Raw genomic sequence first — 72,089 nt, forward strand, 5'->3', positions numbered from 1 at the left:
TTGACATGTTTAGTGGAACAACTGCACATTGTCGATTTAATTTAAGATCGCCAACATTAGCCAGATTTTACTGCTGAAATCAATGTAATGTACCATTGGATGATATTGCTATGATTGTACCATTACTGCTAGGCCTGATCTGACCAGGGAGGCCTGATCTGACCAGAGAGGCCTGATCTGACCAGGGAGGCCTGATCTGACCAGAGAGGCCTGATCTGACCAGAGAGGCCTGATCTGACCAGGGAGGCCTGATCTGACCAGGGAGGCCTGATCTGACCAGGGAGGCCTGATCTGACCAGGGAGGCCTGATCTGACCAGGGAGGCCTGATCTGACCAGAGAGGCCTGATCTGACCAGGGAGGCCTGATCTGACCAGGGAGGCCTGATCTGACCAGGGAGGCCTGATCTGACCAGAGAGGCCTGATCTGACCAGAGAGGTGCAGAATACAAAATCAACACAACAAACTCCATCAACATCATAGTCTCATAGCTGCTGGGGGAGGCCTGATCTTACCCGTTTGAAGTCGTTCATGTTTGTTGCCTGTACAGGGGTCCCGATAAAAGTAAGGTAATTTATTTTAGTTGTCTCCTCATCCCCTTGGTTGTTCTTCACAAACATCTGTTAGGACACATGGAAGAACCACAGATTCATCATTACAGGGGGACACAACCAGTAGAAACTAACGGTCAGTTTCCCGGACACAGTTTAAGCGTTGTCCTGGCATGCTCAATGGAGAATCTCCACCGAAAGAGCTTTCTAGTCTAGGACCATTGTCCGGGAAACTGCCCATAAAGGATATAATTCTTGCAGTCTTAGTTTGAACCTATGTTGCCAATCAAGCAACAAATTCCTGATTATTTTCTGTAAACATGCATTCTATATCACGGCTGTGTGTAGCCTAGTGGGCTGCGGTTGAGACAAAAAAAAACATGACTATTTTGTGCCACTAGATGGCTGTATTGTTCTACTTTAACATAACTAATTACACCTGGGCTGCATCTCAATAGTCTAAAGTGGTTTCCTCCTTCCTTCCTTCCTTCCTTCCTGCACCAAATATGATCTATTATATTGACAAGACATTGGACTGTCTGCTCTAACAATGGGAATAAAAGTCTGCAAAGGCAGAAGGCAGGCTGGAGGAGGCGGGATCAGGTGGGAGCATTCTAGCCAATGAGAGAGTAGATACGCATGTGAACAACAGGCACAACTCTGATATAAAATCGTTTTTTTCTCAAAAGTTGCCAGGATGCCACGTGCGTTTATCAGTAATTCATAACAACCTAAACATTACGAAACCTCTATTCGATCAAATAAGCCTCACTTAGCAATTACATTTTATGTTGACCAAATTTGACACTCATTGACCTCCATAAAGAAACTCCCCCCTTGGTCTCATTGACCTCCATACAGACCCAACCCCCCCCCCCCCCCCTTGCTCTGCGGACCGATTTTGGGTCGGAGTCAGCCTTCTGGCGTCACCTCTTCCTCTCTGTCTGCAGTTCAGAACTGGACAATACTTTCTTCTCCAGTGTTAGAACAGGAACCAACTGAAGTACGTGCAGCGTTTCAATATCCTGTGACCTCAACAAAAGAGGGAAGGAGAGAACCAGGAAGTGAGGGGCCTGCAGGTGATTGGTTGGTGTTAAATGACTTACGGTGACACTCTGGACATTCTGGAATTTGACGTATCTCAGTGGAATCAGTCCGTCGTCCTTGAAGTCCTCCTCTGCCAGGTCCAGGGTCTGGGTGGCCTCGCTCCGCTCAGCATCGTCAAAGTCCATGGAGCGAGGCAGGTTGATGAAGATCTTCACACACTTTGGTGCCTGGGCTGTAAAAGGGAGAAAGGGAAGTAGGCAGAGGGGGAGAGGAAGTAGGCAGAGGGGGGAAAGGAAGTAGGCAGAGGGGGAGAGGAAGTAGGCAGAGGGGGAGAGGAAGTAGGCAGAGGGGGAGAGGAAGTAGGCAGAGGGGGAGAGGAAGTAGGCAGAGGGGGGGAAGGAAGTAGGCAGAGGGGGGAAAGGAAGTAGGCAGAGGGGAAAGGAAGTAGGCAGAGGGGGAGAGGAAGTAGGCAGAGGGGGAGAGGAAGTAGGCAGAGGGGGAGAGGAAGTAGGCAGGGGGAAAGGAAGTAGGCAGAGGGGAAAAGGAAGTAGGCAGAGGGGGAGAGGAAGTAGGCAGAGGGGGGAAAGGAAGTAGGCAGAGGGGAAAAGGAAGTAGGCAGGGGGAAAGGAAGTAGGCAGAGGGGGGAAAGGAAGTAGGCAGAGGGGGGAAGGAAGTAGGCAGAGGGGGGAAGGAAGTAGGCAGAGGGGGGAAAGGAAGTAGGCAGAGGGGAAAAGGAAGTAGGCAGAGGGGAAAAGGAAGTAGGCAGAGGGGAAAGGAAGTAGGCAGAGGGGAAAGGAAGTAGGCAGAGGGGGAAATAAGGAAGTAGGCAGAGGGGGGAAAGGAAGTAGGCAGAGGGGGGAAATGAGGTATGTATGAGAAAACAAGGCAACCAAAGCAAGCAAGGGAACTCAACAACACAACAAATGATAAACCATGATCATTCCAATAAAGGCCAACATCTATTCCATGGGAAAAAGGATCAAACTTAAAAGGTTTTCCTTTTCTAGTACATGTGCTTTTACTAGGAACGGAGCAACATTTAGGTGCAGCCAGGAAGAATAAGGACTCACCGAAGTCAGAGGACTGGAGCTTCATTGAGAACAGCTTGACGGGCTGGTTGAAGGCCATCGTAATGAGGAGCTGTAGGGGAGAAAATATGAGTCTCTCAGAGAGGGGTGTTATTATACATCTATGAGTCTCTCAGAGAGGGGTGTTATTATACATCTATGAGTCTCTCAGTGAGGGGTGTTATCATACATCTATGAGTCTCTCAGTGAGGGGTGTTATTATACATCTATGAGTCTCTCAGTGAGGGGTGTTATCATACATCTATGAGTCTCTCAGTGAGGGGTGTTATTATACATCTATGAGTCTCTCAGTGAGGGGTGTTATTATACATCTATGAGTCTCTTAGTGAGGGGTGTTATTATACATCTATGAGTCTCTCAGTGAGGGGTGTTATTATACATCTATGAGTCTCTTAGTGAGGGGTGTTATTATACATCTATGAGTCTCTCAGAGAGGGGTGTTATTATACATCTATGAGTCTCTTAGTGAGGGGTGTTATTATACATCTATGAGTCTCTCAGAGAGGGGTGTTATTATACATCTATGAGTCTCTTAGTGAGGGGTGTTATTATATATCTATGAGTCTCTCAGTGAGGGGTGTTATTACACATCTATGAGTCTCTCAGTGAGGGGTGTTATTATACATCTATGAGTCTCTCAGTGAGGGGTGTTATTATACATCTATGAGTCTCTCAGTGAGGGGTGTTATCATACATCTATGAGTCTCTCAGAGAGGGGTGTTATTATACATCTATGAGTCTCTTAGTGAGGGGTGTTATTACACATCTATGAGTCTCTTAGTGAGGGGTGTTATTATACATCTATGAGTCTCTCAGAGAGGGGTGTTATTATACATCTATGAGTCTCTTAGTGAGGGGTGTTATTACACATCTATGAGTCTCTCAGAGAGGGGTGTTATTATACATCTATGAGTCTTTCAGTGAGGGGTGTTATTATACATCTATGAGTCTCTCAGTGAGGGGTGTTATTATACATCTATGAGTCTCTCAGTGAGGGGTGTTATTATACATCTATGAGTCTCTCAGTGAGGGGTGTTATTATACATCTATGAGTCTCTCAGTGAGGGGTGTTATTATACATCTATGAGCCTCTCAGTGAGGGGTGTTATCATACATCTATGAGTCTCTCAGAGAGGGGTGTTATTATACATCTATGAGTCTCTCAGTGAGGGGTGTTATTATACATCTATGAGTCTCTTAGTGAGGGGAGTTATTATACATCTATGAGTCTCTTAGTGAGGGGTGTTATTATACATCTATGAGTCTCTTAGTGAGGGGAGTAATTATACATCTATGAGTCTCTTAGTGAGGGGTGTTATTATACATCTATGAGGCTCTCAGTAAGGGGTGTTATTATACATCTATGAGTCTCTCAGTGAGGGGTGTTATTATACATCTATGAGTCTCTTAGTGAGGGGTGTTATTATACATCTATGAGTCTCTTAGTGAGGGGTGTTATTATACATCTATGAGTCTCTCAGTGAGGGGTGTTATTATACATCTATGAGTCTCTTAGTGAGGGGTGTTATTATACATCTATGAGTCTCTTAGTGAGGGGTGTTATTATACATCTATGAGTCTCTCAGTGAGGGGTGTTATCATACATCTATGAGTCTCTCAGTGAGGGGTGTTATCATACATCTATGAGTCTCTTAGTGAGGGGTGTTATTATACATCTATGAGTCTCTTAGTGAAGGGTGTTATCATACATCTATGAGTCTCTTAGTGAAGGGTGTTATCATACATCTATGAGTCTCTTAGTGAAGGGTGTTATTATACATCTATGAGTCTCTTAGTGAAGGGTGTTATCATACATCTATGAGTCTCTTAGTGAGGGGTGTTATTATACATCTATGAGTCTCTCAGTGAGGGGTGTTATTATATATCTATGAGTCTCTTAGTGAGGGGTGTTATTATATATCTATGAGTCTCTTAGTGAGGGGTGTTATTATACATCTATGAGTCTCTGAGTGAGGGGTGTTATTATACATCTATGAGTCTCTGAGTGAGGGGTGTTATTATACATCTATGAGTCTCTTAGTGAAGGGTGTTATCATACATCTATGAGTCTCTTAGTGAAGGGTGTTATTATACATCTATGAGTCTCTTAGTGAAGGGTGTTATCATACATCTATGAGTCTCTTAGTGAGGGGTGTTATTATACATCTATGAGTCTCTCAGTGAGGGGTGTTATTATATATCTATGAGTCTCTTAGTGAGGGGTGTTATTATATATCTATGAGTCTCTTAGTGAGGGGTGTTATTATACATCTATGAGTCTCTTAGTGAGGGGTGTTATTATACATCTATGAGTCTCTTAGTGAGGGGTGTTATTATATATCTATGAGTCTCTTAGTGAGGGGTGTTATTATACATCTATGAGTCTCTTAGTGAAGGGTGTTATCATACATCTATGAGTCTCTTAGTGAGGGGTGTTATTATACATCTATGAGTCTCTCAGTGAGGGGTGTTATTATATATCTATGAGTCTCTTAGTGAGGGGTGTTATTATATATCTATGAGTCTCTTAGTGAGGGGTGTTATTATACATCTATGAGTCTCTGAGTGAGGGGTGTTATTATACATCTATGAGTCTCTGAGTGAGGGGTGTTATTATACATCTATGAGTCTCTTAGTGAAGGGTGTTATCATACATCTATGAGTCTCTTAGTGAAGGGTGTTATTATACATCTATGAGTCTCTTAGTGAAGGGTGTTATCATACATCTATGAGTCTCTTAGTGAGGGGTGTTATTATACATCTATGAGTCTCTCAGTGAGGGGTGTTATTATATATCTATGAGTCTCTTAGTGAGGGGTGTTATTATATATCTATGAGTCTCTTAGTGAGGGGTGTTATTATACATCTATGAGTCTCTTAGTGAGGGGTGTTATTATACATCTATGAGTCTCTTAGTGAGGGGTGTTATTATATATCTATGAGTCTCTTAGTGAGGGGTGTTATTATATATCTATGAGTCTCTTAGTGAGGGGTGTTATTATACAACGAATTGCAAAAATCTCTGAAGCTGGAGACTCTTATCTCCCTCAATAACTTTAAGCATCAGTTGTCAGAGCACCTTACCGATCACTGCACCTGTACACAGCCCATCTGAAATTAGCCCACCCAACTACCTCATCCCTATATTGTTATTTATTTTGCTCTTTTGCACCCCAGTATCTCTATTTGCACATAATCTCTTGCACATCTAGCATTCCAGTGTTAATACTATTGTAATTATTCTGCACTATAGCCTATTTATTGCCTTACCTCCATAACTTGCTACATTTGCACACACTGTATATATATTTTCTGTTGTATTTCTGACTTTATGTTTTTTACCCCATATGTAACTCTGTGTTGTTTTTTATTGCACTACTTTGCTTTATCTTGGCCAGGTCGCAGTTGTAAATGAGAACCTGTTCTCAACTGGCTTACCTGGTTAAATAAAGGTGAAATAAAAAATAAAAAATAAAAAATATATGAGTCTCTTAGTGAGGGGTGTTATTATATATCTATGAGTCTCTCAGTGAGGGGTGTTATTATACATCTATGAGTCTCTCAGTGAGGGGTGTTATCATACATCTATGAGTCTCTCAGTGAGGGGTGTTATTATACATCTATGAGTCTCTCAGTGAGGGGTGTTATTATACATCTATGAGTCTCTCAGTGAGGGGTGTTATTATACATCTATGAGTCTCTCAGTGAGGGGTGTTATTATACATCTATGAGTCTCTCAGTGAGGGGTGTTATTATACATCTATGAGTCTCTGAGTGAGGGGTGTTATTATACATCTATGAGTCTCTTAGTGAGGGGTGTTATTATATATCTATGAGTCTCTTAGTGAGGGGTGTTATTATATATCTATGAGTCTCTCAGTGAGGGGTGTTATTATACATCTATGAGTCTCTTAGTGAGGGGTGTTATTATATATCTATGAGTCTCTTAGTGAGGGGTGTTATTATATATCTATGAGTCTCTCAGTGAGGGGTGTTATTATACATCTATGAGTCTCTCAGTGAGGGGTGTTATTATACATCTATGAGTCTCTCAGTGAGGGGTGTTATTATACATCTATGAGTCTCTCAGTGAGGGGTGTTATTATACATCTATGAGTCTCTTAGTGAGGGGTGTTATTATACATCTATGAGTCTCTTAGTGAGGGGTGTTATTATACATCTATGAGTCTCTTAGTGAGGGGTGTTATTATACATCTATGAGTCTCTTAGTGAGGGGTGTTATTATACATCTATGAGTCTCTTAGTGAGGGGTGTTATCATACATCTATGAGTCTCTTAGTGAGGGGTGATATCATACATCTATGAGTCTCTTAGTGAGGGGTGTTATTATACATATATGAGTCTCTTAGTGAGGGGTGTTATTATACATCTATGAGTCTCTTAGTGAGGGGTGTTATTATACATCTATGAGTCTCTTAGTGAGGGGTGTTATCATACATCTATGAGTCTCTTAGTGAGGGGTGATATCATACATCTATGAGTCTCTTAGTGAGGGGTGTTATTATACATATATGAGTCTCTTAGTGAGGGGTGTTATTATACATATATGAGTCTCTCAGTGAGGGGTGTTATCATACATCTATATTTTCCACACTGACATCAATAGAAGGTAACATCCCGCAAATGAAGGAAAATGTGGCTGTGTTCCACTTGGGTCTCGTCAATTAATTCCAAAACCAAGGCAAACATTTTCAAATGGACATGGTGGGTACTTCCAGTAAACCTCACAACAGGTGACTGGACTGAAAACATTTCAGACCACTCTGACCAAAAAGAGAAGAAGGAGCTAACATCCATCCATCCTCAGACTCACCTGCTCGTCACAGTCAGACTCCAGGTAGGTGGTGTCCTTGACCAAGCAGTTGTCAAAACCGCTCTCGTCGCTCTCATTTAGGCACTCACAGCCAGCTTTGTTCACAAACGGCATCAGGTCCATCTGAACGCACAGACACAGTACAAATATATATATTTTTAAAAGGACACACACAAGGTGAACCCCATGTTAAGTGCACATTACAAGCAAGCACAAAAAGCTGAAAGATTTAATTATAGTCAGAGGTTCTCGCACCTACTTGTGTAGCATCACACTAAATGTTGACACTGCTTTACAGAAATGTGAGCTGATGTAGAGGATGGTTAGCTTTGACTTATGCTAAACGTTGCTACTGCCTTCCGGAGGCCTGTCCTGGGATACTGTCAGCATTGACGGTGCATCTGGAGTATGCTATGTTACGGTGCAGAGGGGTTCTGAGTTCACGCCCTGTCTCGGGAAGACTAGGGAGGGGTTCTGAGTTCACGCCCTGTCTCGGGAAGACTAGGGAGGGGTTCTGAGTTCACGCCCTGTCTCGGGAAGACTAGGGAGGGGTTCTGAGTTCACGGCCCAGGTCAGGAGGCCAGGGAGGGGTTCTGAGTTCACATCCTGTCTCAGGAAGACAGGGAGGGGTTCTGAGTTCACGTCCTGTCTCGGGAAGACAGGGAGCGGTTCTGAGTTCACGTCCTGTCTCGGGAAGACAGGGAGGGATTCTGAGTTCACGGCCCAGGTCGGGAGGCCAGGGACAGAACTCAGAAGTATAACTAGCCTAGGGTGAGTTTCCCAAAAACATAAAGATCGGTAAGCTAGATGGTAGGCAATAGACGAATGATGATCTTAATTCTAAAGATTATCTTTACGTTTTGGAAAACTCACCCGAGTGATGCAGTTAATATTATACTCACATATCCCTTGGGAATGTCTGAGTCCTCGTTGCTTCCAGGGTCGTTTTCTACATGCTGCTTGATCTTCTCCTCTAGACCCGAGGCATCTGCACCCTGATACTGGTCAATGCGCACTTTGTTACGGAAAAACAAAAACGTTGGCGTTGCAGAGATGTTGTTGGCGGCAGCCGTTGCCTGATAGGGAAGAGGGAAGATTGACATCGAAATCTTAGTCACATGCATAACCACACATACCAGACTTCTTCATCTGTATTGCTCAATGAATGACATGAGAGGATGTTGACATGTCTGAGGCCATACATCACTTCTTGTTTACCAAGAATCCTACGACAACAACAACTTGAACAATGGAGTACCTGGTGTTTTGATTACGATACAGTAGGTTGTATTATTAAAGCTCGTAACACAAAAAGAACCTCACCTGACAGACGTGTACATCTACTTCAAGAAAAATTACATGTGGGTACTTGTTACTCAACATGTTGAAAGCAGGGGATATTCTGACACAGGGTCGACACCTGGGGAGCGAAGAGGAGTTTAATAGGAAGCTATTGTCAACTAACCCGGAAGTGTAGTTAATTGGCTAACGTTAGTTAGCTAGTTATTATCAATGGCTGTTATAAACAAAACAGGAATGCAAAAGTAAGCCTTACATATGCAGTAGCTAAAGCTAAAACAATAGTTAGTCAAGCATTCTTCTTCAGAGTTAGCTAGTTATCTAGATGGTTAGCTAGCTAACTCATGTTAGCAAACATAGCTGTTGTGTTCCCTTCACATGGAAGTGCATAGCTAGCTAGTAGATGCCTATTAAAACCACTAGCTAGATAGGTGGCTAGCTAGCTAGATAACATTACTTATATGTACCACAAACTATATAGAACATATTTGACTGTATTGTTAGATAGCTAGTACCAGACTACTATGATGCTGTTAACAAGTAGTCTAGCTAGCTAGCTAGCTTAGCCTGTCTGATATTGCTAAGTCATAGCTGGCTAAGCTATCTAGCTAGCTAACAGCGTGGAGTGTCGTCAGAGTTAAATTACCGTTTGCTATTTTGTCACGCTTTTAAAAAGAGCTGTTTGAAAGTACTCAACAACTGATACACCGTTAAATCCGAAACAAATGTACCAACTAGCTAGCTATACATTCACAAATGAACGTGGATCACCCATTTCAGTTTAAGATCACCTCTAGCATGCTAGCCAGCTACATACCTAGTAAAGCCAGGCCTGGGAACAGATTTTGAACCTTACCCTGCCATCGTGAACTTCACTACGGCAAGCCTTGAGCCGGCGGCGGATAGCTCAGGTTGGAATTCTGAATCATTTCCGATTACCTTTACCCCGACCATTTTACAGAATACAGCTGCAAATGTGTATTTTATTTTATGACAGATTATATACAAAACAGTGTCACGGTTGTACACTGTCCAAACTCAACTCCACTCTCGGATCACACACTTTCCTTGAAGCTCCTTGACGAAATGTTGGACATTAACCAATGAAAACCAAGCAGGGCGTGCTCAACTCCACAGCTCAAACAAGTCAAGGAAATTTAATGAATGTATTATATTTCGATTAAACAAGTACTGATCCAAGGTCAGTTTTTACTTCACGTGAATCTATCGAAATCCAATTGTATTTGTCACATGCCCCGAATACAACGGGTGTAGACTTAACCGGGAAATGCTTGCTTACGAGCCCTTCCCAACGATGCAGAGTTAAACAATTAAAAATTAAAAATAGTAGCAGGAGGAATATGATACACAAAAATGGAGCTGTATACAGGGAGTACCAGTACCAGCTCAATGTGTGTTTGTGTTGTCGGTATGCGTGTGTGTTTTATGTGTGTGAGTATGTAGTGTATGTGAATGTGTGAGAGTGTCAGTGTAGTGTGTGAGTGTGTATATATTGTGTATATCACCAGGAGGCTGCTTAGGGGAGAACGGCTCATAATAGTGACCAGAACGGAGCAAATGGAATGGCATCAAACACCTGGAAACCATGTTTTATGTATTTGATACCATTCCACTGATTCCGCTCCAGTCATTACCACGAGCCCGTCCTCCCCAATTAGGGTGCCACCAACCTCCTGTTGTGTATATATAGTCTTGTGAGTGTGCATAGGGTCAGTGCAGATAGTCCGGGTAACCATTAATTAACTATTTAGCAGTCTTGTGGCTATTTAGCAGTCTTATGGCTTGGGGGGGTAGAAGCTGTCTTGGAGCCTGTTGGTCCGAGAGCCGATGCTCCAGTACCGTTTGCCGGACGGTAGCAGAGTGAACAGTCTATGGCTTGGCTGGCTTGAGTCTTTGGCCAATTTTCGGCCCTTTCTTTATATAATAATAATAATATGCCATTTAGCAGACACTTTTATCCAAAGCGACTTACAGTCATGCGTGCATACATTTTTGTGTATGGGTGGTCCCGGGGATCGAACCCACTACCTTGGCGTTACAAGCGCCGTGCTCTCTTTGTCACCGCCTGATATAGAGGTCCTGGATGGCAGGGAGCTCGGCCCCATGGATGTACTGGGCTGTCCGCACCACCCTCTTTATCGCTTTGCGGTCGAGGGACGAGGGCGGTGCATTTGCCATACCAAGCGGTAAAGCAGCCAGTCAAGATGCTCTCGATGATGCAGCTGTAAAACGTTTTGAGGATCTGAGGGCCCATTCGAAATCTTTTTATCCTCCTGAGCGGGTAGAGGTGCTGCCGTGCCCTCTTCACGACTCTGCGGGTGTGTGGACCATGTTAAGTCCTTAGTGATGTGGACGCCAACGAACTGGAAGCTCTTGACCCGCTCCACAAGAGCCCGTCGATGTCGATATGGATGGAGGCGTGCTCTCCCCTCTTTCTCCTGTAGTCCACGATCAGCTCCTTGGTCTTACTGACGTTGAGGGGGAGGTTGTTGTCCTGGTAACACACTGCTAAGTCTCTGACCTCCCTGTAGACTGTCTCATCGCTGTCGAAGATCAGGCCTACCACCGTCATGTCATCAGCAAACTTGATGATGGTGTTGGAGTCGTGCGTGGCCATGCACTCGTGGGTGAACAGAGAGCACAGGAGGAGACTAAGCACACACAGTTGATGGGCCCTCGTGTTGAGGGTCAGCGTGGCGGAGGTGTTGGCGTTGTTGCCTACCCTCACTACCTGGGGCCGTCCCATCAGGAAGTCCAGGATCCAGTTACAGAGGGAGGTGTTCAGTCCCAGGGTCCTTAGCTTAGTGATGAGCTTGGAGGGGACTATGGTGTTGAACGCTGAGCTGTAGTCTATGAACGGCATTCTCACATAGTTATTTCCCCTCTTGTCCAGGTGGGAGAGGGCAGGGTGAAATGCAATTGAGATCTTTGGATCTGTTTGGGCGGTATGGGAGTTGGAGTGGGTCCAGGGTGTCTAGGATGATGATGTGTGTGTCATAACCAGCCATTCAAAGCCCTTCATAATTACAGATGTGAGCGCTACAGGGTGATAGTCATTTATGCATGTTACCTTGGTGCTCTTGGGAACAGGGACAATGGTGGTCAGCTTGAAACATGTTGGGATGACAGACTGGGACAAGATTATTGAAAATGTCAGTGAAGACACTTGCCAGCTGGTCTGCGCATGCTTTGAGAACGCGCCCTGGTATTCTGCCGGCCTTACAAATGTTAACCTGTTTCATGGTTTTACTCACATCGGCCACAGAGAGAGAGAGATCTCACGGTCATCCGGAACAACAGGGGCTTTCACGCAAGACTCAGTGTTGTATTCCTCAAAGTGAGCATCCCAGTCTGTACTAGCGAAACAGTCTCGTAGCCTCGTGTCTGCTTTATTGGACCACTTCTTTATTGAGCGCGTCATTGGTAAATCCTGTGTGAGCTTTTGTTTGTAAACAAGAAGCAGGAAAATAGAGTCATGGTCAGAATTGCCGAAGGGAGGATGAGGGAGGACCTTATATACGTTTCTGTGGGTAGAATAAAAGTGGATTCGAGTTATAGCGCCCCCTAGTGGCGCAGGAGACGTGTTTGTAAAAGTGAGGTAGAACAGTTTTAAGTCTCCCTGCGTTAAAGTCTCAACCCACCAGAGACACTGCCTCTTGTTTGTTTATGGCCCCATACAGTTGACTTGTGGAGGGAAGTCCCCTGTAGCTCAGTTGGTAGAGCATGGCGCTTGCAACACCAGGGTTGTGGGTTTGTTTCTCACGGGGGGCCAGTATAAAAATGAATGCACTCACTAACTGTAAGTCGCTCTGGATAAGAGCATCTGCTAAATGACTAAAATGTCAAATGTATACAGCCGTGATGATTACAGATGAAAATTATCTTAGATAAAGGGGTCTGTACCTTACCATGAGGTATGCTATATCAGGTGAACAAAAACTAGAGATTTCCTTCACACTGGAAGCAGTGCACCAGTTGTTGTTTATGAAGATACTCACCCTTAACCCCTTTGGACTTGCCCGAGGCCGCCTTCGTCTGATCATGCCGTTGCCTGGAGAAACCACTGTGTCCTACGTACATAGAGTCATCCAAAGCATATCGTTTTGCAGAAAGGTGCTTTTTCTACTTGGGTGAGCTCTCTAGTAAAAAAAATTAAACATAATCTGGGGTAGTGATTACATATTTTCAAATTCATATTATGATTTTTATTTATTTTTTATCCGACACAGAAAGAGCTGGCTAAAAAACGATTTGCTACTGAACATTTGGATCGAATGTCCCTCATGACAGTCGACACAGCCGTTTTCTTCTTAGCCCAAAGGCCAGCAGATGGCGGTATTGAGTCGTTTCATTCTTCTCACAGCATAGCTAGCTAAATAACTTAGATATAAAGCTAAGCTGCTAAACACTTGGCATTGATAGCTGTCCAGATTAAAGTTTCAAAAATACTAATTTCACTGTTTTTTAACCATTCTTCTCGTAAACCTGAGAGAAATGGGTAAGTAGAAATAGAAAGCTTAGCATAGACCTTTCGAATGTTACTCGCTAGTTAGGGGAGAAACAAGGGAGAAACAAAGCTGACCTTAGATGAGTTTTCTAGCAAGCTATCCTTTAAAAAAAACATTGACTCCAAAGACTATGATGGTAAGTTCAAGTTATCTTTTGACTCTGGATTACCATCTAGCTACCTAGCTATGTATTTTGACCATCAAAGACCCTTACAGTACTAATATATCTGACACTTCAAGGTTATTGAACTTGACACTTCAAGGTTATGACAGGGTTAAACATTTTCCTTCTTGGTCACATAGCCCTTACACAGCCTGAAGGTGTGTTGGGTCATTGTCCTGTTGAAAAACAAATGATAGTCCCACTAAGCCCAAACCAGATGGGATGGCGTATCACTGCAGAATGCTGTGGTAGCCATGCTGGTTAAGTGTGCCTTGAATTCTAAATAAATCACAGACAGTGTCACTAGCAAAGCACCCCCACACCATAACACCTCCTCCTCCATGTTTTACGATGGGAACTACACATGTGGAGATCATCCGTTCACCCACACCGCGTCTGACAAAGACACGGCGGTTGGAACCAAAAATCTCCGGTTTGGACTCCAGACCAAAGGACACATCGGTCTCATGTCCATTGCTCGTGTTTCTTGGCCCAAGCAGGTCTCTTCTTCTTATTGGTGTCCTATAGTAGTGGTTTCTTTGCAGGAATTCGACCATGAAGGCCTGATAAACACAGTCCCCTCTGAACAGTTGATGTTGAGATGTGTCTGTTACTTGAACTCTGTGAAGCATTTATTTGGGCTGCAATTTCTGAGGCTGGTAACTCTAATGAACTTATTTACATTTACATTTACGTCATTTAGCAGACGCTCTTATCCAGAGCGACTTACAAATAGGTGCATTCACCTTATAGCCAGTGGGATCACCACTTTACAATGTTTTTTGTTTTTTTTGGGGGGGGTTGGGGTTTGGGTTGGGGTAAGGGGGGGGTAGAAGGATTACTTTATCCTATACCAGGTATTCCTTAAAGAGGTGCGGTTTCAAATGTCTCCGGAAGGTGGTGAGTGACTCCGCTGTCCTGGCGTCGTGAGGGAGCTTGTTCCACCATTGGGGTGCCAGAGCAGCGAACAGTTTTGACTGGGCTGAGCGGGAACTATGCTTCCGCAGAGGTAGGGGAGCCAGTAGGCCAGAGGTGGATGAACGCAATGCCCTCGTTTGGGTGTAGGGACTGATCAGAGCCTGAAGGTACGGAGGTGCCGTTCCCCTCACAGCTCCGTAGGCAAGCACCATGGTCTTGTAGCAGATGCGAGCTTCAACTGGAAGCCAGTACTCTGGGTCTTCATTTCCTGTGGCGGTCCTCATGAGAGCCAGTTTCATCATAGCGCTTGATGGTTTTTGCGACTGCACTTGAAGAAACTTTCAAAGTTCTTGAAATCTTCCGTATTGACTGACCTTCATGTCTTAAAGTAATGATGGACTGTCGTTTCTCTTTGCTTATTTGAGCTGTTCTTGCCATAATATAGACTTGATCTTTTACCAAATAGGGCTATCTTCTGTATACCCCCCCTACCTTGTCACAACACAACTGATTGGCTCAAACGCATTAAGAAGGAAAGACATTCCACAAATTAACTTTTAAGAAGGCACACCTGTTAATTGAAATGCATTCTAGGTGACTACCTCATGAAGCTGGTTGAGAGAATGCCAAGAGTGTGCAAAGCTGTCATCAAGGAAAGGCGTGGCTATTTGAAGAATCTCAAATATAAAATATATTTTGATTTGTTTAACACATGTTTTTGGTTACTACATGATTCCATAGGTGTTATTTCATAGTTTTGATGTCTTCACTATTATTCTACAATGTAAAAAATAGTCAAATTAAAGAAAAACCCTTGAATGAGTAGGTGTGTCCAACCTTTTTGACTGGTACTGTATATCAAAACAATATCTAAAGAAATCTACCGGTACACACACTATCTCACACACACACACACACACACACACACACACACACACACACACACACACACACACACACACACACACACACACACACACACACACACACACACACACCCCTAGAGTATATGAAGTATAAGCTAATCTAAATTCAATGGTGTCCACCAGGGCTCGCTTCTAGGTACCCTCCTCTTTTCTCCGTCATATCCTGGTCTCTCTTATCGTTGCTATGAGGACGACACTCAACTGCTCTTCTCCTTCCCCCTTCTGACACGCATCTCTGTGTGCCAGGCAGACATCTCAGCTTGGAAGGACTGCCCGCTCCAAGACCTCTCCATCACGGTTGACAACTCCGCGGCGTGACCCTGGATAACACCCTGTCGTTCTCTGCAAACGTCAAAGCAGTGACTCGCTCCTGCAGGTTCATGCTAAACAACACCCGTAGAGTACAGCCTTTCCTCACACAGGAGGTGGCACAGGTCCTAATTCAGGCACTTGTCATCTCCCCGTCTAGACTAGTGCAACTCTCTGATGCCTGGGCTCCCTGCTTGTGCCATCAAACCCCTGCAACTTATCCAGAGTGCCGCAGCCCGCCTGGTGTTCAACCTTCCTAAGTTCTCCCATGTCAACCCGAGCACTCCGTTCCGCCACCTCTGGTCTCATGGCCCTCCCGCTTATACTGCATATACAGTAGGTGTGTGTGTGTGCGAGAGAGAGAGAGTGGATTTCTTTATATATTATTTATATATATATTGGTCCAGGCAATCTATATACAAAAAATTATTTACATCTGAGAAGAGAGAAAACGTAAAATGACTCACTCTCCAGTCTCCATTGAATTGCATTGAATTTGCTTATAATGCATATACTCTAGGGGTGTGTGTGTGTGAGAGAGTGTGTGTGCATTTCTTTAGATATTGTTTATATATATATATATATATATACATACACTGAGTGTACAAAACATTAGGTACACCTTCCTAATTTTGAGTTGCACCCACTTTTGCCCTCAGAACATCCTCAGTTCGTCGGGGCATGAACTCTACAAGGTGTCGGAAGCGTTCCACAGGGATGCTGGGCCATGTTGACTCCAACGCTTCCCACAGTGATGCTGGCCCATGTTGACTCCAATGCTTCCCACTGTTGTATCAAATTGGCTAGATGTCCTTTGGGTGGTGGACCATTCTTAATACACACAGGAAACTGTTGAGCGTGGAAAAACCCAGCAGCGTTGCAGTTCTTGACACACTCAAACTGGTGCGCCTGGCACCTACTACCATACCCCATTCAAAGACACTAAAATCTTTTGTCTTGCCCATTCACCCTCTGAATGGCACACATACAAAACATTTATTCAGATTTGTCCATCAGTAGCTCAGAGAACAACCCTTACGAAAAAAGATTGCAGTCAGAGTGCGGTATAACTGCAGTACACTGCTGTATCACTGCAGTATGTTGCACATACTGGGTCCAAAAAAACACAGTTGACTGCAGTTACTGCACTTTTGTAAGGGAAGGGTACCAAATCACATGTTTTTATTTTCCGTTATGGACATGAATGGGTTAAAATGGATTCTGCAACAATATATGCATGATGCTAGCCTCATCATCTCTAGCTCCAATCTGTCCAACACCTCTATGGTCCAACACCACGCCAGAGATGGTCGTTTCATCATTTCAGGGCGTGACTACAATGAATGACAGGAACTGTGAACCAATCCACGTTCAAGTTACTGCACACTGTAACCAATCAACGTTCACAATCTTTCCGGAAGTTTTATGCGCAGATAATCATACGCATGATCACACAAACCAATGACAGAATTGTTTCAGTATTATTTTTAATATTTCCCGAGTAGTCCATTAAAATATACAGATTTGATACAATTTCTGCATGGATATGGCGGAGAAGGTCACGAAAACTGCAGGTAAAGTCAGTGTGTATGTAGATAACATGAGTTAGCCAATTCGTCTTATTAGCTAGCAAACGTTAGCTACAATGCTGAAATCATGTGTGATGTGTTGCATCAGACCGGTGTTGCTAGTTAGCTTACATACCCGTAGCACAAGCGTATCTTGACTGTCTAGCGAGCTAAAACAAGCTAGCTAAGCTTACTACGCATCGGTGTGAGCTCTGCGCTTTTGTTTGAGGGCGTTTTTAATTTATGTCATCCCTGTACCTAGCTGAGTTTCCAAACTCCACGATATGTACATAGCTCCAACCTTTGAGTGGGTGAAACAGGCTACATAGTGCGGTGTCAAATATGGGATTTATCATCATGAATGACCGTGAACACGTCAAACTAGGTTTAGATGAATTGACAGGCATGCAGAATCAAGTACACTTTTTTTTCCAGGTGAAGTGTATGTATCTGACAAAGAGGGGGATGACCAGGATGGTGATGGAACAGAGCAGAAGCCTTTCAAGACCTCCTTGAGGGTAAGAGGAATCAGTGTTGTCTGTCTGTTTCTTTTTCGTTATGACGCCATCCAACAGAACTGAGATGTCTACGCACCCTTGAATAAATCACGGTTAAGTGAATTGCTCTAACAACAGCTATGTGATTTCACAGGCGTTGACATTTGCTGGAAAAGAGCCATTCCCAACCATCTATGTGGACTCTCAGAAGGGTGGAGAGGTACATAGTTACAACAAGCAATGGAAAACGAAGTCAAAAAAACAAACCCAGCAAAATCTGAATATGTTTTCATTTGGTTTCACTTTCTTATTTGGTTTCCCCTATTCATCTAGCGTTGGGCAGTGATCTCCAAGACGCAGATGAAAAATGTGAAGAAGTTATTTGCTAAAGAGCAGATGAAGAGTGATTCCAAAGACAAAAAGGAGGTACGTGGGGAGGAGGAAATGGTTAGATGGTGTGTCCAAAATGGCACCCTATTCCCTGTATAGTGCACTACCTCTGGTCAAAAGTAAAGTGCACTATATAGGGAATAGGGTGCCATTTGGGGTGCTGCCATTATAATTATACACACTATTGTCTTCGGCCATAAACCGTGTACTCACTGCTCACAGGCAGCAGTAGCCTATGTAAGCGGCAATTTATCTTCCACTTTGATTTGAAGGCAGAGGATTCTGAGAGACGAGAGAAGAATCTGGAAGAAGCTAGAAAAATCACCATTGAGAATGACTCCAGCCTTCCAGAGCCTAAAACGGTCAGATCCACAATATTCTCTTTAGTCAGCATCCTGTCAGAAACTCCTCATCTTTGGAAATAAGTATATCATTTTTGTCTTCCATTGTGTTGAAATTGAATCAACCCGTTCCCAACAGGTTAAAATCTATCAGCTGGAGCCGCTCCGGGGGGAGAGAGTGAAGGTGTTTGGCTGGGTGCACCGAATGAGAAAACAAGGTGAGGATTTTAGAAAGACAAGTCCAGTATGAAGGAACTTAGAGATAGTTTTGCGAGCCAATGCTAACTAGCATTCGTTTTAGCGGTAGCTTAGCACAAAGACTGGAAGTCTCTGGGTACAGCTAGCATGCTTCCAGTTTTTTGCGCTAAGCTAGTTAACATTGGCTCGCAAAGCTACCTCTAACTTCCTTCATACTGGACACAGATACATAAAAATGGTTTCCACGAGTTTGTCTGACTCTGTGGAAGTAGATAAAGGGCCATTGCCAAAATCCTGAACTATCCCTTTAATGTGTGTCTGACCCACCAGTTGTCTACGCTGTCATAGTCAGCATGCCACAACACCTTTAACTAGCTTAATAGTCCAAGGGCCACCACACCAAAAATGTGTTGTTCTGTGACCCAGAAAGCGGAACTGCACAATTTATTTAACACTATGTACATAATGTTATGAACATGAATACTGTGTGATTCAAAAGTTGCACATTTATTTAATCAAAAGCTATGATATTTAGCATCGAAATCACATTTCCCTAGCAACCTTGCTTATTTTTGTTGCACACTGGCAGAACTATTTGTGTGTTGGTGTTCGTCCTTGCATCAGCTCAAGCAACACATGTTACCTTCACTGACGAACCCCGAAACGAGGAAATAGTTTTTAACCATGTACAGTGGTTTTCTCAGTTAATATAAGACATTCTGGCAGCTGTATTTCAGTGGAGGCTCCTCAGAGGAGGAAGGGGAGGACCATCCTCAGTGAATTTCTTAAGGATAAAAATTGTAAAACATTAAAAAATATATATTTTTTAGGTAAAACTCATTTACCAGCGCTGTGTACATGAATCCAAACACTCATTTGCACCAGTGGAGGCTCCTCAGAGGAGGAAGGGGAGGACCATCCTCCTCAGTGAATTGCATAGAAATAAAAATAGTAAAACATTGAAAAAGTTATTTTTAGATAAAACTATACTAAATCTATTCACGTCACCAAATAATTGATTAAAACACACTGTTTTGCAATAAAGGTCTACAGTAGCCTCAACAGCACTCTGTAGGGTAGCACCATGGTGTAGCCGGAGGACAGCTAGCTTCCGTTCTCTGACATTGACTTCAATACAAAACCTAGGAGGCTCATGGTTCTCACCTCCTTCCATAGACTTACACAGTAAGTCCTCCAACCTATCAGAGCTCTTGCAGCATGAACTGACATGTTGTCCACCCAATCAAAGGATCAGATAATGAATTGAGTACTGAAAGCATAAGCTACAGCTAGCCAGCACTGCAGTGCATAAAATGTGGTGAGTAGTTGGCTCAAAGAGCGAGAAAGACAATAGTTGAACAGTTTTTAACAAATTAATTTCTTTCAAAAAGAAGGAGAATCGATGGAGAGAGCGATTCTGTCATTTAAAAAGAAACTTTCAGTTTCACTTCCTTAGCTAGCAAATGCAGCTAGCTAGTTTAGCTTACTCAAACACCCTGCTGAAACAGAGGGGATGCTATGTTAGCTAGTTGGCTATGACTATCCAACACAACACTAGAAATGTTCCAAGTCAAGGTAAGCTTTTGGTTTTACAAATGTATTGCCACCGGGGCCCGCTGGTGTAACTGCTAAACTGCTTACTGACTGTACACTAACGTTACTGCATGATTGTAGCGGGTTTACCAACGCGTTAGTTCTATTAGCTATGTTGACTATGACGTTACAGCAGAGTTTTCTTTTCAGCACCATGGAATTAATCCTTACCACTGATACACATGGCTATCAGCGGAGCCTTGTCTGGCAGCAAAACAGTTAATGTGGCGGAGAAGGTAACAAATGTGGTTTCTACTGACAATTGAGATGTACAAGCTATGGCATAAGGGGACGTTGAGCGGATAAGAGGCAATCCGTAATTTTGATTTAAGACATCAATGACGTATTACATCATTTATCCAGACATTTTTGGACTCACCTTGTGCTGTGCTCACTTGAACAGGAAGGTGGCTGTTATGTGAATTATTTAACAAACTATTTCAGTGTCTCTGTGTGTACCCAAAAGGTTGTAAGTCTTTTGGATTTAAGAAACGGACAGAGTCTCGGTCTGCATAGTCAGAGATTTTATTCATTGAGAATTCTGCCATCACAATTTCAGAGTCCATCTTTTATACCCACACGTCATACAAAAATCCCTCCCCTCTTCAGGCGGGCTGTAGTTTTCCACTTTAAAACTGCTCTCCTAACCATCAGTACACACACACACACACACACATACATACATACATACATACATACACACACACACACACATGCATTCCTTAGTTATCGCCGTCCTCACAATATCCTGCATACTCCTTAAAAAGCCTAACAGTTTCTCTCCTCCCTAAATTGGGAGGCCCCTTTATCTTGGTTTCTCAGTTGTCTGTAGCCAGTTCTCCTTGTCCTTTGTTGTCTGGTCTAACTCTTACTCACATTGCTAAATAGTAGCTCAATGTCATAGTCTTTACTGGTCCTGCACTCACACATTCTTACACATTTCACACAGTTTCAGGGTGTAATAATTAGTCATTAATAATGAATCTATCAATCCACCCTTTGACTAAATATTACACACATACTCACAAAATATATGTTGTTATAGAAATGAATCACACACATTGAAGCATATAAGTTGATTTGCATATAAAAACATTAAAAATTGTCTAATTCAATACAGGTTCATCAGGGTTACCCCATGATTAAAAGCGTAACGTTACTCTTTAGCAATGGTACCTAACCTGTTTACCCACTATCTGGAAACAATAGTCTAAGCCTATAGTGAAGAACATTTGCTTCATCACATCCTGCAACATCGGTTAACTAGTACATAATACTTAAAACAAGACTTTAATACACAAAATATCATTACAATAACTTTTAAACTAGAAATGTATAGTTCTAGGTAAACATCCAGTCTCAAACTATCTGAATCGTCGTCGTCGTCCTCCACCAAGCCTGGTGGGTCATATTCTTCATTCCTTAGGTCGGAGTCCGGGATTGGGCCGTATCTCACCATCTGCTGTGATACTGCATTCTCCAACGCCTTGCTCACCAACCCTCGGACACAGGGAATAAGACAACATCCACAAAGAACAAGCATACCCATAGACGCGCCTAAAATAGTTACAACAATAGTTTTCCATTTACCAAACATTTGATCAAACCAACCAGTCATTGATGTATTCACCCTCCAGTTCTCAGCCCATTCTTTAATTAATGCAGTGAGACCTGCCAGTGCTCTAGTTACTGTACCATCTGGGGCTGTATTGTTGGGGATAAACATACAACAATGACCTCCCACCATCTTGTAAATCCGCCCTTCTCTGCTAAAAGCATTTCGAGAACCAAACTATTCTGCAGGTCATGAGTGAGGTGGCGGATAGTTGGCCTGAGATTCTCTTCACTGCATCCCTTGTCTAATTAACAAACCTTTGTAGATGTAATTAATCCAGTCAACATTTTTATCAATTGTAACCCACCAGAAAAACGTTGTTGTAAACACTTCTCCAATTTGATCTGTGATTCGCATTACTTTGGTGTCTATAACATTGATAATCTCCGGGGTTCATGGTGAATTGGGGTGCCTTAATATTATCATTTTTAAGAGTGGTTATTTTAATATCAACTGTGGCATTCTGTAAGGTCTTCCAAACACTTTTCCAAAGGGGGATAACCCATCTTTATCTGGGGTTACTCTAAATTTCTTCCCTTCACTCCGTGATAACTCTATAAAATCCATTTCCAATTGCTGGAAGGGGTACTTAGCCGGAGGATACTCACCCTGAGGTGCCCTTTGTCTGCCCTGGTGATTATTTTGAGCACAGATAACACATCTTGAACAAAAGTTTTTTTTTTTTTGTAAAACAATTAGTAATCCCATATGCAACAAAGTGTTGTCTAATCTGCTCTACCATCCATCCATCCCTCCCGTTGACACATGGCTCTGCCCGTGTGCCAATATTGCAGCATATCTAAACAGTAATTTCGGGAGAATTGGTAAGCAATCTTTGACCCATATTCCTTCCTTATTTACTGCGCCTTGCTTCACCCATCTGTGAACTTCCTTAATTGGGGCCCTACTGTAGATCTCTATAAGTAGATCTCTATCTTTTCAAGCTTCCTCTTTTGACAGCTGACTGGGACCAGAGAAGTGTTTTAACCCTGCTGACAACATTTGATAATACCTCAATTTACTTCTATCCCGTAAAAGTAATCCAAGATTAGTACAATTGACTAGCAACAGGTATCCCTCATTCAGGGAAAGCTCTCTCTCTCTTCTGTTATTTTATGGTTCAAATCATATTATTACCAAATTATAAAGTTCTTCACACTTTTCACAGTACTATAAATTACCCTCAACTTGGTAAAATAAACTATAAATCATTCAACGAACTGTTCCATCCCATAGTATACTAAACATTACCATGATTCTAAATATTTCATAAATGTTACTTATCCCAAGTGTTCATTAAGTCCTCATGACATTTATTCTCATAAGAAATCATGTATACCCTAAACTCAGTCAAAACAGAAAAACTCCATAAAATTCACTGTGTGTGCTCCTTTAAGACTTATCACCTTTGACCTTTTGAAAAAATCCTAAAATCAAAATAACAAGGCTTTATAAACATCATACTAGGTGTGTTGTTTTTTATTTGAAAACCCCAATTAAAAAAACAACAAACCAAAATAGCCAGGTCATGAGGGCTCCTGATTTCTCTCTTCCCCTTCTGCCTAGAGTTTCTTAACTGGTGCCCTTTCCTTGCACAGTAACTACACGGTTCCTCACATTCTCTAGCAAAATGTCCCGTTTTGTCACAATTGTAACACTTCCACTCACTCCTGTCTCCACTATTACCGTTTCCTTCTTGTCTGTCTTTGCTACCGTAACCTCTCTTCTCTCCTAGGTATTGACTAATAGTCTCACTGTCTCCCTGTTTACACTCATGGACTTTGGAGAAGTCTGCATGTCTGTGATAATATTCTCTCAGATTATCACAGAGTTGTGCCAACTTATCTCCATAAACCCCTCCTTCTGCCCACTCTAGAACCGGCACATTCCCATCTCCGGGAACCCAGTTTCCTCTCACTGCCGCCCAGTCATTTAACACTATCAGTCTGACTGCCCTCTCTAGTTCAGCTTAAAGCTGGCGGTCAGCCCTTCCATATCTCTTCTGAACTGGGGTACCCCCGTTTTAGGGTGGGTTATCCCTTCCACTGCTCTCACTACATCTCTCTGCTTCGTTTACTAATTCCTGGCATTAGTAAATTCTATCCACACACCACCAAAAACGAATAACATATTTGCATACACATAACTAGAAAGCATGAATTTAATGCCATTCTTGCTTAAACAATGCAATTCAACATTTCTCATCACCCAATTTCTATTACTTATTTTTTTTCACACAGGAAACCGTGTACAATCCTCTATTGCTGACTTTCCATCTAACATTACTTTTCAACATTTCTCAAATCTAATTACCTCTGTTATCAACAAAAATTATAGCCACCTCTTATGAAACCCCCAATCTGTCATTGTTTAGAATACAGCAGATATAGGTAACTGTCCTTTCTAAGTAGGCTACAAATAACACCAAACACATGCCGCAGTTGACCAGCATATATTGAATTTATCTCCATAGTATTAATATCCAATGTAGTGATTGACGTTCCTTAATGGAAACCCTAAATTGGCTTTGTACAATATTATATTAATTACGTTAATATATAATTATTATTCCAATTATTATTTTATGAAGTCTCTAGCCTCTCATTCAACACAAATCCCCATCATCAAATATACTCCCAGCAGAACTGAAAAAAACAAAAAACAGACTGTGATTTCCAGGACACTGCCCCTTTGTTTCTGGCCTCACTATCTCCCCGAGAGTTGGCACTCCCTTAAGGTCTCTCTTACTCCTTTTTCTCTCTCCCAATCTGCTCTTGGTAAACTGCATACTTTTTTAAACCTCAATATGTGTTGCTGTGCTTTTCTCCGCCCTATCAAAGTATTTTTAATGGTCCAGCTTATCTCTGGTCTCATTCCACTGAGGAACGGTATATTTTTAATTGCTGATGGTAGGGCGTATCATTCCCCTGTCTCTGGTCTGGCTCGGGTATGCCACTGTTTGCGTTAAACACATCTTTAACCCTCTCTAAGTACTGGCTGACAGTCTCACTATCCTCTTGTTTACACTTATGTACTTTAGAGAAGTCTGCATGACGATGGTAATGTTCTCTGAGGCTATTACACAATTCAGTTATTTTCCCAACATACTCTCCGTGATCGGCCCATGGCAAAAGTGCCCTCTGGGCATCCCCTGAAACCCACTGCCCTCTAACGGCAGCCCAATCCTTACTATTCCTGTTTTGGGGTACGTCATTCCTTCTACCGCTCTGGCCACGTTCCTCTGTGTTCATGGCCTGTATACATCTAAAGTTGCTGGGGCCCCTTTCATTCCCCGCCAATAGATTAGGTAAGGCTATCAGTGGGTACTAGCCCCCTCCTACTCTCTCATCTCCAGACTCATACTGACTCCCTCCTGAGCTTAGCTCTGAATTCTCCTGTTCCTCTCTTTTCTGTTTAATTGAGATCAGTACCACAATTTCCATGCATTTGTTTAATCATGTCGCCCAGTAAAGCAATTTTTTTTTCTTTTTCCAATTAGGTAAATAATACACATTTCGTTTGTCTCTAATTTCCATGTATTTCTCATCCCCAGTAAATTCTGGGACCTCTTGTGAGGATTTGCCTCCCATGGTTGGTACTGTTAAAAATCCCTTAGTCACCTCTTCTATATAACAAGTTATTTAAAAAAGTTTCACACAGCAATTGGAATCACCCCTTCCTGTATAGGTACTAGTCCCCCAGAATTATCTCCTACTCTACGGAGGAATTTATCCTCACAATGTAATCTTGATAATTGCTGACAGCCCCATACAACAGGAATGGGTTCTCCCTCTTCTCTATACAACCACCTGTAATTATTCATAGATGTGACTTTTGAGCAAATATTAGGTCTCACACGTATACAACCTTACATGATTATTGGTTAACACCATCGGTAACCCGGATGGTGTTAACTCCAGTAAGGCTCCAGTTTCATGAAACGGATAGAGTTACGGCAAAATCTACAGTTGTTTGTGACTTTTGACTTTACTAATATTCTATTTCTCACACATGCTATTTTAATTCCTTCTGGTGTACACCCCTCCCTGTATTCCTTTATCCCGGATTATTTGTTGAACATTACTGTTCTATAATCTACTACGGGTTCTCTGAATACAGGGTAGTTTCTTTTGGTAATTGGCCTATTACCGTGAATCGTTACGGACCCACCAACCTTAAATTGGCTACAACCTTAAATCGGCTACCGGCTACAACCTTAAATTGGCTACCTTAAAATGGCTGCGCATTGATCAATTTGCTACTTTAAATTATGACGTTACCCTCAGTCAATATTTTAGCAAGTTCTCAAATCAATTTCACCAAGTAATGAATAAAGACCACTGACCTTATCCTTGCAGCCGAGATTCAATGTTGGTTTGGATTCCGTCACCGTCTCTGTCATTAATCAGGTGTCCTCTGGCCTGTTTTAACCCTTAATGTCAAAGGGCAGGACTTTCTATTTACGAATGTATCATTCGCCCGTCGACGGTTTTCAGAGTTACCTGGAATGACAGAGGCAGGTATTGGATTCCGAGCTCGAAGGACCAAGCTGTTATGTGAATTATTTAACAAACTATTTCAGTGTCTCTGTGTGTCTCCCAAAAGGTTGTAAGTCTTTTGGATTTAAGAAACGGACAGAGTCTCGGTCTGCATAGTCAGAGATTTTACTCATTGAGAATTCTGCCATCACAATTTCAGAGTCCATCTTTTATACTCACACGTCATACAAAAATCCCTCCCCTCTTTAGGCGGCCTGTAGTTTTCCACTTTAAAACTGCTCTCCTAACCATCAGTACACACACACACACACACACACACACACACATGCATACACACATACATACATACACACACACACACACACACAAACACATGCATTCCTTAGTTATCGCCGTCCTCACAATATCCTGCATACTCCTTAAAAAGCCTAACAGTTTCTCTCCTCCCTAAATTGGGAGGCCCCTTTATCTTGGTTTCTCAGTTGCCTGTAGACAGCTCTCCTTGTCCTTTGTTGTCTGGTCTAACTCTTACTCACATCGCTAAATAGTAGCTCAATGTCATAGTCTTTACTGGTCCTCCCCACATTCTAACACATTTCACACAGTTTCAGGGTGTAATAATTAGTCATTAATAATTAATCTATCAGTGGCGCGGCAGTCCTTGCTTTCAAGACAACGGGAAACTCTGGAGAAAAAAAAACAAGGTTGAATCATGATGTCAGTGATCTTCAGGTCGGAGCTCTAGAAAGAGGCCCGAGTTCCCGACTTGTTGGAGTTGGATGACCGTTCAAAACGTATTTTCCCAGTCGGAGCTAGTTTCTTTCTGAGTTGTCTTGAACTCACTGAAGTCTGAGATTTCCCGGTTCTGGGTTTCCAGTTGTTTTGAAAGCAGCAGAAGTCATGCTGGCTTGACAGCATGGCCAATGTATTCAACCTTTTCTGGCCCGTGGTGTTGAATGTTTATCCTTTTAAGCTTGGAAAAGAGACCCTTAAACTCAGACTTGGGACCACACAGCCACTCCACTGAATAGCAGGCTAGTGATTGCTTTGCAATGCTTGGAGTTAGCCACTGATTCCTTCCAAACCACTCATTGTTGAATTTGCAATTTCCAACTTGTGTAATGTTTATGTCCAATGGCTGATGAGCACCGATACGTTTGATCTATAATTTCTCTTCATATGACAAGGATTGAAAAGGATTTGCCAGTAGATTGTCGACGTGATTCATGATGATGACTTGCTAGCTAAGATTTTGAAAGTACGTTGACTATCACGTAATTTCGTCAGCCGGTGATCGTCAAGCAAATAACTGTCGGTCTCACGGTAATTGACCGTTAATTAAAACAAACACATTTAGCATCTCCTGGCTTCCACACATAGTCTACAAGCCACTGATGCAGACCTTTGGAAGATCTACATTTTTAGAAAGTCTAATAAATCCATGTTATATAGCCTACAACCATTACAATAAATCCATTATTTATTTTACACAGGTCTAAAGAAACATGATATGAAGAAAATGTATTATATTTCAGAAGAACAGAATAGCATACTCTGAGTTGTCCTTATGTTAGGTCCTGATCTGGCTATGCCATATGGCTGTGGGCTACACTAGTTCATTTAGCAGACAAGAGTTGCTTAGAATTCCGTGCCATTATTTTTATATTATTTTATAGTATGAAGAATACAATTGAACAAAGCTGAATAAAATAAAAAGGATATTTTCTCCAAAGGATTTGAGGGAGTGCGCACTACCCTCTTAAGCTCTTGGTGATTCTAGACAGCGGCCGTTACGAGGATCGTCCTGGCAGTTCTAAACTTTCTGCCAGTTGTAAACTTTGTGAGGCATGTCACTTCACCCATCTCTTCACATAACCCACCACATGCACTGTTTTCTAACCACTAACTGGATGTATCCATAAAGAATGACTGTGGGAATAAATATCACTGAATGATGAAACTGTTGAAATAAAGTAGTCTAATGCGATTTGAAGACATCAAATTGTTGCTTCCTGAATCTCCCAAAGTCATCCAATTTGTTTATAATGCATTTAAAGCATTAGCCTACCTGCGTGAAGTCACTATTTCAGCAACGTTCCGCACTGCTTTGAGACAAACGTGGGGATTTTTCTCCGTATGGATATTGGTTAGGCTACAATTAGCCTGATGAAATGTTAGCTGCTCATGATAATCTTGTCTAGTTGGCTCATTTATTAGCACTGATCAGAACATTTTGACCGCATGTTATGTAGTTTAACAAGTGGATTATTTTGTTCTTCAGTAGCCTAGTAGCATAGGCCTACTCCCGACCTAAAGCATGTGACTTGTCTTAATCAATCAATGTGATTTTGTTTAACTGAGTCTCCGTCTGTAGGCTTTATTTGGCTAATTCTCTGGCTGGGCAAATTATTGGAGGTGGTATAGCTCATATATTAGTTTGGTCATCGATTACTGATCAGAAACATTTAGCGTGCAGTAATGTAGCCTAAATCAAGAGGAGCCCTTTTATTTTGCTCGGTCGTGTATAGGCAACTACATTTTACATTTAGATTTTAGTCATTTAGCAGACGCTCTTATCCAGAGCGACTTACATCCAGTTAGTGAGTGCATACATTATTATACTAGAAAGCAGAGTGAGGGTAGGAACGTGGATCAAAAAAAGCATGGGCTTGGGCTCTGTTTCAAAATATCACATTTTTTTTATTTTTTTTATAAGGTAGCGGTTCCACACGTTGCCGTGACGCAAGTTGTGTGGAAAAAATATTATTAGTATTTTATTCTATTCTTACTATAAAATGTGTGTTGACTGTGATCTGGGGAACCTACTGTGATCTGGGTAGCCTACTGTGATCTGGGCAGCCTACTGTGATCTGGGCAGCCTACTGTGATCTGGGCAGCCTACTGTGATCTGGGCAGCCTACTGTGATCTGGGCAGCCTACTGTGATCTGGGCTGCCTACTGTGATCTGGGCTGCCTACTGCGATCTGGGTAGCGTCTTGTCTGTTTTAATGAACAAAATAACTATGATGTCGAAATCATACCTTTCCTTTATAATATTCAATTAATGTGCAACTGTTACAAGTTTTGAACCACACAGTGTTCATAGTCATAAAATGGTATATGTAATGATGTTGAAACTTTGCGGTTTTGTTTCCTAGGTCACGGATTGCCTTTTTATGAAGCCTTTTTTTGGTGGTTGACCCTGGGACTATATAACATGGATGTTGTTTTCTAACAGTATACGCTCAGGATTCTAATGCATCATACAATCTAAACAGCACCCTCTGGGTTTCCTATTTCCTTTACATACTACAGACTTATTTTGCCAATTTTATATATTTTTTTAGTTCTTAGTGTGAGAGAAAATAAAATAAGAAAAAAAAGTTTTAATGATGAAATGTTATGTTGTAAATGTGAATATGAACTAATGTCCATATTTCAGATTACTCTTTTCTTGCGCTGTACCCAATGATTTATGAAAACTTGCTTAGTCACTCACAAAAGCTCTGACGAAGGTCTTGAGGCCAATACGTAAAGCTTATTAAAGAGCAGTGATGCTATCAAGAGCAGTGATGCTATCAAGAGCAGTGATGCTATCAAGAGCAGTGATGCTATCAAGAGCAGTGATGCTATCAAGAGCAGTGTGCGGGTTTCTTCTGTTACCGTGCACTTGCAACAAAGATAGCTCAGATGTGCGAGTTCCTTTTTGAAGTTTGAGTTCTTAGTATGAAACTATGAATGAAAGAGGCTCATGGTGTGTTTTATCATTCTCTTACTAGGAAAGAACCTGCTGTTCATTGTGCTGAGAGATGGAACTGGTTTCCTGCAGTGTGTTCTCAACGATAAATTGGTACTTTTTCCACTGTCTTTTAAAACTAAATTCTATCTAATTGTGTATTTATTTATTACAAAATGTCAATTATAAGCTTTATTTATGGACCCAGTTTTTTTTTTTTTTTCTCTTATTAATTTGTTAAAACCCTTTTGGCCCATTCTAGTGTCAGTGCTATAATGCCCTGGTGCTGTCCACTGAAAGCACAGTGGCTCTGTATGGGACAGTGAAGGAAGTACCAGAGGGAAAACAGGTAAACATTCCTCAATTACCGTCCTTTTATTGTTTCAAGTTTAGCGTATACATGTATGATCAAGTTTCCCAGACCCAGATTAAGCCTGATCTTTGACTGAAAAGCATGTTCAATGAAAAAATCTCCCAAGAGTTTTTTTGTTGTTGTCCACGACTAGTCTTAAACTGTGTCAGAGAAAAGGGGTCCCAATTAGTATTACATTTAATTAATTATAATAAACTGTGTTATGACCTGACTGGGCTGTCCTGTCCTCCTCTCTTCTCCTCCTCATCCCCCCCCCCCTCTCCTCCTCCTCTCCTCCTCCACTAGGCCCCTGGAGGTCATGAGCTGCACTGTGACTTCTGGGAGCTGGTGGGTCTGGCCCCGGCTGGAGGAGCCGACAACCTGCTGAACGAGGAGTCTGATGTGGACGTTCAGCTCAACAACAGACACATGATGATCCGTGGGGAGAACGTGTCCAAGATCCTCCAGGTCCGCTCCACTGTCACACAGTGCTTCAGGGACCACTTCTTCAACCACGGATACTGTGAGGTACAGTAGAAACCAGTAGACACCCACACAGATACAACATATGATGGAGATTATATTTAACATGTGGGTAATATCACAAATCTTTCCATGTTTTGATCTCTGTTTATATTTAGTATATACTGTAATGTCCATCACCTGCTATCTTTGGGTTCCTATTGCATTTGTTGATGCTATAGATTAGATTTTAATATTTTAATAATTGTATATTTTCAGCCTTGTGCATGTTTACACTTCTTCTTTGTGAATTATTTAAATCCTTTTTGCTCTTTGGGGAGCATAGGTCATCCACAAATGTATCTGTATATAATTATCTCTCTTATAAATGTAAAGCCATCCCTAAGCTACGTTTTCTGTGTTTGTTTCCCCCACAGATCACCCCGCCCACCCTGGTGCAGACCCAGGTGGAGGGAGGTTCCACCCTGTTCAACCTGAACTACTTCGGGGAGGAGGCGTTCCTGACCCAGTCCTCTCAGCTCTACCTGGAGACCTGCATCCCTGCCCTGGGAGACACCTTCTGTATCGCACAGTCCTACCGCGCTGAGCAGTCCCGCACCCGCAGGCACCTGTCTGAGTGAGTAGTAGTAGTAGTAGAATGGATGGGAGGTCTTCATTAAGACGCGCTGTAGCAGGGAGGGAAACACTCACTTTTGTTTTCTCGTTGCAAAGCGTCAAAAAAAAAAAGAAACGTTTTTCCATTGTGTTCGCTAATGAACATGACCCAGAACAATGTATTTTATCTACAGTATATCTTTTTTTTGAGTCATTCTGATGGCAAATACCTTTCATTCTACAGTATCTTCTCAGGGAATCCTATAGTTATGTTTGTTTACCATAGTACGACCCTGTGTCCCTCCCTCTATAGGGACACTCATATAGAGGCAGAGTGCCCTATTAACCTATGTGCCCTCCCTCTATAGGGACACTCATATAGAGGCAGAGTGCCCTATTAACCTATGTGCCCTCCCTCTATAGGGACACTCATATAGAGGCAGAGTGCCCTATTAACCTATGTGCCCTACCTCTGTAGGTACACTCATATAGAGGCAGAGTGCCCTATTAACCTATGTGCCCTACCTCCCTCTGTAGGTACACTCATATAGAGGCAGAGTGCCCTATTAACCTATGTGCCCTCCCTCTGTAGGTACACTCATATAGAGGCAGAGTGCCCTATTAACCTATGTGCCCTCCCTCTGTAGGTACACTCATATAGAGGCAGAGTGCCCTATTAACCTATGTGCCCTCCCTCTGTAGGTACACTCATATAGAGGCAGAGTGCCCTATTAACCTATGTGCCCTACCTCCCTCTGTAGGTACACTCATATAGAGGCAGAGTGCCCCTTCATGACCTATGAAGACCTATTGAGCAGGCTGGAGGACCTGGTGTGTGATGTGGTGGACAGAGTCCTGAAGTCTCCTGCTGCTCCTCTCCTCTACCAAGTCAACCCTGTACGTCTCTCTCTGTCTCTCTCTCTCTGTCTCTCTCTCTCTCTCTGTCTCTGTCTCTGTCTCTGTCTCTGTCTCTGTCTCTGTCTCTGTCTCTGTCTCTGTCTCTCTCTCTGTCTCTCTGTCTCTCTGTCTCTCTGTCTCTCTGTCTCTCTGTCTCTCTGTCTCTCTGTCTCTCTGTCTCTCTGTCTCTCTCTTTCTCTCTCTTTCTCTCTCTTTCTCTCTCTCTCTCTGTCTCTCTCTGTCTCTGTCTCTCTGTCTCTCTGTCTCTGTCTCTCAAATGTTTATTTGTCTCATGCTTCGTAAACAACAGGTGTAGACTAACAGTGAAATACTCACAGGTCTTTTTTCAACAATGCAGAGTTGAAAAACTGAAATAGTGACATGAGGAATAACTACACAGAGAATAACAATAGTGAGTAAAAATAAGACGACTATATACAGGAAGTAACGGTACCGAGTCGATGTGCAGGGGTACGAGGTAATGGATGTAGATATGTACATATAGGTAGGGGTAAAGTGACTAGGCAACAGGATAGATAATAGACGGTAGCAGCAGCATATGTGGTGAGTGTGAAAGTGTGTGTGGTGTCAGTATCCATGTGTGCGCATGTTGTGTGTGTGTGTTGGGGTGTGTGTGTGTGTGTGTGGGTAGAGTCTTAACGTGTGTGCATAGAGTCGGTTCAAGAGAGTTAGTGCAAAAAAGGTCAGTGCAGGTAGCCATTTGATTAGCTATTTAGCAGTCTTGTTTAGCAGTCATTTTGGTTTGGGGGTAGAAGCTGTTCGGGGTCCTGTTGCTTCCAGACTTGGTGCAGTGGTACCACTTGCCATGCGATAGCAGAGAGAACATTCTATGACTTGGGTGGTTGGAGTCTTTGACAGAGAGTCTCTCTCTCTCGCGCTCTCTCTCTGTCATGGTCTTGATCACTGATGTAGATGTATTCTTAAAGGTTTTATCGGGCTCCCGAGAGGCGCAGCTACAGACCCGGGTTCGATTCCCAGGCTTTGCCACAGCCGGCCGTGGCCAGGAGTCCCATAGGAAGGCGCACAATTGGCCCAGTGTTGTCCGGGTTAGGGGAGGGTTTGGCCCAGTGTTGTCCGGGTTAGGGGAGGGTTTGGCCCAGTGTTGTCCGGGTTAGGGGAGGGTTTGGCCCAGTGTTGTCCGGGTTAGGGGAGGGTTTGGCCCAGTGTTGTCCGGGTTAGGGGAGGGTTTGGCCCAGTGTTGTCCGGGTTAGGGGAGGGTTTGGCCCAGTGTTGTCCGGGTTAGGGGAGGGTTTGGCTGGCGGGCTTTACTTGGCCGGGCGCCTGCAGGCTGACTTTGGTCGCCAGTTGAACGTAGTTTTCTCCGACACATTGGTGCAGCTGGAAGGGAGGCCAAAAAAAATAAAAAATAAAGGTTTTATCTCCAAATAATGTTTTCTATTTGAGATTCAAGTTTCCTTGACCTTTTTGAACTCATTCAAAATGCCTCCCTCTTCCTCGACCCCAGGACTTCAAGCCCCCCAAGAGGCCCTTCAAGAGGATGAACTACTCTGATGCCATCATCTGGCTCAAGGAGCACGACATCAAAAAGGACGATGGGACCTACTACGAGTTTGGAGAGGTACGTTTGACTATGAATAAATGCCATTTGATGAATGGTTTAGGGTCGGCATGAACCACAGTCGATTATAATCACTCCATCCCATCACTATCTCCCTCAGATATAATCTTTGGATAGCATCAACCCGTGGTAGTGTTTTAGGGCATTTAGGGCCGGTTTCCTGGGCACAGATTGGGTCTAGTCCTGGAGTACTTTAATATGGTTCTTAGTCCAGCACAAGGTTTAATCTGTGTTTAGGAAACTGGCACAGATGTGCAAAGAAAAAGGGGGGGGGGAAATTTTCCGCTAACTGTTTAGCTACTACCATCAATACATTGTTCGGTGGACCTTCTCTTTGTCCAGCTCCTGTTATTATTGTCGGTGTGTATAAAACCCTCTCCCTCCTGTGTTTTAGGACATCCCAGAGGCGCCAGAGAGGCTGATGACTGATGCCATCGGTGAGACCATCCTGCTGTGTCGCTTCCCAGCTGAGATCAAGTCCTTCTACATGCAGCGCTGTCCTGAGGACCGACGCCTCACTGAGTCGGTGAGTCCCCTGACCAGCAGAGAGCTTGCATCACGGAAACCATGACCCGGACCTGGAAAAACAGCACCTAAATCAACCGTACATCAGAGCTTACCTCACCCCAAACCATCCCCCTTTTCCAGGGCCTGTATTCAAAAAAATGTCTCAAGAGTTCTGATCTAGGATCAGTTTAGCATTTTAGCTTCATACTGAATAGGCCAAGGCTGCGGATCCATAGGTAACGGCCACGTCCCGCCCCGCTGGATCCCTTTCTCCCAGAGCTGAAGATCTGAATCACATTCTGTGTTTCTTTACCTCTACTTTACACAGTTTTGTGGTCACCCTCCCTTCACATTTCTCACTGTCATTCGTGAATGATAATTGTACAGGTGACACGGCCATCTGTATACCGACTATTTTGATCTCAGTCAGTTTCGTGGAGCGCATTTAGATCTTCTTGAGTTATCCGCCCAGAGTCGAAGTCTGTTGCCCTGCGGAAATCTAATTAGCAATTAGCATTTCCCAAACTCGGTCATAGTGTTTGTCATCCCGAAAATCGATCTTCTACTAAAACGTATCGTCCGAACGGTTTGGCCTACAAACTATTATGAAGACGACTCTCACGAACACGATGGTGTTTTCCATTTTGCTCTACGACCCCCACAAGCCTCACAAGACTAATCTGAAGGTAGCGGGGTACCAGTTTTAAAATGAATGGAAGTATATACAGTGCATTCAGAAAGTATGCAGACCCTCTTGACTTTTTTCACATTTTGTTACAGACTTATTCTAAAATAGATGTAAAAAAATAAAAATAATAATCAGTCTATACACAGTACCCCATAATGACAAAGCAAAAACAGGTTGTTATATTTTTTAGCACATTTATAAAAAAAGAAAAACAGAAATACCTTATTTACATAAGTATTCAGACCCCGCAAAACACCAGTCTCAACGTCAACAGTGAAGAGGCGACTCCGGGATGCTGACCTTCTAGGCAGAGTTGCAAAGAAAAAGCCATATCTCAGACTGCCCATCTTAATCTTTTCTTTTTATTGGCCAGTCTGAGATATGGCTTTTTCTTTGCAACTCTGCCTAGAAGGTCAGCATCCCGGAGTCGCCTCTTCACTGTTGACGTTGAGACTGGTGTTTTGCGGGTACTATTTCATGAAGCTGCCAGTTGAGGACCTGTGAGGCGCCTGTTTCTCAAATTACACACTCTAATGTATTTGTCCTCTTGCTCAGTTGTGCACCGGGGCCTCCCACTCCTCTTTCTATTCTGGTTAGAGCCAGTTTGCGCTGTCCTGTGAAGGGAGTAGTACACAGCGTTGTACGAAACCTACCATTAAAATGATAGACTGGTCATTTCTTTGTCAGTGGGCAAACGTACAAAATCAGCAGGGGATCAAATACTTTTTTCCCTCACTGTACATACAGTGGGGAAAAAAATTATTTAGTCAGCCACCAATTGTGCAAGTTCTCCCACTTAAAAAGATGAGAGGCCTGTAATTTTCATCATAGGTACACGTCAACTATGACAGACAAAATGAGAAAAAAAATGCAGAAAATCACATTGTAGGATTTTTTATGAATTTATTTGCAAATGATGGTGGAAAATAAGTATTTGGTCAATAACAAAAGTTTCTCAATACTTTGTTATATACCCTTTGTTGGCAATGACACAGGTCAAACGTTTTCTGTAAGTCTTCACAAGGTTTTCACACACTGTTGCTGGTATTTTGGCCCATTCCTTCATGCAGATCTCCTCTAGAGCAGTGATGTTTTGGGGCTGTCGCTGGGCAACACGGACTTTCAACTCCCTCCAAAGATTTTCTATGGGGTTGAGATCTGGAGACTGGCTAGGCCACTCCAGGACCTTGAAATGCTTCTTACGAAGCCACTCCTTCGTTGCCCGGGCGGTGTGTTTGGGATCATTGTCATGCTGAAAGATCCAGCCACGTTTCATCTTCAATGCCCTTGCTGATGGAAGGAGGTTTTCACTCAAAATCTCACGATACATGGCCCCATTCATTCTTTCCTTTACACGGATCAGTCGTCCTGGTCCCTTTGCAGAAAAACAGCCCCAAAGCATGATGTTTCCACCCCCATGCTTCACAGTAGGTATGGTGTTCTTTGGATGCAACTCAGCATTCTTTGTCCTCCAAACACGATGAGTTGAGTTTTTACCAAAAAGTTATATTTTGGTTTCATCTGACCATATGACATTCTCCCAATCCTCTTCTGGATCATCCAAATGCACTCTAGCAAACTTCAGACGGGCCTGGACATGTACTGGCTTAAGCAGGGGGACACGTCTGGCACTGCAGGATTTGAGTCCCTGGCGGCGTAGTGTGTTACTGATGGTAGGCTTTGTTACTTTGGTCCCAGCTCTCTGCAGGTCATTCACTAGGTCCCCCCGTGTGGTTCTGGGATTTTTGCTCACCGTTCTTGTGATCATTTTGACCCCACGGGGTGAGATCTTGCGTGGAGCCCCAGATCGAGGGAGATTATCAGTGGTCTTGTATGTCTTCCATTTCCTAATAATTGCTCCCACAGTTGATTTCTTCAAACCAAGCTGCTTACCTATTGCAGATTCAGTCTTCCCAGCCTGGTGCAGGTCTACAATTTTGTTTCTGGTGTCCTTTGACAGCTCTTTGGTCTTGGCGATAGTGGAGTTTGGAGTGTGACTGTTTGAGGTTGTGGACAGGTGTCTTTTATACTGATAACAAGTTCAAACAGGTGCCATTAATACAGGTAACGAGTGGAGGACAGAGGAGCCTCTTAAAGAAGAAGTTACAGGTCTGTGAGAGCCAGAAATCTTGCTTGTTTGTAGGTGACCAAATACTTATTTTCCACCATAATTTGCAAATAAATTCATAAAAAATCCTACAATGTGATTTTCTGGAGAAAAAAAATCTCATTTTGTCTGTCATAGTTGACGTGTACCTATGATGAAAATTACAGGCCTCTCATCTTTTTAAGTGGGAGAACATGCACAATTGGTGGCTGACTAAATACTTTTTTCCCCCACTGTACACACATGCATCTATGTATAGTTGAAGTCGGAAGTTTACATACACCTTAGCCAAATACATTTATACTCAGTTTTTCACAATTCCTGACATTTAATCCTAGTAAAAATTCCCTGTCTTAGGTCAGTTAGATCACCACTTTATTTTAAGAATATGAAATGTCAGAATAATTGTAGAGAGAATTATTTATTTCAGCTTTTATTTATTTCATTACATTCCCAGTGGGTCAGAAGTTTACATACACTCAATTAGTATTTGGTAGCATTGCCTTTAAATTGTTTAACTTGGGTCAAACGTTTCGGGTAGCCTTCTACAAGCTTCCCACAATACGTTGGGTGAATTTTGGCCCATTCCTCCTGACAGAGCTGGTGTAACTGAGTCAGGTTTGTAGGCCTCCTTGCTCGCACACGCTTTTTCAGTTCTGCCCACAAATGTTCTATAGGATTGAGGTCAGGGCTTTGTGATGGCCACTACAATACCTTGACTTTGCTGTCCTTAAGCCATTTTGCCACAACTTTGGAAGTATGCTTGGGGTCATTGTCCATTTGGAAGACCCATTTGCGATCAAGCTTTAACTTCCTGACTGATGTCTTGAGATGTTGCTTCAATATATCCACATAATTTTCCTTCCTCATGATGCCATCTATTTTGTGAAGTGCACCAGTCCCTCCTGCAGCAAAGCACCCCCACAGCATGATGCTGCCACCCCCGTGCTTCACGGTTGGGATGGTGTTCTTCGGCTTGCAAGCACCCTCTTTTTCCTCCAAACATATGATCATTATGGCCAAAGAGTTCTATTTTTGTTTCATCAGACCAGAGGACATTTCTCCAAAAAGTACGATCTTTGTCCCCATGTGCAGTTGCAAACCGTAGTCTGGCTTTTTTATGGCGGTTTTGGAGCAGTGGCTTCTTCCTTGCTGAGCGGCCTTTCAGGTTATGTCGATATAGATACTTTTGTACCTGTTTCCTCCAGCATCTTCACAAGGTCCTTTGCTGTTGTACTGGGATTGATTTGCTCTTTTCGCACCAAATACGTTCATCTCTAGGAGAGAGAACGCGTATTCTTCCTGAGCGGTATGACGGCTGCGTGGTCCCATGGTGTTTATACTTGTGTACTGTTGTTTGTACAGATGAACGTTGTACCTTCAGGCGATTGGAAATTGCTCCCAAGGATGAACCAGACTTGTGGAGGTCTACAATTTCTTTTCTGAGGTCTTGGCTGATTTATTTTGATTTTCCCATGATGTCAAGCAAAGAGGCACTGATTTTGAAGGTAGGCCTTGAAATACATCCACAGGTACACCTCCAATTGACTCAAATGATGTAAATTAGCCTATCAGAAGCTTCTAAAGCCATGACATAATTTTCTGGAATTTTCCAAGCTGTTTAAAGGCACAGTCAACTTAGTGTATGTAAACTTCTGACCCACTGGAATTGTGATACAGTGAATTATAAGTGAAATAATCTGTCTGTAAACAATTGTTGGAAAAATGACTTGTGTCATGCACAAAGTAGATGTCCTAACCGACTTGCCAAAACTATAGTTTGTTAGCAAGAAATTTGTGGAGTGGTTGAAAAATGAGTTTTAATGACTCCAACCTAAGTGTATGTAAACTTCCGACTTCAACTGTATGTATGCATGTATCTTTCCTGATCTTTCAGATATAGGACACTTCAGATCTTCCTTTTGATTTTTAGACTCTAGAGTGTTATACAGTGTTTTGAATTATGTACAGTGAGCACATGTTAGAGCAGAGGGTGTTAACAAACTGTAGCGTAGCATACCTGTGTTTTAGTTTCAATCAAAGCACATGGTTTGTCTAGTGGTTTTGTCCACATGAGAAAAATCTTCTATTCGACAATTATCCTAAAATCTCATAAAAAATGAGCTTGTGTTTTCTGTCTTACAGTAACATTATACTATGCTATTACATTATACATTTTAGTCTCTTATCCAGAGCGACTTACAGTTTTCATACTGGCCCCCCCGTGGGAAACGAACCCACAACCCTGGCGTCGCAAGCGCCATGCTCTACCAACTGAGCTAAACGGGACCCATTACTGTATATTCGGTTCTGTTATGTACGATACTATCATTATCTGATCTTGCGTACATTGATTCAGCTTTGATCTAACTTTAATTAAACGAGCACCATTCACCAGAGTAGCCTGTTCTCTACAAGTAGAGCAGAGACTGTGTGTAAAGTAGAGAATCCTGCACATGGGCAGAAGCTTCGGGACCTTTTAGCTGTCTGGACAAGGGGTCCAGAAAAGTCGGATCCGCAGCCACTCCGTAATGAATAAGAGTATATATGGACAGAGATCAGCACTGCTGCTCTGAGAGGCTTTTTGAATATGGGCCCTGAAAAAACACACATGAAAACCTCTGTATTATAGGATTCATTTTCCTCCCCAGTGAAATAACTCATCCTCATTGTAGTCCCTGCTGCTCCTCTCCCCAGTGAAATACCTCCTCCTCATTGTAGTCCCTGCTGCTCCTCTCCCCAGTGAAATAACTCATCCTCATTGTAGTCCCTGATGCTCCTCTCCCCAGTGAAATACCTCATCCTCATTGTAGTCCCTGCTGCTCCTCTCCCCAGTGAAATACCTAATCCTCATTGTAGTCCCTGATGCTCCTCTCCCCAGTGAAATAACTCATCCTCATTGTAGTCCCTGATGCTCCTCTCCCCAGTGAAATACCTCCTCCTCATTGTAGTCCCTGTTGCTCCTCTCCCCAGTGAAATACCTCATCCTCATTGTAGTCCCTGCTGCTCCTCTCCCCAGGTGGATGTGCTGATGCCTAACGTTGGAGAGATCGTAGGAGGGTCTATGAGGATCTGGGATGCTGACGAACTGCTGGAGGGATACAAGAGGGAAGGCATTGACCCAACCCCTTACTACTGGTACACGGACCAGGTATGTAGATCTACCCAACCCTCTAATACTGGTACACGGACCAGGTATGTAGATCTACCCAACCCTCTAATACTGGTACACGGACCAGGTATGTAGATCTACCCAACCCTCTAATACTGGTACACGGACCAGGTATGTACATCTACCCAACCCCCTGGTACAGGGTGGAAAGAGTACTGAAAGTAGATCATTTGAAAAGTAGTTACTTTTAAAATAAACATTGACCAATATAGCTAATTTCACTAAGGTTACCTGAACGCTGTTACACATTATATTTTCCAATACATTTTTAAAAAAAAAAGAAGAGAGGACATTTATGTACAGGATTTGTCGATACTATTAATATTCGAAAATAAATTAAAGATTCAAAGCAATTAACATGTATTGATGAATTATAAGCAATACACAAATTACATTGACAAAACATCACCCATTAACGCTCTTTTCCTCATTCATTCACTCCCTCTTTCCCTCATTCACTCCCTCTTTCCCTCATTCACTCCCTCTTTCCCTCATTCACTCCCTCTTTCACTCACGCATTCTCTATTTCACTCACGCATTCCCTCTTTCACTCATTCATTCTCTCATTCCCTCTTTCACTCACTCACTCACTCACTCACTCACTCACTCACTCACTCACTCACTCACTCACTCACTCACTCACTCACTCATTCACTCACTCACCCATACAAGGCCAAATGGGGATTGACTGGACATACCTAAAGGATTTGATGTCAAATTAGCTCTGGAGGCAACAACAGAACATCATGGAAATAAAAATGAATGAGCAAACAACAACATATTCCTAGCACTCTACATCCTTTAAGCAGAGTTCATACAGACATTGGCAAGTCAGGGACTATTTCAAACACTTATTCAGGCACTTAATTGTAATTTTCAAGGACCTCAATGTTACACATTTGAATAATTTCTATAAATTGTACATTTATAGGGCCTAACATAGAAACCCCCGTCCCCGTCTCTCCCCCTCCCTCGTCCGAAAATTAATGTAAAACGTTTTTGTTTTTTTAAGTAGGCCATAACCACAAATAATATATATATATATATATATATATATATATATATATATTTATTTTTTTTGGCCTTGCCAATGCATTGATATTCAAATTATTATTATTATAATTATTATTATGATTACATTCTAAAATCTGTGAGAATAATGTGGACATTGCCTGACTAAATAGACTGGATGATATAATATATAGACTGGATGATATAATATATAGACTGGATGATATAATATATAGACTGGATATAATAGACTGGATGATATAATATATAGACTGGATATAATAGACTGGATGATATAATATATAGACTGGATATAATAGACTGGATGATATAATATATAGACCGGATATAATAGACTGGATGATATAATATATAGACTGGATATAATAGACTGGATGATATAATATATAGACCGGATATAATAGACTGGATGATATAATATATAGACTGGATATAATAGACTGGATGATATAATATATAGACAGGATATAATAGACTGGATGATATAATATATAGACTGGATATAATAGACTGGATGATATAATATATAGACTGGATATAGTAGACTGGATGATATAATATATAGACTGGATATTATAGACTGGATGATATGATATATAGACTGGATATAATAGACTGGATGATATAATATATAGACCGGATATAATAGACTGGATGATATCATATATAGACCGGATATAATAGACTGGATGATATAATATATAGACTGGATATAATAGACTGGATGATATAATATATAGACTGGATATAATAGACTGGATGATATAATATATAGACCGGATATAATAGACTGGATGATATAATATATAGACTGGATATAATAGACTGGATGATATAATATATAGACTGGATATAATAGACTGGATGATATAATATATAGACCGGATATAATAGACTGGATGATATAATATATAGACTGGATATAATAGACTGGATGATATAATATATAGACTGGATATAATAGACTGGATGATATAATATATAGACTGGATATAATAGACTGGATGCATGCTGACTTTTCAGTAGACTAAGCGGCTGAGACTCATAATAAAACCATGAATAACGGTAGCGTTAATCTCACCATCGCTGTTTTTTATAATGAAAAAGTGACCAAAAACCAGATTCCTTTTTTTAATGGAAGGATGTATATGGAAAGACAAGTTGAAGCCAACATTAGGTTGTTGTTGTCCTCATAATAACCACACGTGCAACAGAAGCGGTGGGAAACAAACGAAAAACAAAAAACTGATGAACAATGAAATCACTAATAATTATAAGGGAGCAGGAGAACTTATATATTGGCGACAATAGTTACAGTAACTTTTCAAGCACCAAATAAAGAAAAGCTCTCCATGATGTTACGAAAAGGATCAAACAGAAACATTGTTTTACATTCTTTAATAAAAGACTCATAAACAGAAACAGGCAAACAGGCTTATACAGCTGGCTTCACAGTATCCCTGCCAAATAGGCCTACAAGGAAACTCGACGTATTCATTACCAGATCGCATTGATCATCATTATATCCAGAATAATTGACATTTTAGTCATTTAGCAGACGCTCTTATCCAGAGCGACTTACCGTTAGTGAGTGCATACATTATTTTATTTTTTTCCCCCTCATACTGGCCCCCCGTGGGAATCGAACCCACAACCCTGTCGTTGCAAGCGCCATGCTCTACACAATTGCGCACAGTAGGCTCGATGTCCAATCTGAGGCACAAAGACAAACGAAAACAGGAACTCATTACCTTGATGCTTTCTCTGTTTTAAATCTAACAAGACCCTGCTGTAAGTCAAACAGACAACAACAGATGGTCAACATCAATCCGCTAGGGATATTAGATCCAACGTGGATCCAGGCACAACTGTCTTCACCGGCGTAACGAATGAGACACCAAAATATTCTGGACATTCCTCGCAAACACCTCGTTACACAGTCCGCTCACGTGTCTTTTTGTAGAGCAAAACTTTTTGTGGATGTTACTACACCGCGCACAGACCCCCCCCCCCTCGCGACCTCAACGTCGTCGAGATACGTCGAGTTTCCTTGTAGGCCTATTTGGCAGGGATACTGTGAAGCCAGCTGTATAAGCCTGTTTGCCTGTTTCTGTTTATGAGTCTTTTATTAAAGAATGTAAAACAATGTTTCTGTTTGATCCTTTTCATTACATCATGGAGAGCTTTTCTTTATATGGCCTAAAATAAATGTGTTCATATGGGCAGAATATTATCTATAGGTTATAGGCCTAGCATACCAAATTTTGATCAGCTATGAAAATAAAACCTTTAATGCAAAAACTATGGATCTGGTAAAAGGCAGACATTTCAATTTAAAAAAAGACTGGATGGATAGCTTCGATAGTCCAGCAATCAAATTGCAAGTCGTTCATATGCTAATAATACAAATATTCTTAAGTATATGGACATCCCTTCAAAATAGTGGATTCGGCTATTTCAGCCACACCCGTTGCTGACAGGTGTATAAAATTGAGCATAAAGCCATGCAATCTCCATAGACAAACATTGGCAATAGAATGGTCTTACTGAAGAGCTCAGTGACTTTCAACGTGGCACCGTCATAAGATGCCACCTTTCCAACAAGTCAGTTTGTCACATTTCTGCTCTGCTAGAGCTGCCCCGGTCAACTGTTAGTGCTGTTATTGTGAAGTGGAAACGTCTAGGATCAACAACGGCTCAGCCGCGAAGTGGTAGGCCACACAAGCTCACAGAACGGGACCGCCGAGTGCTGAAGCGCGTAGCGCGTAAAAATCGTCTGTCCTCGGTTGCAACACTCACTTTCGAGTTCCAAACTGCCTCTGGAAGCAACGTCAGCACAATAACTGTTGGTCAGGAGCTTCATGAAATGGTGAAATGGGTTTCCATGGCCGAGCAGCCGCACACAAGCTTAAGATCACCATGCGCAATGCCAAGCATCGGCTGGAGTGATGTAAATCTCGCCGCCATTAGACTCTGGAGCAGTGGAAATGCATTCTCTGGAGTGATGAATCACGCTTCACCACCTGGCAGTCCGACGGACAAATCTGGGTTTGGCGGATGCCAGGAGAACGCTACCTGCCCCAATGCATAGTGCCAACTGTAAAGTTTGGTGGAGGAGGAATGGTTTCTGGCAAGGCCCCTTTGTTCCAGTGAAGGGAAATCTTAACGCTACAGCATACAATGAAATTCTGGACGATTCTGTGCTTCCAACTTTGTGGCAACAGTTTGGGGAAGGCCCTTTCCTGTTTCAGCATGACAATGCCCCCGTGCACAAAGTGAGGTCCATACAGAAATGATTTGTCGAGACCGGTGTGGAAGAACTTGACTGGCCTGCACAGAGCCCTGACCTCAACCCCATCGAACACCTTTGGAATGAATTGGAACGCCGACTGCGAGCCAGACCTAATCGCCCAACGTCAGTGCCCGACCTCACAAATGTTCTTGTGGCTGAATGGAAGCAAGTCCCCGCAGCAATGCTCCAACATCTAGTGGAAAGCCTTCCCAGAAGAGTGGAGGCTGTTATAGCAGCAAAGGGGGGACCAACTCCCAAAATAATTCCCATGATTTTGGAATGAGATGTTCGACGAGCAGGTGTCCACATACTTTTGGTAATGTAGTGTATGTCCTTCTGGAAGTGCACAGAATAAGATGCTTTCGAATGCAGGGGTCGTATAACCTTCACTGACGGGGGTAAGTTAACTGACCAATGTTCATACATAGGACGACGCTATAGTAACTGGTCGATAGCGATAACCTTTCAGACAATGGAAAAAAAAGGTACAATTTAAAAAAGTACAGCATCAGACAGTAGAATTGTGCTCCGGCATAGAATGTTTGGTATTGTTTCCCTGACAACAATGATTGATGTGCTGTTGTGTTGTTTTTCTGCAGTTTTTTTTTATGGTCGGGTAGATAAATGTTTTCTTTCAACTAAATGTCTTGGTAAGTCATTGTACACTGAACAAAAATATAAACGCAACATGTATAGTGTTGGTCCCATGTTTCATGAGCTGAAATAAAAGAGCCCAGACATTTTCCATACATACATAAAGCTTATTTCTCTCATATTTTGTGCTCAAATTTGTTTACATCCCTGTTAGTGAACATTTATTATTATTTTTCAAGATAATCCATCCACCTGGATTGTGGCATATCAAAAAGATTATTAAATAGCATGATCATTACACAGGTGCACCTTGTGCTGGGGACAATATAATGCCACTCTAAAATGTGCAGTTTTGTCACACAACACAATGTCAGAGCGTGCAATTGGCATGCTGACTGCAGGATTGTCCACCAGAGCTGTTACCAGAGAATGTAATGTTAATTTATCTACCATAAGCCGCCTCCAAAATCGTTTTATAGAATTTGGCAGTACGTCCAACCGGCCTCACAACCGCAGACCACGTGTAACCACGTCAGCCCAGGACCTCCACATCCGGATTCTTCACCTGCGGGATCGTCGAAGGGGGGTGTGGAGGACTATTTCTGTCTGTAATAAAGCCCTTTTGTTGGGAAAAATTAGACTGGCTGGGCCTGGCTCCCCAGTGGGTTGGCCTGGCCCCCAAGTGGGTGGGCCTATGCCCTCCCAGGCCCACCCATGGCTGCGCCCCTGCCCAGTCATGTGAAATCCATAGATTGGGGCCTAATGAATTTATTTCAATTGATTGATTTCCTTATAATGAACTGTAACTCAGCAAAATCTTTGAAATTGTTACATGTTGCGTTCTATATTTTTTGTTCAGTATATTTAACGAACTCCAGAAGATAATTTGATTGACAGTTCTGGTTGCCTAGTGATGGATTTTAGCCCCGCTTCAGAAGCGACATTCCTTTACCGACAAGTTAAATGCCCATTCAGTGGGTCTTCGAAACTATCTCTAGAGAAGGTTTGTTGGCGGCATTTTAAAAGCCCTTTCAGACAAACAAACAAGCTGTAGCTCAAGGCGACACACTTTATATATAATATAATATAATAATATAATATGCCATTTAGCAGACGCTTTTATCCAAAGCGACTTACAGTCATGTGTGCATAAAAAAAAATGTTGTGTATGGGTGGTCCCGTGGTTCATATACCCATTATATAGGCCTAGGCTACAATATTCTGCCCATATGAACATTTTATTTTAGGCCATAACATTTGTAGCCATACATTATTTACTGAAAAGCAGTAAACATACACATTTAATAAGACTCATGAACACAATCATGCAATAGTTAACATACACACAACTTTGTTTCACATTCTTTAATAACAGACTCATGAACACAGTCATGCAATAGGCTACATCCGGCTTTACAGCTTCCCCGGGAAACTCGAGGCATTGTAGCCTCACGCGGACGACGGACGAAAGAGTAGCTGGAGCATCCGCGGTAGAATATTACGCGGTAGAATATTACGCGGTAGACTATTACGCGGTAAAATATTACGCGGTAGAATATTACGCGGTAGATATTACGCGGTAAAATATTACGCGGTAAAATATTACGCGGTAGACTATTACGCGGTAGAATATTACGGCGGTAAAATATTACGCGGTAGAATATTACGCGGTAGAATATTACGGCGGTAGAATATTACGGCGGTAAAATATTACGCGGTAGACTATTACGCGGTAAAATATTACGCGGTAGAATATTACGGCGGTAGAATATTATGGCGGTAGAATATTACGGCGGTAGAATATTACGCGGTAGAATATTACGGCGGTAGAATATTACGCGGTAAAATATTACGCGGTAAAATATTACGCGGTAGAATATTACGCGGTAGAATATTACGGCGGTAGAATATTACGCGGTAGAATATTACGGCGGTAGAATATTACGGCGGTAGAATATTACGCGGTAGAATATTACGGCGGTAGAATATTACGCGGTAAAATATTACGTGGTAGAATATTACGCGGTAGAATATTACGGCGGTAAAATATTACGCGGTAGAATATTACGCGGTAAAATATTACGCGGTAGAATATTACACGGGTAGAATATTACGCGGTAGAATATTACGCGTTGTGGCAGTGTTTCGTTCAAGTTGAATGTCTAATTTAACTGATTAATGCTTCATATATAATATAACAACAACTTACACTGCCATACATGCAAGGACAGAAAAGTAATGTTTTGGAAAAATCTGTCAAGACAAAATCAAATCAAATTTTATTGGCCACATGCGCCGAATACAACAGGTGTAGACATTACAGTGAAATGCTTACTTACAAGCCCTTAACCAACAATGCATTTATTTTTTAAATAAAAAAGTAAAATAAAACAACAACAAAAAAGTGTTGAGAAAAAAGAGCAGAAGTAAAATAAAAATAACAGCAGGGAGGCTATATATACAGGGGGGTACCGGTGCAGAGTCAATGTGCGGGGGCACCGGCTAGTTGAGGTAGTTGAAGTAATATGTACATGTGGGTAGAGTTAAAGTGACTATGCATAAATAATTAACTGAGTAGCAGCAGCGTAAAAAGATGGGGTGGGGGTGGGGGGGGCAGTGCAAATAGTCTGGGTAGCCATGATTAGCTGTTCAGGAGTGTTATGGCTTGGGGTAGAAGCTGTTGAGAAGTCTTTTGGACCTAGACGTGGCACTCCAGTACCGCTTGCCATGCGGTAGCAGAGAGAACAGTCTATGACTAGGGTGGCTGGAGTCTTTGACAATTTTGAGGGCCTTCCTCTGACACCGCCTGGTATAGAGGTCCTGGGTGGCAGGAAGCTTGGCCCCAGTGATGTACTGGGCCGTACGCACTACCCTCTGTAGTGCCTTGCAGTCGGAGGCCGAGCAGTTGCCATACCAGGCGGTGATGCAACCAGTCAGGATGCTCTGGATGGTGCAGCTGTATAATTTTTTGAGGATCTGAGGACCCATGCCAAATCTTTTCAGTCTCCTGAGGGGGAATAGGCTTTGTCGTGCCCTCTTCACGACTGTCTTGGTGTGTTTGGACTATGATAGTTCGTTGGTGATGTGGACACCAAGGAACTTTAAGCTCTCAACCTGTTCCACTACAGCCCCGTCGATGAGAATGGGGGCGTGCTCAGTCCTATTTTTTTCCCCTGTAGTCCACAATCATCTCCTTTGTCTTGGTCACATTGAGGGAGAGGTTGTTATCTTGGCACCACACGGCCAGGTCTCTGACCTCCTCCCTATAGGCTGTCTCATCGTTGTCGGTGATCAGGCCTACCACTGTTGTGTCGTCTGCAAACTTAATGATGGTGTTGGAATCGTGCCTGGCAATGCAGTCATGGGTGAACAGGGAGTACAGGAGGGGACTGAGCACGCACCCCTGAGGGGCCCCCGTGTTGAGGATCAGTGTGGCAGATGTGTTGTTACCTACCCTTACCACCTGGGGGCGGCCCGTCAGGAAGTCCAGGATCCAGTTGCAGAGGGAGGAGTTTAGTCCCAGGATCCTTAGCTTAGTGATGAGCTTTGAGGGCACTATGGTGTTGAATGCTGAGCTGTAGTCAATGAATAGCATTCTCACGTAGGTGTTCCTCTTGTCCAGGTGGGAAAGGGCAGTTTGGAGTGCAATAGAGATTGCGTCATCTGTGGATCTGTTGGGGCGGTATGCAAATTGGAGTGGGTCTAGGGTTTCTGGGATAATGGTGTTGATGTGAGCCATGACCAGCCTTTCAAAGCACTTCATGGCTACAGACGTCAGTGCTACGGGTCGGTATATCATTTAGGCAGGTTATCTTAGTGTCCTTGGGCACGGAGACTATGGTGGTCTGCTTGAAACATGTTGGTATTACAGACTCAGTCAGGGACATGTTGAAAATGTCAGTGAAGACACTTGCCAGTTGGTCAGCACATGCTCGGAGTACACGTCCTGGTAATCCGTCTGGTCCTGCGGCCTTGTGAATGTTGACCTGCTTAAAAGTCTTATTCACATTGGCTACGGAGAGCGTGATCACATAGTCATCCGGAACAGCTGGTGCTCTCATGCATGCTTCAGTGTTGCTTGCCTCGAAGCGAGCATAGAAGTGGTTTAGCTCGTCTGGAAGTCTTGTGTCACTGGGCAGCTTGCGGCTGTGCTTCCCTTTGTAGTCTGTAATAGTTTTCAAGCCCTGCCACATCCGAAGAGCGTCAGAGCCGGTGTAGTACGATTCAATCTTAGTCCTGTACTGACTCTTTGCCTGTTTGATGGTTCGTCGGAGGGCATAGCGGGATTTCTTATAAGCGTCCGGGTTAGAGTCCCGCTCCTTGAAAGCGGCAGCTCTACCCTTTAGCTCAGTGCGGATGTTGCCTGTAATCCATGGCTTCTGGTTGGGGTATGTACGTACGGTCACTGTGGGGACGACGTCATCGATGCACTTATTGATGAAGCCAGTGACTGATGTGGTGTACTCCTCAATGCTATCTGAAGAATCCCGGAACATGTTCCAGTCTGTGCTAGCAAAACAGTCCTGTAGCTTAGCATCTGCGTCATCTGACCACTTTTTTTATTAACCGAGTCACTGGTGCTTCCTGCTTTAGTTTTTGCTTATAAGCAGGAATCAGGAGGATAGAGTTATGGTCAGATTTGCCAAATGGAGGGCGAGGGAGAGCTTTGTATGCATCTCTGTGTGTGGAATAAAGGTGGTCTATAGTTTTCTTTCCCTCTGGTTGCACATTTAACATGCTGGTAGGATCACCACACACATGCTGCCGGATCACCACCTCAAGCTGAACCCTGGCAAGACGGAGCTGCTCTTCCTCCCGGGGAAGGACTGCCCGTTCCATGATCTCGCCATCACGGTTGACAACTCTGTTGTGTCCTCCTCCCAGAGTGCGAAGAGCCTTGGCGTGACCCTGGACAACACCCTGTCGTTCTCCGCTAACATCAAGGCGGTGACCCGCTCCTGCAGGTTCATGCTCTACAACATTCGGAGAGTACGACCCTGCCTTACACAGGAAGCGGCACAGGTCCTAATCCAGGCACTTGTCATCTCCCGTCTGGATTACTGCAACTCGCTGTTGGCTGGCCTCCCTGCCTGTGCCATTAAACCCCTACAACTCATCCAGAATGCCGCAGCCCGTCTGGTGTTCAACCTTCCCAAGTTCTCTCACGTCACCCCCCTCCTCCGCACACTCCACTGGCTTCCAGTTGAAGCTCGCATCCGTTACAAGACCATGGTGCTTGCCTATGGAGCAGTGAGGGGAACGGCACCTCTGTACCTTCGGGCTCTGATCAGTCCCTACACCCAAACGAGGGCATTGCGTTCATCCACCTCTGGCCTGCTGGCTCCCCTTCCTCTGCGGAAGCATAGTTCCCGCTCAGCCCAGTCAAAACTGTTCGCTGCTCTGGCACCCCAATGGTGGAACAAGCTCCCTCACGACGCCAGGACAGCGGAGTCACTCACCACCTTCCGGAGACATTTGAAACCCCACCTCTTTAAGGAATACCTGGGATAGGATAAAGTAATCCTTCTACCCCCCCCAAAAAAAAATTGTAAAGTGGTTATCCCACTGGCTATAGGGTGAATGCACCAATTTGTGAGTCGCTCTGGATAAGAGCGTCTGCTAAATTACGTAAATGTGCCCTTGAGCAAGGCACTTAACCCTAATTGCTCCTGTAAGTCGCTCTGGATAAGAGCGTCTGCTAAATGACTAAAATGTAAATGTAAATGTGGTAGAAATTAGATAGAACTGATTTAAGTTTCCCTGCATTAAAGTCCCCGGCCACTAGGAGCGCTGCCTCTGGATGAGCGTTTTCCTGTTGTACTGAATGAGCTATATAAGGCCATAAGTAAATCTTAATGCAATCTATGATAAAGGGTTAAACAGGTTTTAAATCAACATGTTAATTTTATTGGATATAGCTATGATCCCCCCCTTCTATCTTAATGTAAGTACATGAAAACAATTGGCAGATTATTATCAATGACCTATCAACAGCTGTAACAAGTTGTCCAGTGTGGGAAATCCTCACTGGTATGCTAGTTTATAGAAATACCCATATATAGGCTACATGTACAGAGTACATTAGGTTATGGAGTGTTCCTTCAGCAAAAACAAAGTGAATCGAATCTATCATGGCTCGCTGTGCAGTGAAGAGCAGTCCAACACAGCTAAGAAGATGCTCACAGAGGCAGTCAGGCCTGTGTTCAGTTTGAGGGACAGCTTCTTTATGTGTGGAAAGGAATGAAGCAATTCCATCTTGTCTGACACAGGCAAGGTACCCATCCAGCTCCCCTGTACCTGGTGACCTTTTGGGCATCAGCGATGAGAAAAAAAATCTTCTTTGTGTCAAGATTATGCTTTAGGTAGACCAAATCTGTATAGTGAAAAATACACATTTCTGCAAATGCTGCTTTGCGGCAACTTAGTTCATCATATCACTGACATTACAATAGCCCAAACACACACTTTCCATACTTGTTATTCTCAGATACGGAGACTGAAGTGAGTTTGTCAGATGTTCTCAGACTTAAAAAGTTGTCTAATGTTGATGAGTCCATGTCTAGCTGTACACAACAGTTAGACTTAACGTTACTGAGTCTCTGGCTTTTAGACACTCCTGAGTGGCGCAGTGGTCTAAGGCGCTGCATCGCAGTGCTAACTGTGCCACTAGAGATCCTGGTTCGAATCCAGGCTCTGTCGCAGCCGGCCGTGACCGGGAGACTCATGGGCGGCGCACAATTGGCCCAGCGTCGTCCAGGGTAGGGGAGGGAATGGCCGGCAGGGATGTAGCTCAGTTGATAGAGCATGGCGTTTGCAACGCCAGGGTTGTGGGTTCGTTTCCCACCGGGGGCCAGTATAAAACAAATAAAACATTTGCTAAATGACTAAAATGTAAATGTAGATTGTTATGCTAATTTACACCATTTTCAAAAACTTTGGCAAAGGGTAAAGTCTACAAAACTTACTCCATTCTGTTTGTAACAGATTCTAGTTCTGTGAACATAAAATGTTATTGAGATAAAATGTTTCATTGATGAGAACATTTGCAAAATGTCGGCCAAAATCATCTCGCTCCATCTTCTCCCACTGCCGGCCACTGGGCTTCCTCTCATCACCATATTTAGCGGTGAGTGAAAATGCCAACCGGATACTTCAGATTTATATATCCGGGGGAAACATCTGGCTCATTGCTCCAGGAATATGACATTTGAATATCTATCATCGGGTGGTGGTTAGCCGTGTAGCTAACTAGCTAACTTAGCTGCAAGGATAGCTTGCTAACGGTAGTATGCTAGAAAACTAGGCTAACGTACGTAAGTTAGACTATTAAAAGCCTCGTTCACATTATCCATAAGCACTCCTTTACGTAGCGCCGGATTTCATGCATTTCAATGGGGACGTCCACAACAGAGTGGAAATGCAACGCCCCCTTGCGGTTGAAGGCTCTGTTGCAAGACTGATGCCACATACTTAGAAATTGTTCAAACTTTGCATCGTCTTCAGTCCAGCCAGAGTCCTTCAAAGAACAGGAAGTTACCAAACCACAGAAGATGAAAATATGTGGTTTTCGGTGATGGCTTCATGGAATAGCTAGCAACTTGTAAACAATTACCCATTCCTATAACATTTACATTTACATTTTTGTCATTTAGCAGACGCTCTTATCCAGAGCGACTTACAGTAGTGAGTTCATACATTTTCATACTTTTTTCGTACTGGTCCCCCGTGGGAATCAAACCCACAACCCTGGCGTTGCAAGCACCATGCTCTACCAACTGAGCCACACGGGACCATGTATAATGTTTCCTCAAATACTATTTTAATAGTAATGTTAAATAATACATATTGGCTGTTAAGCCAATTTATATTACATGACTGTTGCCTCCCGTTTTAAGTTTATTGTGATGGTAATGGCATTTGTTATTTATGATAATTATTAGGTGGACGTCGCAAGCTACAATGGTATCTTCAAATTAGCTTAGCGTTTAGCTAGCTACTGTAGCTAGCTGCTCTGCAGTGCAAGCTAGCTTGACTTGCTATAAAGTTAGAGAAACAAGTTGAAGAAAAAGTAACTAAACAAAACATGTTTTTATTATCACCTTAAACAATATATTTATCCTGTCTTGAATGAAAAGGTCATATTTTGCAATCTCTCAAAATAATTGCGATCTCTGACCTCCATCTTTCATTACAAACACCACACTTGTCCGTTCAGAAGTGGGGCAAGACTCCGTGAAAATGACGTACGGCATAATGAAATGTAACAGGGCAATAGATAGCTAGCTATTCCAACAGCTAAAGTCATCCATAGCAAAAATGTTGATCATTCATAGCTAGCTAGCTAGTTATCTTACCTCTGTAATGTTTCCTCAAGTTCGAGGTAGAATTTTTGTTGCCACTTCTGCCATCCTGGGTAAAGCAAAACTTGGATTGCGTCGCCTCTCCTGTGATTGAAGGAAAACTGGTCACACACACCACTTTGATAAAAAAAAAAAAACATTTTCTCTCTTTCACAATACGTCTCAAACTAAATAATACACAAGGGGGTGTGTTTCACAAATCTGCACCGTTTAGAACGCCTCTCGGCCAATCATCGACGCTATCGGTTTCATAACGTCACATATCATTGAAACTGACCTATCGACTAGCCAAAATCTAGTTTTTCCTGTTGTCCTGATCACATCCCTCCATATAGACTGTTGCGAGTAGTTTGGGATGGTATAGTTGTGTTTTCTAATTTTAACGTTGTGTCTTCCAGAGGAAGTATGGGACCTGTCCCCATGGCGGCTACGGACTGGGCCTGGAGAGGTTCCTGACCTGGCTGCTGAACAGACACCACATCAGAGACGTGTGCCTCTACCCCCGCTTCATCCAGCGCTGCCGACCCTAAACTACCAACTACCCACCATGCCCCCCTGTCTGCAGCTAGATTGCACTGCAACAGACCAAGTGTGCATCCCAAATGGCACCCTATTCCCTGTATAGTGCACTTCTTTTTGACCAGGGTCATAGAAATCTGGTAAAAAAAAAGTAGTGTACTATTTAGGGAATTGGGTGCCATTAGGGATGAAGCCCATCATATTGCATGAAGCCCATCATCCTATTGCACTGCAAGAGACCAACGTATTAGTCCCCTGTAGCTCAGTTGGTAGAGCATGGCGCTTGCAACACCAGGGTTGTGGGTTCGTTTCCCACGGGGGGCCAGTATGAAAATGTATGCACTCACTAACTGTAAGTCGCTCTGGATAAGAGCGTCTGCTAAATAACTAAAATGTAAAATGTAAAATGCTTGAGAACTAAGACAAGATCACTTAATTATTTTAGGATACGAGACACAAATCTCTGCCAATTTAAGGGTTGAAATGTGATGGTTTTTTTTGACAACTTGCAACTCATGCTGTCCAGCAAATACAATATGTCTGCCAATAAATGTATACTGTATGTGCAACGCCAGGGTTGTGGGTTCGATTCCCACGGGGGGGGGCAGTATGAAAAATAAAAAAATAATGTATGCACTCACTAACTGTAAATCGCTCTGGATAAGAGCGTCTGCTAAATGACTAAAATGTAAATGTAGTGCACTCGTTTTGGCAACAGCCCCATGACTATAGTGATGATGATGTGGGATGAAGGCAATTAATCAACATTAGGACACATTCCTTTGTCATCTGGTGATGAATAACTCACAGACCTGTCTAGAAATCCATATCACTACTAACCCACACATTTTTTTTGCAATAACCAGGTGCTGGATGAACAAGGGGGTAAAAGACAAAGGTTGGAATAAGGCACGAGTTCATCTGACTCAGGAGAAGTAGATAAAGGGCTTCATTGCCAAAATCCCGAAGTATACCTAAAGCATTTCTCTGTACTTGTGCAAATGACAAATAAAACTTAACTCACTGTGTTTGAAGGGTTTACATTACATTATGGATCACTACAGACCAATATAATTTGACACTGCGCTAAAAGTTCCCAGAGAATCGCAATGGCATGGGAGTGCACAGCTCCCTACGTCACTACACAGGCATGGCTTTTAAACACGCATCACAACAGTCCTAGAGGCTGGGAGGAATGTAGCTAGCTAGCTAGCACGCTATGTGTTATAATAAGGACAGGAAACACACGCCGCTGACTGGATCAGAACACACCGAGGAGAGCTGAAATCCGCCATTTGGACGAGAGAAAGGGAAGCTAACAACATGATGGCAGTTTTGTGAAGTGGAAGTCTGCTCATTCAATGTAACTGGCTGGTAGATAGCTAGGTTAGCAACAAGTAACTAACGTTGGCTAGTTAGCCCATAACGTTAACTAGATACCTGGTATTGTTGAAATTGTTGTAGGTTAACTACTGTAGCAATGTAAGTTGGCTACCCAGCAAGTTAGCAAGATAACTAGCCAGCTACCCAAAACATTTATGTTAACAGTCACGTGTTAGCAAGCTAACTAGCTTCACTTGCCCACTGCCATGCTCTTTAACACTATCTAGCTATAGCTAACCAGTATTACATTTAACCTTCAGGTGGTGAATATTTGTAAGAGACAAGACTGTCCTGATGCTTCAAGATATGGCTTTCTACTGTTTCTCCGTATAGAATATTAGATTTTCATTCAATTGCAATAATAGCTATACCAAGTCGACAAGTCAGTAGTTGGCTAGCTAGCTAACCAGGTAGTAGTGATTCCAGCTGGCTTACTTGAGGACTAACATTTTACATTTACATTTTAGTCATTTTGCAGACGCTCTTATCCAGAGCGACTTACTAACCACATGTAACGTTCAATAAACCCTTTGTCAAGCAGTTTTGGGTAATATAGTGAGTTCTTCCAGGAGTTATTTAATTGTGAAAACTGTGGCTGTTCATAAATATGGCCACGGCCAACTCCACCCTGAGTGTTCACTGATTTGATAATGAAGTGCAATTACATCTATTTATTTATTTATTTATTTATTTTATTTATTTAACCTTTATTTAACCAGGTTAAGCCAGTTGAGAACAAGTTCTCATTTACAACTGCGACCTGGCCAAGATAAAGCAAAGCAGTGAGATAAAAACAACAACACAGAGTTACATATGGGGTAAAAAAATACAACAGAAAATATATATACAGTGTGTGGAAATGTAGCAAGTTATGGAGGTAAGGCAATAAATAGGCTATAGTGCAAAATAATTACAATTAGTATTAACACTGGAATGCTAGATGTGCAAGAGATTATGTGCAAATAGAGATACTGGGGTGCAAAATAGAAAAATAAATAACAATATAGGGATGAGGTAGTTGGGTGGGCTAATTTCAGATGGGCTGTGTACAGGTGCAGTGATCGGTAAGGTGCTCTGACAACTGATGCTTAAAGTTAGTGAGGGAGATAAGAGTCTCCAGCTTCAGAGATTTTTGCAATTCGTTCCAGTCATTGGCAGCAGAGAACTGGAAGGAATGGCGGCCAAAGGAGGTGTTGGCTTTGGGAATGACCAGTGAGATATACCTGCTGGAGCGCAGACTACGGGTGGGTGCTGCTATGGTGACCAATGAGCTAAGATAAGGCGGGGATTTGCCTAGCAGTGATTTATAGATGGCCTGGAGCCAGTGGGTTTGACAACGAACATGTAGTGAGGACCAGCCAACAAGAGCGTACAGGTCACAGTGGTGGGTAGTGTATGGGGCTTTGGAGACAAAACGGATGGCACTGTGATAGACTACATCCAATTTGCTGAGTAGAGTGTTGGAGGCTATTTTGTAAATCGCCGAAGTCAAGGATCGGTAGGATAGTCAGTTTTACGAGGGCATGTTTGGCAGCATGAGTGAAGGAGGCTTTGTTGCGAAATAGGAAGCCGATTCTAGATCTAACTTTTGATTGGAGATTCTTAATGTGAGTCTGGAAGGAGAGTTTACAGTCTAACCAGACACCTAGGTATTTGTAGTTGTCCACATACTCTAGGTCAGACCCGTCGAGAGTGGTGATTCTAGTCGGGTGGGCAGGTGCCAGCAGCGTTCGATTGAAGAGCATGCATTTAGTTTTACTAGTGTTTAAGAGCAGTTGGAGGCTACTGAAGGAGTGTTGTATGGCATTGAAGCTCGTTTGGAGGTTTGTTAACACAGTGTCCAATGAAGGGCCAGATGTATACAAAATGGTGTCGTCTGCGTAGAGGTGGATCTGAGCGTCACCAGCAGCAAGAGCGACATCATTGATATGCACAGAGAATAGAGTCGGCCCAAGAATTGAACCCTGTGGCACCCCCATAGAGACTGCCATAGGTCCGGGGGGGGGGGGGGGGGGCAAGGGCAAGGGCAAGTTGCAGAGTTGGTGGCCGGGGTAGTGGTAGCCAGGTGGAAAGCATGGCCAGCCGTAGCGAAATGCTTGTTGAAATTCTCGATTATTGTAGATTTATCGGTGGTGATAGTGTTTCCTAGCCTCAGTGCAGTGGGCAGCTGGGAGGAAGTGCTCTTATTCTCCATGGACTTTACAGTGTCCCAAAACGTAGTTACCAAATCTATATTGGTAACTAGTCTACTAATCTTGATAAGACTAAAGTTTTGCACCCTAGCTAGGCAGATAATACATGTTGGTAATATCTTGAAATAATTCTTAAAGTAATACTTTAAATATGATTTAAAACAAGTGTTTTAACCATCAGTTTTAGCCTTAGCCCAATATTGGACTAAAGGAGCCTAAATTGACTCCTTAGTCCAAGGACCTTGTATGTTGTGTTTTAAAGGTTGAATTGGGTCTGGAAGCCAAAACAGCCAAATACTCCATCTAAACATGAATCGATTCTCTTCACATCGAAAATGTGTTATAACTGTCATTTGGCAAGAAATGTAGCTTGTGTATCCCATCAGTTAGATGCATGTATTTATGTGGGTCTAAATGGGAGCTTGCACTCAGGACACAATTGAGTGAGACAGTTAGGGTGAAGAACTGCCTGATTCTTGGCTTAGTTTATTTTTTGTTGTGCCCCGCAAATGCACATGTAGGCCTATGGAACAGGAATCAAAGCAAATCTTTGACTTTCTTCAAGTAAAAATAATAATAATTCAAAGCACATTACACCAAATAGTTTTACAGTATTTGATTAAAAAATAATAGATATAGATAGCTGCATGCTCGTAGTATGTCTATATATACAGTGGGGATAACAAGTATTTGATACACTGCCGATTTTGCAGGTTTTCCTACTTACAAAGCATGTAGAGGTCTGTAAGTTTTATTATAGGTACACTTCAACTGTGAGAGACGGAATCTAAAACAAAAATCCAGAAAATCACATTGCATGATTTTTAAGTAATTAATTTGCATTTTATTGCATGACATAAGTATTTGATCACCTACCAACCAGTAAGAATTCCGGCTCTCACAGACCTGTTAGTTTTTCTTTAAGAAGCCCTCCTGTTCTCCACTCATTACGTGTATTAACTGCACCTGTTTGAACTCGTTACCTGTATAAAAGACACCTGTCCACACACTCAATCAAACAGACTCCTACCTCTGCACAATGGCCAAGACCAGAGATCTGTGTAAGGACATCAAGGATAAAATTGTAGACCTGCACAAGGCTGGGATGGGCTACAGGACAATAGGCAAGCAGCTTGGTGAGAAGGCAACAACTGTTGGCGCAATTATTAGAAAATGGAAGAAGTTCAAGATGATGGTCAATCACCCTGGGTCTGAGGCTCCATGCAAGATCTCACCTCGTGGGGCATCAAAGATCATGAGGAAGGTGAGTGATCAGCCCAGAACTACACGGCAGGACCTGGTCAATGACCTGAAGAGAGCTGGGACCACAGTCTCAAAGAAAACCATTAGTAACACACTACACCGTCATCGATTAAAATTCTGCAGTGCACGCAAGGTCCCCCTGCTCAAGCCAGCGCATGTCCAGGCCAGTCTGAAGTTTTCCAATGACCATCTGCATGATCCAGAGGAGGAATGGGAGAAGGTCATGTGGTCTGATGAGACAAAAATAGAGCTTTTTGGTCTAAACTCCACTCGCCGTGTTTGGAGGAAGAAGAAGGATGAGTACAACCCCAAGAACACCATCCCAACTGTGAAGCATGGAGGTGGAAACATCATTTTTTGGGGATGCTTTTCTGCAAGGGGATTAAGTTAATTATTATTAAGTTCTGCTTTTCTGATGTATCAAATACTTACAGTGAGGGAAAAAAGTATTTGATCCCCTGCTGATTTTGTACGTTTGCCCACTGACAAAGAAATGATCAGTCTATCATTTTAATGGTAGGTTTATTTGAACAGTGAGAGACAGAATAACAACATGTTAATAATAACAAATGTTATGAATTGATTTGCATTTTAATGAGGGAAATAAGTATTTGACCCCTCTCAATCAGAAAGATTTCTGGCTACCAGGTGTCTTTTATACAGGTAACGAGTTGAGATTAGGAGCACACTCTTAAAGGGAGTGCTCCTAATCTCAGCTTGTTACCTGTATAAAAGACACCTGTCCACAGAAGCAATCAATCAATCAGTTTCCAAACTCTCCACCATGGCCAAGACCAAAGAGCTCTCCAAGGATGTCAGGGACAAGATTGTAGACCTACACAAGGCTGGAATGGGCTACAAGACCATCGCCAAGCAGCTTGGTGAGAAGGTGACAACAGCTGGTGCGATTATTCGCAAATGGAAGAAACACAAAATAACTGTCAATATCCCTCGGCCTGGGGCTCCATGCAAGATCTCACCTCCTGGAGTTGCAATGATCATGAGAATGGTGAGGAATCAGCCCAGAACTACACGGGAGGATCTTGTCAATGATCTCAAGGCAGCTGGGACCATAGTCACCAAGAAAAACAATTGGTAACACACTACGCCGTGAAGGACTGACATCCTGCAGCGCCCGCAAGGTCCTCCTGCTCAAGAAAGCACATATACAGGCCCGTCTGAAATTTGCCAATGAACATCTGAATGATTCAGAGGAGAACTGGGTGAAATTGTTGTGGTCAGATGAGACCAAAATCGAGCTCTTTGGCATCAACTCAACTCGCCGTGTTTGGAGGAGGAGGAAGGCTGCCTATGACCCCAAGAACACCATCCCCACCGTCAAACATGGAGGTGGAAACATTATTCTTCTGCTAAGGGGACAGGACAACTTCACCGCATCAAAGGGACGATGGACGGGGCCATGTACCGTCAAATCTTGGGTGAGAACCTCCTTCCCTCAGCCAGGGCATTGAAAATGTGTCGTGGATGGGTATTCCAGCATGACAATGACCCAAAACACATGGCAAAGGCAACAAAGGAGTGGCACAAGAAGAAGCACATTAAGGTCCTGGAGTGGCCTAGCCAGTCTCCAGACCTTAATCCCATAGAAAATCTGTGGAGGGAGCTGAAGGTTTGAGTTGCCAAACGTCAGCCTCGAAACCTTAATGACCTGGAGAAGATCTGCAAAGACATCTACATGCTTTGTAAGTAGGGAAACCTGCAAAATTGGCAGTGTATCAAATACTTGGTCTCCCCACTGTATATATTTACACACACACACTACCGTTCAAAAAATTTGGGGTAACTTAGAAATGTCCTTGTTTTAGACAGAACATTTAAAAAAATTGTCAATTAAAATAACATCAAATCGATCAGAAATACAGTGTAGACATTGTTAATGTTATAAATGGCTATTGTAGCTGGAAACGGCTGATTTTTAATGGAATATCTACATAGGCATACAGAGGCCCATTATCAGCAACCATCAGTCCTGTGTTCCAATGGCACGTTGTGTTTGCTAATCCAAGTTGATCTTTTTAAAAGGCTAATTGATCATTAGAAAACCCTTTTGCAATTATGTTAGCACAGCTGAAAACTGTTGTGCTGATTAAAGAAGCAATAAAACTGGCCTTCTTGAGACTAGTTGAGTATCTGGAGCATCAGCAATTGTGGGTTCGATTACAGGCTCAAAATGGCCAGAAACAAATAACTTTCTTCTGAAACTCGTCAGTCTATTGTTGTTCTGAGAAATGAAGGCTGTTCCATGCGAGAAATTACCAAGAAACTGAAGATCTCGTACAACGCTGTGTACTACATTTCTTGCCACAGAACAGCGCAAACGGGCTCTAACCAGAATAGAAAGAGGAGTGGGAGGCCCCGGTGCACAACTGAGCAAGAGGACAAATACAATACAGCAGCTTAATTAAATAGTACCAGCAAAACACCAGTCTCAACGTCAACAGTGAAGAGGTGACTCCGGGATGCTGACCTAGGCAGAGTTGCTAAGAAAAAGCCATATCTCAGACTGCCCATCTTAATCTTTTCTTTTTATTTGGCCAGTCTGAGATATGGCTTTTATATATATGAGATATGGCCAACCTCCAACGTGGACTTTATTTTTAGTTTGAAGCGCTTTCAGTGTCACCATAAAAATGTTTAAAACTTGTCTCAGCAGCATACATATTTGATGCAACAAGGTTAGAAATGGGTTATTTGGACGATATTACTTACCAAGCAAAGCAGAGCGGTTTTATCGAGGTACAAATATCTTGTGCTTTGTCATTTTGCGCATAGGCGCATGCAGCTTGGCTACATTGTAAACGCGAAGCGTCCAGGGTGCGCTTGTTTCTGTTTCTAACTGAATAAAAACATTTTAACAATGTGATTTAACCGATTGATGTTGGGAAAATAAATGGCAAAAATGCAGAATGGTGTTAAATGCCTGTATACAGCTTGGGAAGAAATTATTTCACATATTGTAATATTAGGTTTACTGTCACATGCCTTGTGCTGATCATGGTTCTTACAGACAAAGTGAAATTACAATTTGCTGGTAGATCAAATGATATGTAACAACACCCTGAGTACATCAGACATGAAACAACAAAATAGACAAACAATTTTACTTTGCAGATGCCTTTAAATTTAACTAGTGCTTTCTAACTGCACTGAACCAACACTATACATTAGAGTGTCTAGTCTGAGAAACAGACGCCTCACAGGTCCTCAACTGGCAGCTTCATTAAATTAAATAGTACCAGCAAAACACCAGTCTCAACGTCAACAGTGAAGAGGCGACTGCAGGATGCTGACCTTCTAGGCAGAGTTGCAAAGAAAAAGTCCAGTGTCTGTGTTCTTTTTCCCATCTTAATCTTTTATTTTTATTGGCCAGTCTGAGATATGGCTTTTTCTTTGCAACTCTGCCTAGGTCAGCATCGCGGAGTCGCACTGAACCAACAGGAGGGAAGCAAAACTTTCCAGTAGGCAAAACCATTAATCTTGAGGCAACGGGAGGGAGTGCAAAATGCAATCTGTGAATTATTATATAATATACACTACCAGTCAAAAGTTTGGACACAACTACTTTCTTTATTTTTACTATTTTTTTTACATTGTAGAATAATAGTGAAGACATCAAAACTATGAAATAACACATATGGAATCATGTAGTAATCAAAAAAGTGTTTAACAAATTTTATATTTGAGATTCTTCAAGTAGCCACCCTTTGCCTTGATGACAGCTTTGCACACACTCTTGGCATTCTCTCAACCAGCTTCATGAAGGTAGTCACCTGGAATGCTTTCCCAACAGTCTTGAAGGAGTTCCCACATGCTGAGCACTTGTTGGCTGCTTTTCCTTCACTCTGATGTCCAACTCATCCCAAACCATCTCAAATCAAATCAAATCAACAACAAAAAAAATTGGCCACATGCGCCGAATACAACAGGTGCAGACATTACAGTGAAATGCTTACTTACAGCCCTTAACCAACAGTGCATTTATTTTTAATAAAAAAGTAAAATAAAACAACAACAAAAAAGTAAAAGCAGAAGTAAAATAAAATAACAGTAGGGAGGCTATATATACAGGGGGGTACCGGTGCAGAGTCAATGTGCGGGGGCACCGGCTAGTTGAGGTAGTTGAAGTAATATGTACATGTGAGTAGAGTTAAAGTGACTATGCATAAATAATTAACAGAGTAGCAGCAGCATAAAAAGGTGGGGGGGGGGGCAGTGCAAATAGTCTGGGTAGCCATGATTAGCTGTTCAGGAGTCTTATGGCTTGGGGGTAGAAGCTGTTGAGAAGTCTTTTGGACCTAGACTTGGCACTCCGGTACCGCTTGCCGTGCGGTAGCAGAGAGAACAGTCTATGACTAGGGTGGCTGGAGTCTTTGACAATTTTGAGGGCCTTCCTCTGACACCGCCTGGTATAGAGGTCCTGGATGGCAGGAAGCTTGGCCCCAGTGATGTACTGGGCCGTACGCACTACCCTCTGTAGTGCCTTGCGGTCGGAGGCCAAGCAGTTGCCATACCAGGCGGTACTGTAACCAGTCAGGATGCTCTCGATGGTGCAGTTGTAGAATTTTTTGAGGATCTGAGGACCCATGCCGAATCTTTTCAGTCTCCTGAGGGGGAATAGGCTTTGTCGTGCCCTCTTCACGACTGTCTTGGTGTGTTTGGACCATGATAGTTCGTTGGTGATGTGGACACCAAGGAACTTGAAGCTCTCAACCTGTTCCACTACAGCCCCGTCGATGAGAGTGGGGGCGTGCTCAGTCCTCTTTTTTTTTCCTGTAGTCCACAAAAAAAGGAAAGAAAAAAGGACTGAGATAGAATGATAGTCCAATTAAGTGCAAACCAGATGGGATGGCGTATTGCTGCAGAATGCTGTGGTAGCCATGCTGGTTAAGTTTGCCTTGAATTCTAAATAAATCACAGACAGTGTCGCCAGCAAAGCACCATCACACCTCCTCCTCCATGCTTCACGGTGGGAACCACACATGCAGAGATCATCTGTTCACCTACTCTGTGTCTCACAAAGACACGGCGGTTGGAACCAAAAATCTCAAATCTGGACTAATCAGACCAAAGAACAGATTTCCACCGGTCTAATGTCCATTGCTCGTGTTTCTTGGCCCAAGCAAGTCTCTTCTTCTTATTGGTGTCCTTTAGTAGTGGTTTCTTTGCAGCAATTCGACCATGAAGGCCTGATTCACACAGTCTCCTCTGAACAGTTGATGTTGAGATGTGTCTGTTACTTGAACTCTGTGAAGCATTTATTTGGGCTGCAATTTCTAAGGTGCAGTTAACTCTCAGTGTAGCTCAGTTGGTAGAGCATGGCGCTTGCAACCACGGCTCTTGCAACATCAGGGTTGTGGGTTCGATTCCCACGGGGGACTAGTATGAAAAATGTATGCACTCACTAACTGTAAGTCGCTCTGGATAAGAGCGTCTGCTAAATTACTAAAATCTAAAATCTAATGAACTTATCCTCTGCAGCAGAGGTAACTCTGGGTCTTCCTTTCCTGTGGTGGTCCTCATGAGAGCCAGTTTCATCATAGCGCTTGATGGTTTTTGCGACTGCACTTGAAGAAACTTTCAAAGTTCTTGAAATGTTCCGTATTGACTGACCTTCATGTCTTAAAGTAATGATAGACTGTTGTTTCTCTTTGCTTATTTGAGCTGTTCTTGCCATAATATGGACTTAGTCTTTTACCAAATAGGGCTATCTTCTGTATACCACCCCTACCTTGTCCCAACACAACTGATTGGCTCAAACGCAATAAGAAGGAAATACATTCCACAAATTAACTTTTAACAAGGCACACCTGTTAATTGAAATGCATTCCAGGTGACTACCTCATGAAGCTGGTTGAGAGAATGCCAAGAGCGTGCAAAGCTGTCATCAAAGCAAAGGGAGGCTATTTGAAGAATCTCAAATCTACAAGATATTTGGATTTGTTTAACACTTTTTTGGTTACTACATACAGTGGGGAAAAAAGTATTTAGTCAGCCACCAATTGTGCAAGTTCTCCCACTTAAAAAGATGAGAGAGGCCTGTAATTTTCATCATAGGTACACGTCAACTATGACAGACAAAATCAGGAAAAAAAATCCAGAAAATCACATTGTAGGATTTTTAATGAATTTATTTGCATATTATGGTGGAAAATAAGTATTTGGTCAATAACAAACGTTTCTCAATACTTTGTTATATACCCTTTGTTGGCAATGACACAGGTCAAACGTTTTCTGTAAGTCTTCACAAGGTTTTCACACACTGTTGCTGGTATTTTGGCCCATTCCTCCATGCAGATCTCCTCTAGAGCAGTGATGTTTTGGGGCTGTCGCTGGGCAACACGGACTTTCAACTCCCTCCAAAGATTTTCTATGGGGTTGAGATCTGGAGACTGGCTAGGCCACTCCAGGACCTTGAAATGCTTCTTACGAAGCCACTCCTTCGTTGCCCGGGCGGTGTGTTTGGGATCATTGTCATGCTGAAAGACCCAGCCACGTTTCATCTTCAATGCCCTTGCTGATGGAAGGAGGTTTTCACTCAAAATCTCACGATACATGGCCCCATTCATTCTTTCCTTTACACGGATCAGTCGTCCTGGTCCCTTTGCAGAAAAACAGCCCCAAAGCATGATGTTTCCACCCCCATGCTTCACAGTAGGTATGGTGTTCTTTGGATGCAACTCAGCATTCTATGTCCTCCAAACACGACGAGTTGAGTTTTTACCAAAAAGTTATATTTTGGTTTCATCTGACCATATGACATTCTCCCAATCCTCTTCTGGATCATCCAAATGCACTCTAGCAAACTTCAGACGGGCCTGGACATGTACTGGCTTAAGCAGGGGGACACGTCTCGCATTGCAGGATTTGAGTCCCTGGCGGCGGTGTGTTGCTGATGGTAGGCTTTGTTACTTTGGTCCCAGCTCTCTGCAGGTCATTCACTAGGTCCCCCCGTGTGGTTCTGGGATTTTTGCTCACCGTTCTTGTGATCATTTTGACCCCACGGGGTGAGATTTTGCGTGGAGCCCCAGATCGAGGGAGATTATCAGTGGTCTTGTATGTCTTCCATTTCCTAATATTTGCTCCCACAGTTGATTTCTTCAAACCAAGCTGCTTACCTATTGCAGATTCTGTCTTCCCAGCCTGGTGCAGGTCTACAATGTTGTTCCTGGTGTCCTTTGACAGCTCTTTGGTCTTGGCCATAGTGGAGTTTGGAGTGTGACTGTTTGAGGTTGTGGACAGGTGTCTTTTATACTGATAACAAGTTCAAACAGGTGCCATTAATACAGGTAACGACTGGAGGACAGAGGAGCCTCTTAAAGAAGAAGTTACAGGTCTGTGAGAGCCATAAATCTTGCTTGTTTGTAGGTGACCAAATACTTATTTTCCACCATAATTTGCAAATCAATTCATTAAAAATCCTACAATGTGATCTTCTGGATTTTTTTTTCTCATTTTGTCTGTCATAGTTGACGTGTACCTATGATGAAAATTACAGGCCTCTCTCATCTTTTTAAGTGGGAGAACTTGCACAATTGGTGGCTGACTAAATACTTTTTTCCCCCACTGTAATTCCATATGTATTATTTCATAGTTCTGATGTCTTCACTATTATTCTACAATGTAGAAAATAGTAAAAATAAAGAAAAACCCTGGAATGAGTAGGTGTGTCCAAACTTCTGACTGGTAGTGTATAAAATGGACATCTATTTTAATACAGACTAGCTCAAAACATGACTAATCATTGAACAAATTACTCAATGGTTCATGATACTTCTGGTAAAGAACAAAACATACGTTTGCACCCCTATTTTTAAAGTGGGGATGCAGCAGCTCCATTCGGTCCGTGGCTCAGGCCCCTCCCGGGTGTTCGGAGACGCAGGTCCCTAATGAGCACAGGTAGTCCACTCTGTCTTCCGTCGGTTTTCCGTAAACAAGCGCTGTAACATGGAAATATGGCCATGTGGTAACCCTATAAAGGTGTATTCAATTTAACCTTTTTTTAATTTAGAAAATTATTTCTCACCCGATTGTAAAGATAAAGTCCTTATGCTTCCAAAACTGTACCGCAAGCGATACATCTTAATGTTCAGACGGAGCGTCGCGGGCTCTTAAATAAAATTGCCCCCCCCCTTGTACAGAAGGAACCTTCGTCCAATGACTCTTGTTTGTAATGAAATGGAACTAAGAGTCATGATCAAAGGCTAGCTTAGGCTTAGAAGGAAGTATACCAATCTAATTGTCTTTGACATTCATCTTATGTCACCGCTCTCCCTTTCAGTTGCAAAGTGCAGTACCACCATAAGCCTGTTTGTTTACATCTCTCAGAAGGCAGTCGACCGCAACCGCTGCAGCCTTCACTCAGCCAACCTCTACTGTAACCACAGAGGCCGTGGATAACAGGTGCAGTACGATAGACTAGAGACTAAATATTCCTTTTGATTTAAGTTCTGTTACCCTGTCTTCATTCATAATGAAATGTGTCGTGTGAGTAACTAACCTTGACAGTAGCCTATATGTAGATGTTACTAACCTAGACAGTAGCCTAAAGTGCATTCGGAAAGTATTCAGACCTCTTGACTTTTTCCACATTTTTGTTATGTTACAGCCTTATTCTAAAATGGATTGTTGTCCTGGAAGGTTCTCCCATTTCCACAGTGGAGCTCTGTCATAGTGAGCATTGGGTTCTTGGTCACCTCCCTGACCAAGGCCCTTCTCCCCCGATTGCTCAGTTTGGCCGGGCGGCCAGCTCTAGGAAGAGTCTTGGTGGTTCCAAACTTCTTCCATTTTAAGAATGATGGAGGCCACTGTGTTCTTGGGGACCTTCAATGCTGCAGATATTTTTTGGTACCCTTCCCCAGATCTGTGCCTCGGACAATTCCTTCGACCTCATGGCTTGGTTTTTGCTCTGACATGCACTGTCAACTGTGGTACCTTATATAGACAGGTGTGTGCCTTTCCAAATCATGTCCAATCAATTGAATTTACCACATGTGGACATCTGAAGGATGATGAATGGAAACAGGATGCACCTGAGCGCCATTTCGAGTCTCATAGCAAAGAGTCTGAATACTTGTGTAAATAAGGCATTTCTGTTTTTATTTTAAATTGGCAAACATTTCTAAAAGCCTGTTTTCAATTTGTCATTATGGTGTATTGTGTGTAGAGGAAGGAAAAAAATAAATGTAATCAATTTTAGAATAAGGCTGTAATGTCACAAAATGTGGAAAAAGTCAAGGGTCTGAATACTTTCCGAATGCACCATACGTAAAAATGGTATGCACACATGACTGTAAGTCGCTTTGGATAAAAGCGTCAGCTAAATTGGCATATTGTATTATTATTTTACATTGTCATGGAACACTGGTCACTTTTAATGTTTACATACTGTTTTACCCACTTCATATGTATATATATATACTGTATTCTAGTCATTGTTCATCCTATATAACTACTGCTGTACACACCTTTTATATTCATATACACTCTATACACACGTGTGTATGTACACTACCGATGAATAGTTTTAGAACACCTACTCATTCAAGGGTTTTTCTTAATTTTTACTATTTTCTACATTGTAGAATAATAGTGAAGACATCAAAACGATGAAATAACACATATGGAATCATGTACTAACCAAAAAAGTGTTAAACAAATCAAAACATATTTTATATTTGAGATTCTTCAAATAGCCACCCTTTGCCTTGATGACAGCAATGCACACGCTTGGCATTCTCTCAACCAGCTTCACCTGGAATGTTTTTTCCAACAGTTTTGAAGGAGTTCCCACATATGCTGAGCACTTGTTGGCTGCTTTTCCTTCACTTTGCGGTCACACTCATCCCAAACCATCTCAATTTGGTTGAGGTCGGGGGATTGTGGAGGCCAGGTCATCTGATGCAGCACTCCATCACTCTCCTTCTTGGTAAAATATCCCTTACACAGCCTGGAGGTGCAGCCCAAATAAATAGGCTGTTGAAAAACAAATGATAGTCCCACTAAGCCCAAACCAGATGGGATGGCGTATCATTGCAGAATACTGGTTAAGTGTGCCTTGAATTCTAAACAAATCACAGACAGTGTCACCAGCAAAGCACCCCCACACCATAACACCACCTCCATGCTTTACGGTGGGAAATACACATGCAGAGAGCATCCGTTCACCTACTCTGTGTCTCACAAAGACACGGCGATTGGAACCGAAAATCTCAAATTTGGACTCTTCAGACCAAAGAACAGATTTCCACTGGTCTAATGTCCATTGCTCGTGTTTCTTGGCCCAAGCAAGTCTCTTCTTCTTATTGGTGTCCTTTAGTAGTGGTTTCTTTGCAGCAATTCGACCATGAAGGCCTGATTCACACAGTCCCCTCTGAACAGTTGATGTTGAGATGTGTCTGTTACTTGAACACTGTGAAGCATTTATTTGGGCTGTAATTTCTGAGGCTGTTAACTCTAATGAACTTAACCTCTGCAGCAGAGGTAACTCTGGGTCTTCCATTCCTGTGGCGGTCCTCATCAGAGCCAGTTTCATCATAGCGCTTGATGGTTTTTGCGACTGCACTTAAATAAACTTTAAAAGTTCTTGAAATGTTCCGTATTGACTGACCTTCATGTCTTAAAGTAATGATTGACTGTCGTTTCTCTTTGCTTATTTTAGCTGTTCTTGCCATAATATGGACTTGGTCTTTTACCAAATAGGGCTATCTTCTGTATACCCCCCCCCCCCTCTACCTTGTCACAACACAAATGATTGGCTCAAACGCATTAAGAAGGAAAGAAATTCCACAAATTAACTTTTAAGAAGGCACACCTGTTAATTGAAATGCATTCCAGGTGACTACCTCATGAAGCTGGTTGAGAGAATGCCAAGAGTATGCAAAGCTGTCATCAAGGCAAAGGGTGGCTATTTGAAGAATCTCAAATATAAAATATATTTGTTTAACACTTTTTTGGTTACTACATGATTCCATATGTGTTATTTCATAGTTTTGATGTCTTCACTATTATTCTACAATGTAGAAAATAGTAAAAAAATAAAGAAAAAGCCTTGAATGAGTAGGTGTGTCCAAACTTTTGACTGGTACTGTATATATACATATACATGCATACAGTGCATTGGGAAAGTATTCAGACCCCTTGACTTTTTCCACATTTTGTTACGTTACAGCCTGAACTGTAACTCAGTGAAATCTTTGAAATGGTAATTTTGTATTTGTTGTTCTCTCTGCGTGTGTCACACAGAGCGAGAGCCCTGTGGAGCTACGACACCGTTAGGAGCTAGTAACATAAGCATTTAACTGCACCTGCCATAACATCTGCAATTCTGTGTACGCAACCAATTTGGCCGTTGACAGACACGACCACAGGGCTGAGCCCGTTGACAGATACGACCACAGGGCTGAGCCCGTTGACAGATACGACCACAGGGCTGACTGAGAAGACAGCGTCTGATGTGAGAGATGTAGACTAACAGTGCCATCTTGTGGTGATCATCAGGTACATCTAATCGCCCTCACCTCATAACTGAAACCTCACATTGTTAGCAGTTTAACACCAAAAGTAGATCATTTATTATCCATTTGGTTAGAACTCGCAATGTATTCACAGATCTAATGCTCTCTCTCTCTCTCTCTCTGTGTGTGTGTCCTTGTTGGCCTCCCTAGGTGGGTCCAATTCTATGGCTGGGCCCTCAAGACAGATGACGTCATCAAGGGTCTGTGTGAACAGGGGAAGAAGAACCTTCTGCTGGTCCCCATCACCTTCACCAGCGACCACATGGACTGGACATGGACTGGACATGGACTGGACATGGACTGGACATGGACTGGACATGAACTGGACATGGACTGGACATGGACTGGACATGAACTGGACATGAACTGGACATGGACTGGACATGAACTGGACATGGACTGGACATGGACTGGACATGGACTGGACATGGACTGGACATGAACTGGACATGAACTGGACATGGACTGGACATGAACTGGACATGGACTGGACATGGACTGGACATGAACTGGACATGGACTGGACATGGACTGGACATGGACTGGACATGGACTGGACATGAACTGGACATGAACTGGACATGGAGTACTCTCAGGTGCTGGTAGAGGAGGTACGTGGTACTGTACTGAGGTGTGAGTGAACTGGACATGGAGTACTCTCGATGGGAGAGTTTCTTACCGAACTACTTACCCAACGAGACAATTTTGTAACTTATTCTGTTGTGGAAAACTGAGGAGTGAAGATTATGCATGACATATGTTGTATAGAAAAGTGTCCTTACGGCAAAGATTCTGGCAGATCAGCAAGACTTTAGTAAAACTAACACTAGAAGAGCCTCCTGAAGTTCACGACCAGGGTGTGTGTGTCAGCGTTAGGCAAGAGGCTCCCACCAGATTAGAGGAGCCACTGTAGGCACCACACTAACCACAGATCCATCAGTGGTGCCTAGCCTAGCTCTGCCATGTCCCTGCTAGAGGTCTAGTCTCCTCTGACCTGTAGCTAGAGGTCTAGTCTCCTCTGACCTGTAGCTAGAGGTCTAGTCTCCTCTGACCTGTAGCTAGAGGTCTAGTCTCCTCTGACCTGTAGCTAGAGGTCTAGTCTCCTCTGACCTGTAGCTAGAGGTCTAGTCTCCTCTGACCTGTAGCTAGAGGTCTAGTCTCCTCTGACCTGTAGCTAGAGGTCTAGTCTCCTCTGACCTGTAGCTAGAGGTCTAGTCTCCTCTGACCTGTAGCTAGAGGTCTAGTCTCCTCTGACCTGTAGCTAGAGGTCTAGTCTCCTCTGACCTGTGGCTAGAGGTCTAGTCTCCTCTGACCTGTAGCTAGAGGTCTAGTCTCCTCTGACCTGTAGCTAGAGGTCTAGTCTCCTCTGACCTGTAGCTAGAGGTCTAGTCTCCTCTGACCTGTGGCTAGAGGTCTAGTCT

General features: G+C 42.7%; 2 protein-coding genes across 5 annotated transcripts in view; one reads left to right on the forward strand and one right to left on the reverse strand.

The window, feature by feature from the left end:
* LOC311135907 (thioredoxin-like protein 1) overlaps positions 1-9,969 on the reverse strand; it is an 11,149-nt gene extending 1,180 nt beyond the window's left edge. The window contains exons 1-7 of one of the 2 annotated variants that reach the window (XM_084169926.1): positions 9,674-9,969; positions 8,842-8,938; positions 8,421-8,594; positions 7,519-7,641; positions 2,667-2,736; positions 1,656-1,828; positions 514-618 (exon numbers count right to left, since the gene is read on the reverse strand). In XM_084169926.1, the coding sequence (XP_084026052.1) occupies positions 514-618; positions 1,656-1,828; positions 2,667-2,736; positions 7,519-7,641; positions 8,421-8,594; positions 8,842-8,938; positions 9,674-9,771 (840 nt within the window). In that variant the 5' untranslated portion in view covers positions 9,772-9,969. Of the gene's footprint in view, positions 1-513; positions 619-1,655; positions 1,829-2,666; positions 2,737-7,518; positions 7,642-8,420; positions 8,595-8,841; positions 8,939-9,634 lie in introns of both variants that reach the window. The other variant, XM_084169927.1, reaches the window with a different exon arrangement.
* A 7,107-nt stretch (positions 9,970-17,076) lies between these two features.
* LOC311136160 (asparagine--tRNA ligase, cytoplasmic-like) lies at positions 17,077-55,324 on the forward strand. 3 transcript variants are annotated; one of them, XR_014613848.1, is made up of 16 exons: positions 17,077-17,236; positions 17,666-17,748; positions 17,882-17,947; positions 18,061-18,153; positions 18,390-18,479; positions 18,598-18,676; positions 30,143-30,213; positions 30,362-30,448; positions 30,758-30,979; positions 31,351-31,550; positions 32,290-32,425; positions 33,912-34,025; positions 34,420-34,551; positions 40,347-40,478; positions 54,176-54,382; positions 54,482-55,324. XR_014613848.1 is itself a non-coding variant. In XM_084170251.1 (15 exons), the coding sequence occupies exons 1-15, from the start codon at positions 17,203-17,205 to the stop codon at positions 54,305-54,307; spliced, it is 1,671 nt and encodes a 556-aa protein (XP_084026377.1). In that variant the 5' UTR covers positions 17,077-17,202; the 3' UTR covers positions 54,308-55,324. The 3 variants fall into 3 exon arrangements, 1 of the variants encoding a protein (XP_084026377.1); XR_014613849.1 differs by having other exon boundaries at positions 17,088-17,236; positions 54,176-54,366; positions 54,464-55,324; XM_084170251.1 differs by having other exon boundaries at positions 54,176-55,324.
* The last annotated feature ends 16,765 nt before the right edge of the window (positions 55,325-72,089 follow it).

This window comes from Coregonus lavaretus, assembly GCF_964263955.1.
Source record: "Coregonus lavaretus genome assembly, chromosome: 10".
Lineage (NCBI taxonomy): Eukaryota > Metazoa > Chordata > Actinopteri > Salmoniformes > Salmonidae > Coregonus > Coregonus lavaretus.

Coding starts and splice junctions, on each gene's coding strand:
- LOC311136160 (XM_084170251.1), top strand. CDS start 17,203: ATGGATATGGCGGAGAAGGTCACGAAAACTGCAG. Junction 18,154..18,389: donor ATTCCAAAGACAAAAAGGAG/GTACGTGGGGAG, acceptor TTTGATTTGAAG/GCAGAGGATTCTGAGAGACG. Junction 34,552..40,346: donor ACCGACGCCTCACTGAGTCG/GTGAGTCCCCTG, acceptor TCCTCTCCCCAG/GTGGATGTGCTGATGCCTAA.